The sequence below is a fragment of the Vipera berus genome, assembly GCF_964194415.1.
Source record: "Vipera berus genome assembly, chromosome: 1".
Classification (NCBI taxonomy): Eukaryota; Metazoa; Chordata; class Lepidosauria; order Squamata; family Viperidae; genus Vipera; species Vipera berus.
Window position 1 is genome coordinate 26612754 of NC_138202.1, and position 72089 is coordinate 26684842.

Sequence of the window (72089 nt, forward strand, 5' to 3'; positions counted from 1 at the left end):
AAAGAAGAGGGGGTCAACCTATTTTCCAAAGCACCTGGAAGCAGGACACAAAGCAATGGATGGAATAATGTAGGAGAGAAGAAACCTAGAGCTAAGGAAAAATTTCCTAAGAGAACAAATAATCAGTGGAACAACTTGCCTCCAGAAGCTGTGGGTGTTCCAACACGGGAGGTTTTTAAGAAGATATTGGACAACCATTTGTCTGAAATGGCATAAGGTTTCCTGCCTGAGTAGGTGGTTGGACTACTAGTCACTAGAAGACTTCCAAGGTCCCTTCCAATTCTGTTATTCTGCTATTTATTTATTTATTTATTTATTTATTTATTTATTTATTTATTTATTTATTTATTTATTTATTTATGGGACTTATATCCCGCCCTATCTCCCGGGGGACTCAGGGCGGCTAACAACAACAAAACTTTAAGGTCTCTGTACAGTAAATTAAAATTAAAAATTGAAATAAATTAAAATAAATTAAAGAATAGAGTTAAAATTGTAAACATAATTAAAATCCCTGTCAGTCCAGGTCAGCCAGGTGGAAAAGGAGTGTTTTGAGGCTGCGGCGAAAGGACTGGAGATCTTGGGCCATCTGAAGCTCAGGGGAGAGCTGGTTCCATAGGGCTGGTGCTCCCACAGAGAAGGCTCTTCCCCTGGGGGTCGCAAGCCGACATTGTCTGGCCGACGGTACCCTGAGGAGGCCTTCTCTGTGTGAGCGTACTGGGCGATGGGAATTCGTTCCCGGCAGCAGATGGTCCTGCAAGTATCCTGGGCCTAAGCCATGTAGGGCTTTAAAGGTAAGTACCAGCACCTTAAATCTCACCCGGAGGGCAAGCGGTAGCCAATGCAGCTCACGCAGGAGGGGTGTAATATGGGAGTATCGGGGTGCTCCCATCACTACCCGTGCAGCTGCACTCTGCACCAGTTGAAGCCTCCGGGTGGTCTTCAAGGGCAGCCCCATGTAGAGAGCATTGCAGTAGTCTATACTGGAGGTAACGAGTGCATGGGTGACTGTACGTAGGGCATCTCGGTCCAGAAAGGGGCGCAACTGGTGTACCAGGCGAATCTGGGCAATTGCCCCCCTAGCCACAACTCCAATATGATCTTCAAAACTGAGTCGTGAATCCAGGACGCCCAGGTTGCATGCTCTATCAACGGGAGGTAGCATCTCTCCTCCTATAATCAAAGATGGAACCTCTTGGACTAAACGAGATGTCGGTATGTAAAGCCACTCAGTCTTGGCCGGGTTGAGCCGGAGCCTGTTCTTTCCCATCCAAATCTGTACCGCTTCCAGGCAACGGGACATCACATTGAGGGCATCACTGGGTTGGTTTGGGGTGGAGATGAACAACTGGGTATCATCCGCATATTGGTGATACCTCACACCAAAACCACGAATGATCTCACCCAGCGGCTTCATATAGATGTTGAACAGGAGGGGCGAGAGTACCGACCCCTGAGGCACCCCACAACTAAGGGGCCTTGGGGTTGACCTCTGCCCCCCTGCCAACACCGTCTGCGAATGGCCCGAGAGGTAGGAGGAGAACCATCGTAGAACGGTGCCTCCCACTCCCAACCCCTCAAGACGACGCAGCAAGATACCATGGTCGATGGTATCAAAAGCCGCTGAGAGATCTAATAGGACCAGGACAGAGGAGTAACCCCTATCTCGGGCCCGCCAGAGATCATTCACCAGCGCGACCAATGCCGTCTCCGTGCTATATCCGGGCCTGAAACCCGATTGGTACGGATCCAGATACTCAGTTTCCTCCAGGACCAAAGGGAGTTGTCGTGCCACCACGCTCTCAACGACTTTCGCAAGAAAGCGAAGGTTGGAGACAGGACGAAAGTTGTTTAAAATAGCTGGATCCAATGCAGGTTTCTTAAGGAGGGGCCTTACTACTGCCTCTTTCAAGGCGGCAGGGAAGTACCCTTCACTCAGTGAGGCATTGATAACTGCTAGGAGCCAGCCTCGTGTAACCTCCCGAGACTCATAGACCAGCCACGAGGGACACGGGTCCAATAAACACGTGGCTATACTGTATACAGAGCTGAACAATGGTCACTTCTTTTATAGGGAGCAAATTGAGCAGCTATAGAAGATCCAAATGGAATAAATCACATTAGAGTCCTTTTTTATTCAGGTATTATTGAACCATCTTTATTGTATTAGCCCCAAGACATAACTGCAAATGTAGAATGATAGGGTTGGAAGGAACCTTGAGGTCTTTTAATCAATCTCTTTTTTTGCAATGCAGGAATTCTGATACTGCCCTGGAAAAATGGCTGTTTAAACTTTTCTTGAGTAATTCTACTGATGGAGCAGTCCCTAAGATCAGAACATCTTCTTTCTTATCTATTAAACCCTCCCTTTATTAATTTTCAAAATATGCATCTTTTCTCTTTATTTCCTCTATGCTTTTTACCATCTTTTCATCTTGCATTTTGTCACGTCTTTCATATACTATGATCATCATTAGATGAATCCACAAATATTAACTTTTGCTACTGTCATGGTTTTAAGCAATTGAAAGTTTTATCTACTGCTTATTAAGAGGTCTCTCTATGTGCACAGTGTGTTGGAGGAAGTGCCTTTACACTGAATTTCTAGATTTGCTTTAGAAAATATCTCCATGTTGAATTAAAAAGAACAGAACAAAATAAATATCCAAGTAATAAACAAGATTTCTAGGAAGAAATCTTTTCATAGTTTCAGTTTTACTTTTTAGTATGGATGCTGGAATTCTCCTTGGAATCTGAGGGGAAAAATCTTTATCTCCTTTTAACATCAGTTGCTATCCATATAGAAAAAAATTGCAGTTTTTTATCATGAGAGAATTAAAAAAGCAAGAATAAAAAAGGCACCATTCCTGTTTGAGCCATGGTTATTGGAATAATTTCTAATGAACAAAAGAATGTGGTCTTTATATTCTTGATGAAATTCCTGAAAAGATGTGATGGTCACACCCCAAGAAGCTATGTTTAACATGTGCAAAAAATTCATAATATTCCAGAAAAGTTTGCTCATCCTGTTTACATGGAAATGCCTTCTATAAAAGACTTTCATGTTCTATGATGCAAATACATCTTTTATGAGCTGGTGCAAGAATATGATGATCGTGAGAAAATATATAGTTGATGAGATTTCAAGTGAAGGCACAAAAAACTATTTTTGATTTTTTTATCAGTTCAGTTATGGAATAAATTCAGGTATTCTATAACAAGAGCACTTCAACAAGATAGACCAGAAATACAAGAATTTACTTATTTATTAAATGTATGTTCATGTTGTTATTCAGGTAAAAATCCCTCAGTGCAACTAGTAAATCCAAAAGAACAGTATTATATAAATAAAACAAACATCAAGAGCATCCTTCAAAAGTACAGAAGAGTTTAAATAAAACAAAGCTGGATCAGAACAATATAAAAATCTACAGTTAAAATGTGTGGAACAATAAAAAGATGTTTATCAGAGCATTGCCACTAATGACACCTGACAATGGTAAAAAAAAACATTTGGTGGGTTGCCTTCCCTCCTGTGGCAGAACTACAACATTATGACTGGAAGTACACACTTCCATTTTCACATAGTTGTACATGGTTTCCAAGTTCGGATATACCCCATCTCGAGCGTATTTTACTTCAACTGGCAGATCTTCCAAGGAAGATCTCAGAAATCAGAGAAGTTTATATAGAAATTATAAGTCCTTAAAGTTATCTGGTCCAAAAAGGATAGAGGTAGAGGATTCTAATGCTCAAAATCAGCACTTTGAGTAGAAAAAACAGGGTGAAAGTACAGCTCTCCTCAGAAGTGTAAGAAGTGATCCAATTTCTCATTATAGTTTGTGAACCACCCCCCTCACAACTTATTTTAAATACCTGAAACTACTATCAAGGGCCCTCTAAAATCTGACAGAAATATAATTCCTATCAGCTGCACCTCTGCTTTTTCTTGCAGAAATGTAGGTGACTGAAGTTGAGACCTTTGATATTCATAATATATACTCAATTTATAAAATATGGTCCATCCCTTTTGAATTTTTCTACAGTAATCTACTTCTGAGGTGACTAGAGTACATGTAGACGTCTTTAAATAACCAAAATTGGGACCAGCAACTTGGTCATTAAGTGAAGAGGTCAGTAAATGAAACCACATCTCTGCTTATGATCTTACTTCAGCTGTCTTTTGCTTTACAGACCGTGAAAATTGTAAATGTGAGGACTGATTGCAAAGATACTTTTTCATCACCATTATTAACTGTGAACAGTTGCTAAACAAGGCAGTCACTAGATAAGGATTGCCTGTAGTACTAATTCTAGTCAGATCATATCTATTCAGAAGAAGATGCATGTAGTGTAAATTTTATCTTATGAAAAGAAGTTGGGGGTACAGAGACCACTGGCTCTCAAGAGGTAAGCTGGTCCTAAGTAGACATGTCTGATCTTTGAAATGAGCATTTGTTTTTCTAAAATAAACACTGTGATGTTTGAGCGATGCACACAAACAATGGAAAAACTTCCATTAACTTCTATGAATTCTGTTATTATCAAAGGCCAATTTCATCAGGTCAGTTTTTGCTATTAAGGTCTTGACTGTGATGTTATCACTAAATAGTAGCACATAAACATATACAAATGGATAAATCAAACAGAACATATGAATATCCTGCTAGGTCAGATCAGAGACATCTCAAGTCCAACATTGTACTCCCAACAGTACTCAACTGAATGCTTTTGAGATGCTCCAAGCTTGGTATGAGGACAAAAGTAATCAGAACTATTAGCCTTTGGTCAAACTCTCTGTCAATATAAATCTGCCTTGTGTCCTTTTATCCCATCTGGTAGCCATGTTCACAGCAAGTGACAGTGCCTAATCAAACATACCTGATTCTTAAAAAAAAACCTTGCTTAGTATGTGAATGGGAGACCACCAAGTAAATGCCAAGGCTGTGCACTTGACGAAAGAGATGGTGTTAGACTTCTGGAGAAAAAAGGAGGAACCTGCCCCACTTCACATCGGAGAGAACTGTGTAGAGTTTCCTCCTTTAAATTTCTGGGAGTCTACCTCTGTGAAGATCTGACCTGGAAAGTTAACACAACTCAGGTGGCTAGAAAGGCCCAACAGAGGCTTCACTTTCTTAGGGTCTTGCGGAAGAACAGGGTAGAACAACAGCTAATGACCCTCTTTTACCGGTCTACTATAGAGAGCGTCCTCTCGTATGGTATTGTGGTTTGGTATGCTGGTCTGACAGCCGCGGATAGGAAAGTATTACAGAGGGTAGTGAGCACAGCACAAGACATTGTGGGCTGTTCCCTGACACCACTGGATGACATCGCCAGGGCTCGTTGCCTTGGAAGAGTGAGGAAGATTCTCAGGCTGACTCACACCCTGGACGGTATCTCTTTACTCGCCTACCATCCGGTAGGAGATATAGGAATATAGCCAGCCGTACCAACAGGCTGAAAAATAGCTTTTATCCGTGGGCTGTTAGGCTTTTAAATGGGACATAATCTTATGCAGAATTGACTTGGGAGGCCAGTGTGTGGTGTAGTTGGTTCACATGGTGTGGTAGGATGGAGGGTTTGTTGTCACTGTCTTGAGGGGAGAGAGCACGGGGGGGAGGCTCAGCTAATCTCAATGTAAACATGTTGTACTTTGACAATAAAGGTTTATTTATTTATTTATTATTGATTGGGAAGTTAAAGGACCATATCTGAAGAAGACAGCTTCCATATTGTTGACAAGAAAACAATACAATGTATCCTATAATCAGAGCCGACCTCAAGGGAGACCTGACTGTAGTTGGCAGCCATAAACCAGGGAAGCAAATTAGCAACAGCAATAGCGCTTAAGACTTACAGTATATACAGCTCCACGGTGCTTTTCACAGCACTCTCTGGCAGTTTATAATGTCAGCATATTGCTCCCTACAATCTGGGTCCTTGTTTTACCAACCTCGGAAGAATAAAAATGCCGAATCAACCTTGAGCCAGTCAGGATTGAACTGCAGACTATGGGCAGTTAGCCTGCAATATTTCATTCTGCATGATCAATGTACTGTGTGAAGAAGTTTCAGTTAGAATCTCCAACGTTCCTCTTCATTTAATGACCCCCCCACACTGTAACATCAAAAGAGAGAAAAATCCCAATTCATTTCCCCCAACCTGTGTTTATGCTTCTCTGTACCAACAAACCCTTCTCTTGATTAGTCTTTTCCCCCTATCTAAAACACTGATATTTTAGCTTGCTTTGTTTCCGTCTATGGAATCCTTCTCTTACTCTTCATTTCCTTTCCAACAGATTTTTCCTTGAGCTCAACACGTCCTACGCTGGTTGCCTCGATGCCTTCTGCACTTTTCTCAGTTGCCGAAGTTCTTTCTTCATATGCTTTATGGCTTGCAAAATACTGCTCTGCTGGGGATCATCTGCCGCTTTCTCCAAGTAAAGGCGGAAGTGTTTGATGATTTCTAAGAGTAGCACTTCTGGGTCTTCCCTTGCTGGGTGAAGATGCAGCATCCGCTCACAGGCAATAGCGTAATTTTTGTGCCAGTTCACGGGATGAGTTTCATACGTGTTTACAATTTCCTTGTACAGCTGTAAATCACAGAAGACGGTTCAAGGATTGAAGAGAATTCTCAGATATATCATTTCCCCGTATTACAAATATTTGCTCATTTTTTTAAAAGCAGTCAAGCATGGCATAAACAGCATCTACATAAAATAAAGTCTCTGCAACTGAAGAAAAATAGGACACCATTTATGAGCATATGTTTTAAACCATGAAATGCAACTCTCTGCATTTCTATTCAGAAATAAGCCCTGCTAAGCACTCCCCAGTCAGTGTGTATAGGATTTGAGCTAAGAGGTTTCATGTGTGCGGCTGATGATTGGGCAAACTGCTCTGATGTCATCCAACTGAAAAGAGGAATAAAGATGTAGGATTCTCAGGGGGAAACTAAAGAATAATAATCCCAAGGATAAATCTGAAAGGTAAACTGGAAGAGAGAAGTAAGAGAGAGAAGCTAGAGAGCAAAAGGGTTAGGATAAGCAAAAATGAACTGAAGATGTGTTTTATTTCTAGTGGAGCCATTCTGCCTATGAAAACAGCAAAAGAACTGAACTTGGGTTATTTCTCTAAATTGTATCAATTTTATTCCTAGGTCATCATTATTCAAACATGGGAGAGTGGAAAGAAAAATGTGCATGCACTTGAGTTGCTACTGATACAGAAGCAACACCAGTCCTTCTTCATATTCACACAGTTACAAGACCTACAGGTAGCAAAGCATGACCAAAGCTCTCAAGAGGGGAGGAAGACATAGAAAACTTGCTGTGATATTATTCTTTAGCTAATCACCCATGAAAGAGGCTCTGGCTCCGTCTTTGATCATTGGAAATACCTTCCTGCTTCTGCTTGGTTCTACAAGTTGTAAGATGAGGTCCTACTCTAGTAGAGGAACATCAAGGCACTACCTTAAGTGGACTTTCATAGTTGCCATCCCACTAGTCTGCTAACCTTCCCAACTAAGCTTAGCTGTGGCACCTGGCTTGCTACCACAAGACAGTGAAAAGGTCCCATAGTCCTGGGGCAAACTGAAGGAGAACCTCTCCAGCTATCTAGAGGTAGCACTCAAGAGCAGTGAGGTAGAAGCAGCTATCATTGCCCTAACGAATGAAGGCAAATATACGTATCCGAGGGTAATGTTGCAAGATCCAATCTGGGTCAGTCACCGGGACCAGCAATTTAGTCTTCCGAGCTTTTGGACTCAAGCTGGAGCCGATCTTCAGGGAACTTCTCTCTGTAGGAACACTTTGCTAGAGAGAAGTTCCCTGAGGATGGGCTTCAGCATGAGTCCAAAAGTTTGGAAGACTAAAACTCTGGTCCCTGTGACTGACCCAGATTGGGTCCTGCAGCTATCATACCCTATTCAGAGCCCTAAAGCAGATGACGGCAGGGAGAAAAAGATACCAATCCAGCCTTATGCCTAGTGGCCAGACAGATGGAAATAGATTGCCTGGTTGTGGCTGTACGATATTATATAAATTGATCTGATGATTGGAACCAGTGGAAAGGTCAACAGTAATCAACCATATAAGCACTGGGATAGATAGCACCCAGACCGCAGGCGCATCCCTTGGTGCCCAAATGACATTTTAAATAAAGTTTATTTATCAAAAATATATTAAATGGGAAGCTGGTCTGCTATAAAGCCTCAGCCCCTAGCAACATAATGACTTTCAGGGATGTTTGAAAGCATGGTAATTGGCCCACTCAGATGAAAGGGCGCATCACAATAACCTAGTACAGTGGTTCTCAACCTTGACAATTTTAAGACATGTAGATCTCAACTCCCAGAAACTCCCAGCCATCACCTGGCTTGGGAATACTGAAGCTGAAGTTCACACATCAAAACACTGGTCTAAACAGGTGCATTAAGGTTGACCTACCCCGACACCCATTTTGTGAATAGCCAGTTTCGTACTGCATCCACTTTTTGACTGCACTGACTACATAGTGCAAAATTACTAATGATTTCTGCCCCAGACTTAGGAGTTATCAGTGCGCAAACATATAGACAGCTTGAGCTTTTCTATCCCAAAGTGGAAAGTGCTCACCTTATAAGCAAGTGTGTAAAGCTTTGCTTTCTCTTTCACAGATGGGGAACCAGTTTCTGCAAGGTCAAAAAGAAAGAAGGCTGTTTTCATCCTAGGAGGAAAAAGAAAAACAGAAGGGAGCTGTATATTCTTTAAACAGCAACTGACATCCATGAAGGAGAAGGCAGGATACTACTTCCCCATGGAATGATTGTATCCTAGTTTACTATACTAAACTGGTGTTTACTAGGTATGGCATTAGAAGTTGTACTCCAGAACATCTGAAGGGCACAATTGTCTTAATTTATTAACTCAAGGTAATATTCCATTCTTCTGCTAGACACCAGCTTCTGCTTCCTAGATTCTCAACATGCTTCCTCTGAGCTTTATCTGCTCAGTGCTACAATGTGCAATATAATTAATTTGTATGTAGCTTGATATGATTATCCTCTCTTTCAGACCTTTTCTGAAACATGGGAAGGGAACAGCCTCTCACCTGGCTTGCCACATCTCTTCATTTGCTACCAATTCCCAGGAAGATGAGTCAAACCTTAAAAAGAAACAGGTAAGTTGATATGCAAGGACAGAGGTCCCCCAAAGACAGAGCATGAACAGGATAACTGAAACTTTCCAGATACAGTTGAGGAAATGGGAACAAATATGATGATGTTATCCCTTCAGTCATGTCCAGCTCTTGGCGATTCTATCCAAACCCTCTCTGGATCCATACCAAACATACTTTTGATGCTACCACTATATCTTCACTAATGACAAAAAGAATGAAGGGTAGAAGGTTTCACATTTGCGCTCTTCCAACTCCCTTCTTGCAACTTTTTAGAAGCTACTGTCAACTATGTGTCACTTACCTTCCATATTCCTCAGTCCAGTTATAGAGATTTTGGGTACGTTCAATCCACATTTCGGGATCAAAGGGAGCTTTTGAAGATACAAGTTTATCACAAGAGCCCCAGGGCCAAAGGGAATAGTCTTTTTTCCAGGTAGGGTCACCTTCATGGAGTCCAATACAAACAAAGGTGTCTTTGCTAATGCAAAAAAAACAACAACAAAGAAATTAATAATTAAACAGATAAGCGGACTTGTACAATGGTGCTTGCCTGTGATAGCACTAATAGCAACTAATATGAAGAAAGCTAGGAGCACTGATTGCTTTATGTTGAGTAGTTTCAGTTGTGTAACTGATTAGAAATACTTGCCTGATCTTGTGCATGGTCCAGCTGCTAGGTGCAGGATGAGGAGAGTTTACTTCAAGACTTCACAGAAATTCAGTACAGGAAGAGGCCATTTAGGCTACTGAACCCAACCCTTTGCTTCAGGCAACAACCCAGTAATTCTCTACTTGAACATCACCAGTGATAAGAATATTCCATCTCTCAGAGTAATTGATCAAACTGATCTTACTATTGGGAGGGCTTTTTTCCCTAATATTCAACTAGATTTTTTTCTTCTATAACTTAAATTAATTATTCTTTGTTTGAAATTATAGAATACAGGTCTTAGCCCTTTTCTGTGTGATATCCGTCCATACTCTCAAAACAACCACCGAGTAATTCAAGACTAATTATTTCCAGCCCCATCACAAAACTTTAATTTTAGTTTTCTGCTCATCCTTACTGCCCTTGTCTGAATCTGTTCCAAGAGAGCAACAGGTTAGGAATAAGAAATGTTACCTGACTGTGGGCCACCTGTTATTCCAACTACCCTGGTTAGCCTTTCCTAAGGCTCTATAAACCTGGCTTTGTTCCTACAGCTGGGGTGTTGAATGTGTTAAGGGCCCTGTTTCCTGGCTATATTGTTAACTGGCCAAGTATTTTGGCTGCCATCTATATTTAATATGGATCTTTCTATTGTTTTAAAATGCTTTTCATGTTTTATTTCCAATGTATTATTTTTAATTGTAAGTTATTCTGAGTCATTGACTGAGATGGGCGGCTATAGAAATTGAACAATAATTGAATAATTTACTGAGTAGAAGATGAGATTGGATGTGTTCACAATTGCTTTAAGTTACCATAAAAAAACAACAAGATAGCAATACTGCTAATTAATAATGGTCCTTAATTTTTTATATCCCATCTTTATTATTTTTATAAATAACTGAAGGTGGTGAATAAATCCAGCACATCTTGCTCCTCCTATTTTCCTCACAACAACAACTGTGTGGAGTGGGCTGGGCTAAGAGAGTGACTAGCCCAAAGTCACCCAGCTGGCTTTCATGGCTAAGGGAGGACTTGAACTCAAGGTTTCTTGCTTTCTAGCTTGGTGCCTTAACCATTAGATCAAATTAGCTTCTAGCAAAGCTCTAGGTATTCCATGCAGTTAGCACCACATTCCAACAAAATACTGATAAATTTCTCACTTGTACATAGAGACACACCTGCCCTACCAGTAGCCACAAAAGCGTACTTGTTGTTTATCTCTGGCTGTGTGAGCACTGACTGCATACACCACCCTAGTTGATGGTGCAAAAATGAATATTAAAATATTATGTATTATTGGGGGGGGGGGGTTTCCTTCAAATCAGTCTGGACACCTAGTATCTGTCTCAACAAGTCCATGCATTTTCTTGGTGACTTTTGGGAAATAGTATGCCACTGCCTTCTTCCTAGGGCTGAAGAAAGTGTGAGTGGCCCAAAGTTAGCTAGCTAGCTGGTTTCATGCCTACTGAAGAATTAGAACTCATGTTCTCCCAGTTTTTAGGCTGTTGCCTTAGACTGCCACATCAAGGACTATCTATATCAAAATTTGTCAAGGAAAATGGAATGAATTACTGCAAATTATGCATACATGGTAATAAACAAGCAAGTAGATGAATTTGTATACCTTGGTAGAATGGAAGAATGTTTAAGCATTTAAATGCAGACGTTGAAACAAAGGATGATAGTGCATATTCTATTCTATTGTGAAGAAATGAAAATGGCCATATATGGCTACATATAAAAATGGTCCTCACTGTTATACAGAAGTGAGAGTAAACATAAATTAAGGCTAGCTAAGTTTCCTTTTATTTTTGTCTCAAGTCTTTCATATCCTTGACTTTACATCATTTACTCCTTTTTATGCACATTGTATAACACTGTTTAACATGGCAGGGAATAAGAAGACAGGTATGCATTTAGGCATGCGTGCACATGTGTCTGTATGCTAGTAGGTGAAAAGAAATGCTTACTGTCTATTTACTTTGAGGAAATGATGAAGGTTGAATGTGGTTGTTCCATCAGGTAATGGCCCTTCTACAGGATTCCAGTGGTCTCCAGGAAAAGTGACCCGGGGTAAATGTTTAGCCAGCTTTGGCAAATACCAATGGTAAGTCATCATCTAGCACATGGGAGAAATTGTATTTATTTAAAATATTTACATACTACTCTTTCTACCATTCCTCAGCCAGCACACATATGCCTGCGCTCCCTTACTCTCTCTAGACACACGGATGCACACACGAACACACACATAAACACACACAGAGAACAAATTCTTTCCTGTAGGACATCTATGAACCAAGTAGAATAACATCTCATACGTACCATGACCCAAAGTTTCTCTTTTGATATTCCCAGCCTGCTTTGGAGAAGAGGTGAACCACATTTAAAGGCAAGGTGATCCTGGGTTTTAGAGCGTAAGAACCACTTCATGTGTAGCACAAAAGTATCTTTAATGATTTTTAGAGGACAGGGTTGTGAACTTTAATCACTTTGCACTGTTTAACGTCATCTCCCATTTATTCCACTTTTTTGGTAATTGTTTTTCTGACATTTGATGCATTGGTAAGTTTTATTTGTGACTGCACTGGAAATACTTCAGATCACTCACAAGAAAACACCTCTCTGCTGCTTATCACATCTGCATGCAGCTTTTGGTTTCCCCTTGAGTCTGAAAAATGGTGTGGTTGCTTTAATAGGTCACATTGGTCAAAAAGGGACTATGGGAACCTTAGTCTGAATAATCTGCAGAAGATTAGTTGCTTCACCCTGACTTTCAGAAGACAAGAAGGTATAGGGAACAGAAATTCATGCACATACATTCTCACATCTGTCTCTCCCTAAGTACTCACAGCAGAAGAACAATCTGGTATCTTCCTGACATTTTGGGCTATAATTGCCTACCACCCTACCTCAACCAGAATGGCCACAGTTGTGCCATGTTGCTTAGAGAATATGGGATTTGTAGTCCCAACAGATCTCTGGTCTATACAAAGAAGGAGAATGCTGGCTTAGACACGGATAAGTTCCTTGAGGGCAGGCACCTGTTGTCGGCAAATTGCCATCTGCATTTATGGTACTATGCAACAACAACTAGCAAAAGTGACCGTAGTGGTGTTGCAAACAGGCAGCTGTAATTATAGCCTTGTCCTCTCATGATCACGCTCCAGCTAGATCATGGTCTTTGCCCGCAAGGCAACATTTTTCATTCGTTCCAGCCTACCAATGGAACAGGCTTACGTCCCTTTAAGATGCATTTGTGTTACAGTCATGCTATCTCTCTTTTTTCTGACATTGCCTAACAAAAGCCTCAAGGTGATTTTAAAACTGAATGAAAACTGAATTTTAAATGTATGGTCTATTTATTCTTTTAATTTTTTATATCATATTTTTATTGTATGACTGCAAGTCATCTAGAACAGGGGTCACCAACCCCGTGTCTGTGGACAGTCACCGGGCAAGCCAGAACAAGCAAAGCCCCATCCTCAGAATGCAGGCAGCATGCAAAACCATGCACCCCCACTGGTCCACGGAAAAACCTCTCTCCACGGAACCAGTCCCTGCTACACAAAAGGTTGGGGAGCCCTGACCCAGAGCCACCTCTGCAATGTGGGTAGCATTTACTAGTAATAAATAGAAATATTTAATATTTTAACAAATAAAAAAAATCATAAAATAGTAACAACAATAGCATTTAGACTTATATGCATCACTCTATGAGTGGTTTATAATGTAAACAATGCATATTGCCCCCAACACTCTGGGTCCTCATTTTCCCAACCTCAGAAGAATGGAGGGCTGAGACAACCTTGAGCCCTGTTAGGATCAAACTCCAGATTGTTGGCAGAGTTAGCCTGCAGTACTGCAAAACTGTCACCAGACCTTATTAACCATTTTCTTGAAGGCAAAAACCTATCAGTATGATTGGAGGTGAGTTTGGGAACTGTTGAGAGGTGTGGGCACACTCCTTTCCCTTTGTCACTAGCCAGCCTCCACTATAACCATTTCTTCCCCAGCCTTTGCCCCATCTATCAACATTTTGATAATCTCTTTTAACAGTATTCTACATTTTTTTCCTGTAGGGTGCAACATACCGGCTTTCCTTCACTGCAGCATTCAGAGAAGACTGACAGCTGTTGAACCTGCCTTTCTGTTTTTGCCAGCTCCCCTCCTCCCTTGGAAGCAAGAAACTAGCCCAGAGGCTAGTTTCAATTATTCAGTTCTATAGGGCCCAGTTAGTTGCACAATAATGTTCTTGGAACAAGAAGCACAGTCATAAATCAGAAAAACACAATTCACCAATGACCCAGAACAGATGCAATATGTTAGAACAGAAATTGGCAAAAAAGACAGCATTATCCTATGGTGATTTCTATTCAATTGTGAATAAAGATGCTAAGACACACTGAGTTATCTTGTATCTAGTATCTCCATGGGGACTTCAAAAGCAAAATTCAAAATGGGGACTTCTGATTTGCAGTCATTCCATGATACCAGGTTATTTTCTACTGACCTCTTGGTCAACTAAGGTGATATCAGGTCTTATGCCCTCACAATGATGCAGGTAGCGAAGAGAATTCCCAGGCAGGTCCCCTCTTAGCAAGATTATGGCATCTGGAGGCATGGAGGACAAAAGATTCATGGCAAACCGGTCAACAACATTGTTGTTACTTTGGTCACAGACACTGGTTCAAAAGGGAAAATAAAAACAAAGAAAGAGATCTGTCAACCTATCAAGCAAATATTTTGTTTTCAGTCCATCCCCAGGTAGCTACATCAACTGCAGTCTTTGAAAGGAAGGATGCTATGCACAAAGGAAGAACTTGAAAATACTTTGATGGTAACAATGGGCCGCCAGATACCTCAGGTATGCTGTAATGGATAGAGTTAAACCTGAAGCATTGTGTAACCAGATTTCAATCCCCCTCTCAAGCAGAAAACAAAGCACCAACATTCTTGTATCATCACTTTATTTTCAAATGAAATTCAAAAACCAAAAATTCATTCTTTAAAGATTTAAAAAGCTATGGTGATAGCCCAAAATCTTGCTGGGAAATGGAGCCGACTACTTAGGAACAAAAATAACTAAGATACAGAAATTTATCCTACTTGCTTGCTGATAAATTGCACATTTTTTCTGCCTATAGTAGCCATTTTATGACTATGAATCCTCCCTAGGGTAGGTAGCCCTTTTTACTCAACAGCTTACTCTTCCAAACCTCTACCGCACCAAGCCCCTAGCATTAGAACACTACCAAGAAAGTAAGACTGACATGAAGTTTCATTAATCAGAGCTAATATTAGGATACAAGGGCTTAGGATGCAGACTCTCAGAAACTGAAGAAGCAGACCTCCTGCTTTCACTGATGAGTCAATTAAAGGAAAACTCTCTGTGTGAGATTTGAACCTCTCTTTCTGTAAGTGCCAAACAGAAAGACTAGCTGCTTTTTCCCAAGATACAACATCCATTTGTTCTTGGTTCCAAAACATTCTGTTTCTTTCCTAACCTCAGTGGGTTATACTGGTTGTCCTTACCATAGGAATATGATAGAGAAGTTCAAGAATCAAATCCCCAGCTGGAAACTTTTGGGTAAAACTTTGCCTACCACAACCTATAGAGATAACGGAGGATAGCAGAAGTTCTATGTTCTACGTAAATATTGGGGATTGGAGAAGAAAAAAATACGGACATTAGTGATCAGTCCACCAAACATTATTAACTGCTGTCTCCCTGTTAAATTACCTGTAATTGGAATAGATTTGAGCAGTAACAAAAACAGCTGCCAGAAGCCATTCCAAACGGTAAATCATTCTGCTGTTTCCAACAAATATCTCACCAAGACAAAAGAGTAAAGAGAAGCCAAAGCCAGCTAGAACGACAGTCACTGCATTGCTTTGCATCCAGAATCGCTCAACCTGTTGAAGAAAATATTGTGGTTTTGTCGTGTTCTGGAAGAGTGATAGTTTATTGCCCTTTTCCCAACATTTCCCACGCCTATGAATGCAGCTTTTGAGGATATGGTGCTTCCAGGGCAGTGTTTCCCAACCTTGGCCATTACCAGGGATATGGACTTCAACTGCCAGGATTCTTATAAATGGCCATCCTGGCAGTGGAAGTCTTGCAGTGGAAGTCTACAAACCCTGAAATTGACAAAGTGGGAAACACTATTCTAGGGGATTATGGATTTTGAAGAGGATGTAGCCCAGTCATGCAGTACAGGTGCTTTTATTTTATTAAATTTTTACACTGCCCATCTAACCTAAGTGATTCTGGGTGGTTTACAACACCACTTTCCATCCGGTTTCCAGCTTCCTCCCCACTAAGAGGACCAAAACGCAGGAGCATTCTCTGCCAGAGACCTCAGTGAAATGTTGTGAACCAGGAGAGGCCATTTGAGGCCAAACAGGCAAATATCTTAGCTTGGAATAAAAGTACTTTTTATTTATGTGTTTCCAGGTTTTAAACAACGTTTGAATGATGTTTACAATAACATTGAATATGAATCTGTAAAATGAAAGTACATTTCTAAAATGCACGGTACTTCCTTCCATAATCCCACTTTTGTTTTTAAATTAAAATGATCCCTTTTAATGAAGCAAACTCACCACCCCCTTAAACAGGGGCTTTGAAATATCCAGATTTGCCCTCCAAGCAAAGAAGAAAGAGTATGTCAATAACATTGATGCAAACAGCCAAATCAACTGTGACTTCTCTGTCTTTGGCCTAAAGTGGAGAAAAGAATATAATTTGAAAACTTTATAAAGACAGTTTACACATGCAACAACAAATTGCAAACTGAATAAAGCCCGTTACTTACATTATTCTACATATAATACAAATTAAAAGGAGAGGTGAACACCAGTGACAGTAACTGGAACAAATCATGAAAAATAAAATCACACACAGCTGTTCTCCAACTTAGTGTCCTCTAGGTATGTTTGTACTATATTTCTGTTACTCCCAACTATGGCAGTGACACGAGCTGGGAATGATTGATTTAAAGTAAATAAATGAACAAGTTTTTTCAAAAGCTAGTTTTGTTTAAAAAAATAATTGAATATAACAAATATACTGAATTTACCAAAAAGAACATTGAGTCTGAATTGAAGATGATCCCATACTCCAATCTAAGAAGAGATAAATCTACATCTATCTGCATGCATGGGCAAACTCTTCCCCCACTTTATTAATCTAGGGTTACCAACTGTATATGAAAACAATCCTGAAGACTTTGTCTTCTACAATAAATTTGTCTGACACACTTGTATGCACATAAAAGCGTATACGTGTGCATAAACTATATGTAAACACTTTCACCAAACTCTATCATCTCCCAGACATATATATGTCAGGGAGAAACTTGGTTCAATCCAACTTTCTGGGTCTCCAGATAAATATCCAATTTGGACATACTTAAGCTTGAAATAAACCCCAGTACCTCACTGCACAGCATACACATGCCGCAATTGCAAAGGCCTGGACAACGAGGGAAAGTTCCATCTTCATGTGGGTCACCTGAAAACTGCAAGGAAGCCAGACAACAAGAGTATTTGGCAACAAAAGATAGCAAAAGTTTATGGGAAGATGAAGGGGGCCACACACTATAAAATCACCTGTTGCGGAAAAGCTAAAAGCAGATGTCAGAGCATCTGGCAAATGGATGCTTTCACAATGCAGAGTAAAATAACTGGATCAGACAGGGATTGGGTGCCTGGATAGGAAGTGCCGAGTCCTCATTCTAAGATCCAGTCCAACAGCACACCCAAGCAGGGCCTGTTCTCTCTTTCTTTCCACATTTGCTTTTATCTGGCACTCAGGAATGGCTGTGTTCCACCAGCTATCACATCCAAATAACTCACAATGTCACAGGATAATAGTCATTTCCATCCATATCACTTTCACAAGTTCACCCTTAAGTTCATTCCAACTTGTTATTGCATCTGTCCTTTTTTTAATCCATAAATACATTTGCATTTATTTATTATACTCCACTTAGGGATTTTTTTTTAATGGAAAGTGAGTTACAATGGTTATTTGTAAATGCATACATTTAAAATGTGTTTTATTCTTTCTGCTAAGATCTTGAAACATTTGGGATGTCAAAAAGGAAGATAGGATGAAGATCACAAGACTTTACTCTCCCCAAAGTCTTTTAAATCTTCCTCTGCCTAAAGGGCAAATTAAAGCTGCAATCTTGAACCCACTTACTGCAAATAAGCTCCACTGAACGCAACAGGAAATGTTTGTGTCGGATACGCTTATAATTACACTATAATCCATGCATTTTGCATTCACTTACAGCAATACATCAGTCATACTGGATCCATTTTCCAATTTTGCCTGCACAGAAAAGAAGAAAATCAGGAATATTTATACAGTGTGTACAGTCCGTTTTGGTTAACCCAGCCAGCGCCCAAGATCTTTATTTTGGAATATCCATGCATTTCATCAGGAACAAGCAATTCCAAGCTAAGCCAGAAGGGCTTTGGTCACTATCTGGCCTGCAACCACACTGTGGAATGTTAACTTAAACAATGCATTATTCAAATACATCAAGGACTCCGCAGCAAAATATTGCAGTTAAGGACTCCTGCTAAGAGCTCCATCACTCCATCTTCCATTCAGCCTTTCCCCTTTATATACCCACTATATCTTCAGACAGTCAATACTGAACATGCTCAGTTCTGACTGGACAGTTTCACAACATATACCTATTTATAGTCCTGAAGACCTGACATCACATGTGCCAATCATTATGGAACAGCTACATGGTTGAAAATGAGTTCTAGATTTTCATTACTTGGGTTTCATTAATGTCAATAAAAGTATATATTCACATAAGGTTAATGAAAACTGATGAACTCCCTTGCAACCACAGCAACGCTGTACAAGATTGCAACCTCTACCAGCAAGACAAGCAAGGGGACGGGAAAACTGATGGAATCATTTCCTGCTTATAAGCACCATCCCAGTTCAAACAGAAATTATCTGAAATACTTTCTGGCTGTCATGCAAATAAACCCTGCCAACTGCACATGGCCAAAGGCTGTCATTTTTACTCACTGAAAAGTCCTAAGTCAGAAAAACTGAGGATCCACTGAATATTCATGCCCAGATACACCCGAAGCTGGCTTGACTGCTGCAATCAGACTGGCCTTAACACACAAACACCCCTTTTGGGAAATGCTAATACCAAACATAATCCTGTCCAACGCCTGAGTTCCTCTGATCACTTCAAGGACAAGCTACACATCAATTATGTACTGTAGTAAGTTTAAAATATCACTACCAAGCTCAAAACATAAAAGCAGTTAAGATGTACCTACCTAATATGAATTATACAATAAGCATACAGGGAACCAGTACAGTTTAATAAACCACTGGAGTTTATTGGAAGTTCAGGTCCAGCTTTCAAGTGACCTGGTGACCATTTGCCCTGCCTTGACTCAGCCCACCTAAGAGGGTTGGCAATGAGATACAAAGTGGATTCCTAGGGTAGGAGGAAAGACATGATACAGATCTATACAGCCTTCATGTACCTCTGCCAGAAGAGAGCTCCAGTCTGCCACTGGGTTGTATTAACCTTCATGTAAACTGAAAAATGCCATGACTTGAACAGCTGGAGGGGATTTAAATGATTTCTCCAGTCACCAAGTGATTATAGCTATCCTAAGGAACAGGTGCAAGGGCTATTAAACTGCAAGCGACAAATAACAAAATGGCAATAATTTGAAATCCCTTCTGCCTTTCAGAGCCTGACCTATGAGCTGAACAGATGCAGCATCACACAGGTTTAGTATTTAAGAGAAACTTTGTTCTTAAAAGGAGAACTCAATTTACCAGATTGAATGTGCCATACTCTTCCCGGAGAAGATGGGTGGTAAATCCTTTAAAGGTTGTCTGGTCTCCCCAGGTCCAGCGGGCTTTATTGAGGTAGGCAGAGATAGGCAAGTAGAGATAAGGCAGACAACCAGCCAAGAAGCAGAAACTTAACTTCAGCACATGGCTCAGGGTCAGCTCCTACACCAAAAAACATTTTACAACATTACATGAGTCCTCTGTTTGCATTACACTGCTGCAACTTCGAGAGGGCAAGCAAGAGAGAATTCAGTAATAGCTAAGATTCACTTAGTCCCAATCCTGCTAATCTGGAAAGTTTTAAAAAGATGACTTTTCCCCCAGGTTTTGGGGCAAGATAGTAGATCAGGGCCGGATGCGTCATGCTGAAACCGCGCCCACCCCAGCTACGGCAATGGGGAAAAAGTCGCGATACGTTGTGACATGTCATGTGACGTGGTGAGTTTGACACCCCTGTATAGTAGATGGTCCCATCTTCTGGGACTTAAGAGTGACTTATACCTTTTCATAGTATTATTTCTAAATTTGCCGTATTGTTTTGAAATATATCAGCTGGAGTTGCAAATATGTTGAGTTGGATGACTTCAGTGCATAAATCTTCTAAATTAGGAAGCAAACAAGTAATATACTGACATACAGAGCTGACATCTTAATTTGCATGTGGAGTCTCAAAACATGATGTTAAAAATGGCATTCTCCGTGGATTACTTTTGGAAGGTGACATCACCCTGATCCTTTCTGCGTGGCAGGATGCAATTTCAAACTGAAACAAATAGTATCTGAGGCTCCCAAGGATCCCATCACTGGCACCTTTGGCCATTGAAGTTAAGCCATGACAGGACCAGATATCAGAAGGGCTGCAAAGGGGAGATAAACCACTTTGCAATGATTAAAAATTGGATGGTTTTTCATCAATGCTCCCCCCCCCCAAAACAAATTACATTAAAATCTAATGTCTTAAAAGTCTAATGCTGATCTTCAGCACCTGTAATTGGGGAACGAAATCAACAAGTGGCAGGAATGGCATTGTGACGGATGTTCATGGAGATTCTCAGTCATCCAGATCATGGCTGTCAGCAATTTCAGCAGTTCCAAGAAGGTTCTACACCCATTTGCACTATTCAGGTGACCCTGAGACCACAGATAAACCTCCAAGTGGCCTTAATGACTTTCTGAAAAAGTGCTGACGGCCAGATGACTGCAAGGAATATAAATCCATCCAACTTTCGCCCTTCAGTTAGAACTAAAGAAGCTTCTTGGATGAGAAGCAAAACATCTCAAGGAGAAACAAAGTACAGTTGCCTTTTGAAAAAGCATCTTTGGGACATTGTAATGGAAGTTTCAACCCTTTTGTATGTGCAGTGATATCCAGTGCTTTTTTTGTAAAAGAAAAAGGTGCCGGAACTCACACTTGTCATATAACCCGCCTTGCCTACCCTACAAGGTTCCATTCAAAAAAGGTGCCGGAACTCCGTTCTGAGCGTTCTATGAGGAAAAAAAACCTGGTGATATCACATGCACATACGAAAGGGTCAGGACTACAATCACAATACTCTCCATCCTGCTGATTTTGACACCCTCACTTTCATAGAAGCCCATGGGCCTACTCTTAGGGGTACCAAAAAGGGACAACTAATATTCTGAGAACTATGGATTACACAGGGACATAATCTGAGTTAGCCAATTTAAATTATTAAATATTATGGGTTCAGGGTAGAATTTACAGTGATATTACCATAATGGTCTCACATCCTCTTTCTTGAGAGATTCATACTTAAAAGAATTCTTAAGGTGGTAGAAAGGAGAAAGCCACCTTTTTTCTGTTAAAATCAATGGCAAGTCATCATAAGCACATGACTAGTCTTGTGGAACAACAGAGGGACCAACCAAAGGATGGAAGTGGAGTAATCATTAAATGGAATTTACAAGAAGCATTACTTGCAGAGTAATGCTAAAGGGAATCAAGAGAGGATATGATCCTCAAACAAAAAGACCAGCTTTGGAATCTCTAAATATACAACAAGAGGATGAAGAAGTTAAGTATCTCAATAAACCTTTTAGGAAAGAGAAAGGGTGATCTTGGCTTTCAATTCTGCTTTTGCAGACTTGTTGAGAGCCTTCTTCAATTTCATTTTCTGATTTGTAAAACAGAATCTGTCCCAAAAGGCAATTGGGCTTTCTTGGTTTTTTCCTTGAAATGTTTCATTTCTCATCCAAGAAGCTTCTTCAGTTTTTGAGACAACCATGACCTGGATGACTGAGAATCTCCATAGACAAAACAGAAGCTGATGCACTCAAACTAAGGCTGAGCATAAAGATGCTTCCAAATTGCTACGGTGGCAGCTAAGAATTATAACACCAAGTGATGTAGTGAAATATATTTTACATTGTTCAAAATATAAGAATTCTAGCATTAATAATATAATACCCAAAAGTATTCAGAAGTGCCAATGTGCTCCAAACGTCTTCTTTAGTGACTGACAGATTTTCTTGTTTCATCTCATTTTTTTACATCAACATATAAACCTTAAAAGAACCAGAAACTGGGGGACTTCCAGCTTTGCGCGGTAGCAACTGGTTGTGGGCTTGCGGAATCTCTGCACCCCTGCAGCTAATTTCACCCTGCCTGGGGACCCTAAATGGGTCTAAGTCGCCCCAGAGAGGCGATGAAGAAAGAAGGGTGCTTCAGCGATTCCAGAATGGCAGCAGCCGTTCCGTTCGACTTGGGGAAAGCCTTCTAACCCGACAGGAGGAAGGCTGGCCGTATTACATCAACCAGCACAAGCTACTAGCAACCGAAGTCCAAAAGCACTAACCAGCACAACTGTGAACAGCGTGCTTGAAATTGGGTAAGGAATTTGATCTTGTCTTTTCTATTGTACATTTAATTTCTCGGACAAGATTCCCAGGAAGCAAAATACCTCCGAAAGGGAAGGAGGGGGATTTCCTCCCCACCTTTATACTAACGGAAGCGGTGAATTAATCTTTTTATGGAGGATCAAAAATATATGACGTGAAATAAATATAAAACCTGAAATTTAAAACTTAAATCTGGATAAATCTAAAATTGTTTGAATGGTTAAGACATTCATTTCAAAGATAATTGTTTATTTTGGAAATTGAAAAACAAATAGTTGCTGACACCTAGTGGTGGATGAAGACTATGACAGCTATGACTTTAATATAAGATTTGGCAAAACCTGGGAAAAGCTAATCTATGTTTGTGACCTTCAAAGTTTTAACAACAAAGAACAGCTGTGACAAAAAGAAGACAATAACCTGGGCTGTAGACAAAGAGAGAATTATAAATTTCAGGGGAAAAAATCTTTTTTGAATTATTTGGATTACAAACATCTATTTAATTGGGACTCTAAAGCTATTTGCAGAGAAAAGAAAGGAAGAGAAAAACTGAAATTCTTGGCCATCATGGATCAGAGACATGTAGAAAGAACATATCAAGAAAACATAAATACTTCACAGGAGGAGATATACAGTATATTGCAACTAATTCAAATAATAATATTCAAAGAAATCCAAAATAACTTTGAAAATATAAATCAATCTATTTCTAAATTAACTCTACAACAAAAAAAATTGTTGAAAACAACAGAAAAGGACCAGATAAAACAGATAAATGGATACAGAATTGAGAATAGAGACTTAAAGATGGAACTTAACAAAACAAGGAAACATGATTTAATCCTAGTGTGTGTGGGGGGGAATTCACAAGAATTGGAAAAAGCAACTTATCCCTTAAGACTTCAAAATAAATCTGAGGACAAGAAAACAGATTGTATAAAATGGACTGTAGAGATGTCCGGAACATCGGAGAGAAAGAAAATGATAAGAGAAGCAGAGAGAAAGAAAAAGATTTTCAACTAACATGGAAAGGCAGAAGCCCCGTACAAAGACACTTTACCTGATTTACTTTTTATATCTACAGCAACATTTACGAACATATGGAAAAACTTTTTGATTCAGCAAAATACATTGATTAAGAAAGATACTGGGCAAAGTAAAAAGACTAAAGTGGAAACCAAGAAAATAGATGATGGGACTTACCAGAGAGAATACTTAAAAAAGAAACATTTGTTTGAATATGGTTAAAGAAATAGAAAGGTTTTGGAATATATATGTCATTCTAAGAGGGATGAATTCCCTAAACAATATACCGGTAGTATGCTTTTTTCCCTTTCTTGATATGAGTAATATAAAAAAGTTGAAATGACTTAAAGAAAATGTTTTAGATACTTAAATGTGATTGAATTTAAGAAAATTATAATGGATAAAAATGTTTTGAATCAGAGTTAAAGGACTAGATGACTAGATGTATTAAATGGAATGTTTAAAGATTAAACATATTTTTAATTATGGTTAAAAAGAATAAAAAATTTAGGAAATAAATATATATCAGCTTAGGAGGGATATATATTTTAAGTAGTATGTTATTTTTTATGTTTCTTTACTCTTGCTCTCCTTTCTTTTTTTTTCATTGTTTTACCTATTTCTTAAGAAATGTAACAGTGTGAGATGGTTCATACGGAAAAATAGAGTTAAATTTTTGAGAAAATCTTAACCAGTAAGAATACCTAGAATTTGATGGGAGAAACAAATTAAAATAAGGACTGTAACAGGATCTATGATAAGGCAACCAGAATGATTGGATTATATTGATGTGATTATTATATTGATGTGATTATTATTTTTAGGACTATTGGGAAAAATTATATATTTAATTTAATTAATTGTTATCTATCAAAACAATAAGAATTGTATTAACTCAATGTTTGCAAAAGAGGATATTCTGGGAAAAGAGGAAATCAACTAAAACCATTATGTGGATTATGGATTATAGAAATCAATTGTTAATGATTGTTTTACAAATGTAACCCAGACAACACACTGTTCACCAATTATTGTGATTTATGTTTAAAAAACAAATCAATAAAATATATTAGGAAAAAAACCCAGAAACTGACATGCTACAAAGGCATCTTTATTTCAATAGTGTCTTTGAGCTTCAAAGGGCCATGTAAATATCCTTAAGAAATAAAAATAATGGGCAGCTGTAGACTAGAACTTTGTTTGGAAATCTGCTATCAAGTAAGAAAAAAGGGAAGCAAGGTGGGAAACAAGGTATGTTCAGGCAGGTAGAGGAAACAAAGAGGGTAGTAAGTAATTGACAGCTATTCTGTGAATGAACAATCTCCAACCCAGCACCTTTCTCACATATAGTTCTCACTTAATGACTGCCCTGTTTAGCAACCATTTGTAGTTACAATAGTGCTGAGATTGTATCCTTATGACTGGTCTGCATTTATGATTATTGCAGCATCCTACAGTGTCATAATTGAGCTTTGGGCACTTCGTGGGTGCTTATGATCATCACATGATCACCATAAGTGAGCTTCACAGCCAGCTTCCAACAAGCAGAACCAATGGAGCTTTATGCAAATTTATGCAGCTTTATGCAAATTTATGCAGTAAATTTGCATAAAGGATGTCTTGTCTAACAACCCTATCACTTAGTGATGGGGTTGCCAGTCTCAATTTTGGTTGTTAAGCGAGGAGTACTTGTATTCTTAAAATTCCAACTCTGCCCTTTAACTCAAAAAGACAGGACACCCTTGCAGTTATTTTTCTCATCTCTACATGTGAAACAGACAGATGCAGACTTTTTATTAATTCTGTATCCTCCTCTGTTTATTATTATTGCTGCTTGTTGTTATTTGGAAGTGCCCATTGTTCATCGAGTGGGCCAGATTGTGGGAAGGAACTGTCCGAGCATGTTTCTAGACTTGCAAATACTCACACATTCCCTGAACAAGCGAGAGGAAACCCACAAAACAATGCAAAGCACGTAGATCACAATGGTATGTTGGTTGCACATGCTTAGTCCACAAGAGAAGGCACCCACTTTACAGATCTGCAAAAAAAGGAGGGAAAACATAAATTCTACTCATGGATTTAAATTGGTTTTTCAAATTGTTTTTGTTCTTACAGTAACTCTGGGGCATGGAGCGGTTTGTTCTCACTGCAGCATTTGCAGGGGTGTTCAAGGTTGAGATGCATATCCCAAAGGGTGGAGCTTGCAGCATAATGGCCCAATACTGTGTTTGTCCCTTGGACAAAAAGGCAGCCAGAGCGGTGGAGGATGCCCACATCTGATCATATGGCTCCCTATTTAACAATCCTGGAAGCCAAAAGTTGACCATGGCTGGTCTTATAAAAGATACAACAGTAAGAACTCGATTGGGATTATGAGAAAATCCCAACTCTTACGCAAACACGATGCATCGGCAGTGGGTACGATCTTGTTGCTTTCTTAGCTTGGAAGAGAAGAGTGCAAAACTATGCCACAAATTTGAGACAATCATGACTGAAGAGCTGCAAGGTTGCAAAAATAGCTTGTTCTGGAGCCATGTACTGTCATGTGTTGCCTATTTTGTCCTGGGTGAACATTCTTTCCCCACCCCCAAGCTGGGCTCCCTTCTGCATATCAGGAAAGAAAGAAAGAAAGAAAGAAAGAAAGAAAGAAAGAAAGAAAGAAAGAAAGAAAGAAAGAAAGAAAGAAAGAAAGAAAGAAAGAAAGAAAGAAAGAAAGAAAGAAAGAAAGAAAGAAAGAAAGAAAGAAAGAAAGAAAGAAAGAAAGAAAGAAAGAAAGAAAGAAAGAAAGAAAGAAAGAAAGAAAGAAAGGATACATTAAGAAAGACTTCAGGAAGTACAGCTGTAGCAAAGAGAGAGTTCCTAATTACACCCAGGCTCAACTTGAAAAATTACTTTGGCTCACACCAGTGGCAGGACCATACACTCGCTTTTCATACAAAGAGGCCCACATACCTCCGTTTAACAAGATCAGTGAAGGGAAAGGACTTTAGACCAAGATCTTGAACTGTTGCTGCTGCCATTAAAAGCTACAACTTGTCCAATTCCCAGTCAGTATCTGGCAAGTTACAACCCCAATATATTCAGAGAATCCAAGCATGAGGAACAATTGGCTTAAGCCACCCTATGTAGTTTGGTCCTAGTTCCCAGAGGCTTAAGGGGAAGGGAAACCATTCCTGAAGCCTTTTGATCCTAAGTAGGCTACCTTTGATCTCTCTTTTGCAGTTGTTGCTTCCTCGAATTGCACAGAAAGCGCCATCAGCAGCCCCACAAACAGATTGTTTAAGCTGAAAACCTCTGCTGTGATAGACCATTGCCACGTTAGACGGGAAAACGAAAACATCCCCACAGCAAAGACTCCTGCCGCCTGCGAGCCAGAAAGCCTGCAAACATAGATAACAAGAAAATGCATCTTTTCCTCCATTATTACTAGTCCCCACTCATCAGAATTAAATACAAACAAACAGATGCCACCTTCATGGTGCTTCTCCTGCTATCACCCCAAAACCCATACTATAGCGTCATGAAAAAATATCTTTCTTTTGGCAGGATCCCACCAAAGCCTAGCCTGTTGGCATATTTTTAACACTTGAATTTTAAATTATTAACTAATTAGGTTGTTATTACAGAAGAACAGCATCCCAAGATGCTGATAAATCAGAACTACAGAAGCTTCACACAAGCTAGAACTACAAAATACTATGAGACAAGGTGCACCGTAAGGCAATTTGGTGCACATGCCTTTGTTAGCTTCTATCTAGATCAGTGTTTCTCAACCTCAGGACCTGTTATGTGGACTTCAAGCATGCTGGATAACTATTCTGGGAGTTGAAGCCCACACATCTTAAAGCTGCTAAAGTTCAGAAACACTAATCTGGAGAGTCTCCACAAGCGCAGACCGAGTCAGCTCTGCACTTTCTGGAAACTGAACAAGGCTTGTCCTTGAACAGGGGAATTGCCTGGGACCCCCAGAGCTGCTGATTGCCCTGGAAAATTGAAAAGAATCCCCTGGATATAAGCAAGGGCAAAACACATCCATGTTGTCAAGAAGTGATCGAAGTGATAATGTGGGAGTAAAAACCAATCCCTAGGAGGAGAGACTGAAATGGCAAGGGAGGGTTTAGCTGAGAGAAATGACGTTTAGAAAGAAATGTAATATGTTCCTCGAGGAGGACATCACAAGGAGAAGGTCAGGGCCTCTCCTTTCATATTTCAGAGTGCTGGATATGGAATAACAGATTTAAGTCATAGGGAGTGGGATCAATTACCTCGATACGTGTTTCTCAACCTCAGCAACTTTAAGGTGTGTGGACTTCAACTGGCTGAGGAATTGTGGGAGCTGAAGTATACACATTTTAAAGTTGCTGAGGTAGAGAAACATTGACCTAGAGTGATTGATGGTGGCTCTCACTCATTGGATATGTCCAAGTGTATTGCCATTGTCTTGAATTGCTCTAACTTGGATTTTTGCTTTGAGCAGAGGTTGGATTCAATGGTCACTACCAATCTGATGAGCCCATGAAATGCCTTTATGTAAGAACCAAACAACACAATGTGCCTAGATACTGTGAACTACAACTTGTACAAGTATTATAAACAGTATTTTTATTTAGTATGTACTTACCTCTAAGCCAGGGTTCCCCAACCCCAGGGCTGCGACCCTTTCGGAACTAGGTCACAGAAGTGATGGGTGAGCAGCGCGAGAGGTGGGCACGTGTGCCTACTGCTCGAGCAAATGGAGTTGCGTGCAGACAAGCACTTGGCCACTGGTTGCGCATAATCAGTGGCTACTTGATGGCATTTACATCATTGGAAACACAGGCAGCATATTGTGAATACCACTCACTAAAGACTGTTTGTATTTATGAGCTTCCTAAATGCATCTGGTTGGCTGCTCTTAATGACAGGATCTGGACTAGATGTTCTGTTGGCCAACCCTCATAACTAAGACTGCAAAGCTCAAATGGTCACACTGTTTCATTTTCCAAAAAAGCTGAAGAGGAGAGAAGAGGATCACCTCTCCTAGATCTGATCCAAAAAAAGCCTTTTCGGGTTGAAAGTTTGGTATAAGCCAAATTTACTGCTGTTAACAATCTCAGGAAGCAACAAACATGAAATGTATTATTGCCATATATTTCTTCTTGTAAGGGTTTCTGGATGGCCCATATAGGAAATCTTGAAAGGAAGCTTAATAGAGCAGAAGCCTCACCAGTCTCAAGCTATTAAAAGTATTTAAAATGTATTTATTCTGAATCCAAATAGCTCAGGGCAAACTTTCCTTAGGGAAACAATAATCTTCTATTTCACAAGTACAGAACAAATGGGGAGAACTAGAAGTCTTAATGCAGGAAGATGAATATGATTCAGTGGGCAATGGTGAAACATAAGAGAGAGGAAACTCATAAATGGTATGCAAGGATTGAAGAGTACAATTTATTTGAAAGGAACAGGCCACACACAAAGAGAGAATGTCACATTTGAAGGAGGTGTACCCATGCCCTGAGATCCAGAAATCTGAGCATGAATGACCAATCAGGAATATTTGGGAAGAACGTAATGGAAGGGAACAACAAATGTGTTACTATGAGGTTGTATTATAGACAACTGAAACAGGTAGAGTATCTGGATAATATTCTTCGGGATATTAATTTTTAGAGATAAGACTTATTAGTAATGGAAATTTTAACTACACAGACATGGGATGGATGACTGTCATGGCCAAGACCACAAAGCTCCCAAAATGGTCTTATTGGTTTTATTTTCCAAAAAGCTGAAAAAGAGATAAGAGGATCATCTCTCCTAGATCTGATCTCAACCAATGGAGAAGAGCTAGCTGAAAACCAGAGAAGTACTAATTGGGATCTTCTGAACAGATATTCTCAATTTTTAAATGAAGTATAACTGAGCCTCATTCCAGTGGGGAAAAAAGGTGGGAGAGGGGCAGCTTAGAAAATCATTGTGAATCCATAGGGAACTTTCACCTCCGCTAAGAGTTAAAAAGGACAGAAATAGAACATGATAAAATCTGTATAATCACTAAGCAGGTATACTAGCAAAGAGCACATGGTTACAGAAAGAAAGCTAATAAGATTAAAAGGGGTCTTATGTTTCCAAGAGAAGGTAAAAACAATACAAGGGGGTCTTTGGTTTCATCAGCAGAAAAACGTCAAAGGAAGGGTTTTAAGTCTCCCGCTGGGAGAAAATGGGAGAATAAGTAAAGGCAAAAAGACAAACCCTCTCAATTCCTATATTACTTCAATCTAACTCACAAAGTGGTAATGTGTTCAAATGAACTAAGCAGAAAAACTGACAACAGGAGAAAGACATGTAGAGAGATAGCTGAGGAATTCTTAACTAAGTTCAGTCTTCCAGAGCAGACCAGTTACATTTAAGGGCCTTGAAAGAACTTGCAGAAGTCATCTGCTCAGAAATCTTCCTGGGTTGGATTTACTTAGACCTGTTCCTTAGGTTAGTCCTGAGTTATCAGCACAGCCCTACCAACCTAAGTCAAAGGAGAGTAATAGTCAGAAACAGATCTAACCATATGTAAATGACAAGATTATTTTGCCAATAATTGTAGTCTGCTGAGGATTTAGCTTATTTTTGCTTCATGAAAAGAAAAACTATCTGCACTAATTCATGGGTGATTGTCAGATTTCAAATCTCCGAAATGTTATATACAGGTAGTGCTCAACTTACAATCTTTTAGTGACTGATTGAAGTTACAACAGCACTGAAAAGAGTGACTTATTACCAGTGCTTTTTTTGTAAAAAAAAAAAAGTTATCAGAACAGCTCTGGCTCCAGTTGAAAGCCCTTTATGGAACGGGGGGCGGGGGGGCGGGGGGGTTGTGTAAGGAGAAGAAACTGCTTTAGGGAGCTTCCGAGGTGCAGATCATGTGAGCAGTGTCAGCTGATGGACGCCATTACTGCAGCTTTTGAGAGGGCGCTTGATGACACAGAGGCTTCCTCCGGAGCCAGAGTGACCAAGGCAGGAGCGGCACTGCTGCTTTGGCAGCATGCCTGGTCCCTCTAAGAGATTCGCTCCAAGAGTCAGTCCTGGACCCTGGTGGCCAACACAGGGGTGAGGACAGGCGGTGAGGGGAGCCTCATGAAACAAGGCAGAGAAGAAGGTTTGCTTTCAGGGCTGTGGAAGTGTTTCCGGGTCGACTTTTGATACCCCCGATTTCCCCGGGCAGCTTCCTTTCACCAAGCCAGAGCTTTACTGTACTTGCGCTGGCAGCTTAGAAGGAACCGGTTCTTCCATTCCAAAAAAGGGTGCTGGAACGCCGTTCCGTGCGTTCTATGACAAAAAAAGCACTGCTTATTACTATTTTTTTACAGTTATGACTGTGGCAGCGTCTCTATGGTCAGGTGATCAAAATTTGGATGTTTGGCAACTGACTCGAATTTATGACGGTTGCAGTGTCCTGGGGTCATGTGATCACCTTTTGCGACCTTCAGACATAATGTAACAACTGCGGTGATTCACTTAACAACTGTGGCAAGAAAGGTCATAAAATGAGGCAAAACTCACAACTGTCTTGCTTAGCAACATAAGTCGAGCACTAGCTGTATATTTATATCTCTCTGACATTATACAGCCTTTTGTTGCAGTTCCTACTCCTGACCTTCCCAAAGCTCTGTGTAACATTCTAGCCCCTTTCTTTCAAGTCTGGGAAAATGTCCTGGTAAAGCTAAACGGAAACTCCAACCTGGTTTACAAAGTTTGGTTTTAGCCTTCTGCATTTTTTTGTCTTGCTACAGCTCTCTTGGTATCATCCAACCAGGTGCTGCAAATTCAAAGTCCAGCAATGCTTTGGGGAAAATTCAGTACACTTGGAATGTTCCATTATGGGACATTCCTGAGAAGTATTATGTAAAGTAAGGGCACCATCAGAAGAGACAAAGCAGTAAAATCCACTATTTCCTGGGCAGAAGGGATGACATCGGATGGGGGAGTTCCTAGACCTCTACAGGTGGCAGTCATCTCCCAAGACAGCCCAGGAGGTGTTATGACCCAGTCCATCATTCTGAGAGGCACGTTCTCATATGCATTTGAAATGCAGGCTTTTTTCTGGCACACTTTAAGCAGAGCTTGGGTGCCAGTCACAGAAGAGGAAGGTGAAGGTGGGGAGGGAGGAAGAGAGGAGAAGGGGATGAACTTGGCAGGAAACAGATTTAGCAATTTAAATGTTTTATAAGTGGGGGTGGGGTTTTTTCCCCGATAATTGAGGAAACTTTTCATAATCTGACATTTGTTAAAAAAAAAACCAGCAACTTATTAGAAATTATGCAGCAGAGTAGCTGTGGAAATATGAGCTCGCTTCACAATTATGAAGTGGAGCTCGGAAGCCCTGGCCTATTGTGAGAAGTGGCATAAACCCCACAGAGGGCCTATCAGCTCCCTGGCAGGCAGGGGACTGCTCCATTGAAAGCTAGAGATACAAGCTTCAGGGCAAAAACCTGGCAGCTCCCTCCTGACCCCACAATCCCCTACTGCTGACAGATCCAAGCTCCATAGCAAATTAGACCTTCTCACATTACAATTGCAGAAGACAGATTCCATTAGCGGTATCTGAAATTGAGTGGAGAGCAGCTCCGTTATCAGACCTGACTCATAAGCGGTGCTATTAATCAGAGCTATGATAGCATTTATATATTTCAAGCTATCTGCCGCGGCTGTGATATTCTGCTACAAAGGGTTGATGGGACTTAGGGAAGGGAACAATGGAGCTTTCTGGGAAAAGCAGAGTAAATCAAGAAAGTCTATGACTTCCACACATTCTGAAGGGATTGCGGTTTACATAAATTTTCTCCCAATTGGAGACTGAGCTCTTCCTCATCTTACACATGGGATTTAGTTGTCACTCAATGGGAACAGCTGTGAAAAGGTGAAGCAGCCCACCGTTCAGAATACTGCCTCCGCTTTTAAAGCAATTAACCCATGAACAGGAGGATACCTGGTGATATCAAGAGGATTAGACTAGGCAGTGCTTTATTAACATTTCCTTGAACTAATTCTAACTCTGACTAGCTGTCATGAAAAGGCCCTTCAGTCTTTCTTCTTTAATTTTATTTTAAGGAGAGAAAGGGAATAAGTTCCCCCCCCTTTCCTTCCCCTCCACTTGCCCACTTTCAAAATGAGGCTCATATCCTCAAACCTAAATTGTGTCTGTTTTTTAAGTAAATGCAAATTAAGATGGGTGGGGGTAAGATTTACTTAATGTACCTATTAAGTCTAATTCAATGCAAATTTGTTGCAAAATCTCTCTCTCTCTCTCTCTCTCTCTCTCTCTCTCTCTCTCTCTCTCTCTCTGCGTGTGTGTGTGTGTGTGTGTGTGTGTGTGTGTGTGTGTGTGTGTGTGTGTGAGAGAGAGAGAGAGAGAGAGAGAGAGAGAGAGAGAGATCAATTAGCCAGAAGGTCATGGTAGACAGTCACCTAAAAGAGAAATTAATACAAGAGCTTTTTATAGTCTTTTATTCCACATCCTTGCTTTGTTAAACTTAAGAATGTACTTTCCATTTAAATATTAGCTTCTTTGGGAATTTTTAACAGCACTTGAAATACTCCAGAAAGAGACCTTTATCTAGAATAATCTCTGAAAAAATATTTCCAAATAAACCTTTGGAAGATGCTACAATTTTTTTCAGATACATCATTTTTAACTTTCTGCTTCTGATGGTATGGGATAATGGCCACAAATGCAACCTTTGAAAGGAATAAATTCTTTGCTTATGAGTAAATGTTTCATCTTCTTCTTACAGATGGTCCTTGTTTAGCAACTACCTCATTTAATGACCATTTGCAGTTACAACAATGACAAAAAAAGTAACTTTGTGTCCAGGCCTCACATTTACAACCTTCACAGGTCTGTAAAGCAAAGGAAAGTTGAAGTAAGAACAGAAGCAAACTTGTGGCTTCTCTTAGCAATTGGTCACTTACCAACCAAGTTGCAGCCCCTAACATGTTTGCTAAAGGAAGACAATTGTATTGGTAAATAGAAGTACAAACTCACACACCTGGGACAGTTGAACACCTGACCAATCACTTTGCCTCACAGTAAGCAGATAAAGAACAGAAGGAAATTGGGAGACACATGGCCCAGAGGCCTCATCCAGCCCACTGACTAACAAACCCTCTGCCAAGCAGTAAGAAAAGAAGACCACAGTCCTGTAGACAGAAATGCTAATGGTAGAAGAAAGCCAAGTGTACTATAAAGCCTAACCTGAAATTTCCTAAGGTTAAAAAATAATCTGGGCCCAGTGCTCTTCAATATCTTCATTAACGATTTGGATGAGGGAATAGATGGGGAACTCATCAAATTTGCAGACGACACCAAGCTGGCAGGAATAGCCAATACTCCAGAAGATAGGCTTAAGATACAGAAGGATCTGGACAGACTCAAACACTGGGCGCTATCTAACAAAATGAAATTCAATGGTGAAAAAAGTAAGGTTCTACATTTAGGTAGGAAAAATCAAATGCGCAGGTATAGTATAGGTGGTACCTTGCTCGATAGTAGTAACTGTGAGAGGGATCTCGGAGTCCTAGTAGACAATCACTTCAATATGAGCCAGCAGTGTGCTGCAGCTGCCAAAAAAGCCAACACAGTGCTAGGCTGCATTAACAGAGGGATAGAATCAAGATCAAGTGAAGTATTAATACCACTTTACAATGCCTTGGTAAGGCCACACCTGGAATACTGCATCCAGGTTTGGTCACCACGATGTAAAAAAGATGTCGAGACTCTAGAAAGGGTACAGAGAAGAGCAACAAAGATGATTAGGGGGCTGGAGGCTAAAACATATAGGGAACGGTTGCTGGAATTGGGTATGTGTAGTTTAACGAAGAGAAGAGTGAGGGGGGACATGATAGCAGTGTTCTAATATCTAAGGGGCTGCCACAAAGAAGAGGGAGTCAAGCTATTCTCCAAAGCACCTGAAAGCAGGACAAGAAGCAACAGATGGAAACTAGTCAAGGAGAGAAGCAACCTAGAACTAAGGAGAAACTTCCTGACAGTTAGAACAATTAACCAGTGGAACAACCTTCCTCCAGAGGTGGTGAATGCTCCAACACTGGAGGTTTTTAAGAAGAGACTGGACAGCCATTTGCCTGAAATGGTATAAGGTTTCCTGCCTGAGCAGGGGGTTGGACTAGATGACCTCCAAGGTCCCTTCCAACTTATTATTATTATTGTTATTGTTAACCTAGATCTGACTCAGGAGAAAATTCCTAACACTGAGAACAATTAACCAGTGGAACAAATTGCCTTTGGAGGTTGTGGGTGTCCTATCACTGGAGAGTTTTAAGAAGAGACTGGACAGCCATTTATCAGAAATAGCATAGGTCTCCTACAAGAGAAGGGAGTTGGACCAGATGATCTCCAAGGTCCCTTCCAATTCTGTTACTGTTACAGAAAAGAATAAATTGTAACTTCATCCTAATAGATTTGAAATCTTCGTGCCAAATAATTAACCAAGGATGTAACAACAGGGTTCAAACAATATGCTCAGATATGATTTCTTAACAATATCTCATTGATTGTACATGCCAATGGCTGGGTTTATACAACTCAGTGAATTACAAATGTACAAAACCTATTTTGGCTTAGAGTGATGTGAATGCACCCAACGAGAAGCAAACTTTCATTTAATAAGTGAACACAATGCAAAGCCAATGCTTAAAAGTCACACTGAATTATAATGTGCTTTTGTTCTGCCTTAACTTTAAACTTTAACGATTAGTTTCTCCATTCTTCTTCATTCACATACATGAACACAATAGAATGCTTATGATTCCTTTTGCTTCAGACTTCGGCTATGTGTGTGAACAGGCAAAAGAATCAATTCTGCCCCTGTAAATCCTTGCTATTATACGAAGCAAATTTCATTTTCAGTCTTCAGCCTTCCACTCCTTTTGCAAGAAATAGAAAACAAAAAATTAAAACAAAAGCCAGACAAGCTTTCTTAAAATTGTTTTTCCATCTCTTTATATTAGCACACAACTGCATTTTTTCCCCAATATAATTTCATAACAGAGTTTGAGTTACAGCAAAAAGTTACATATACTTCCAATTTATGCTTATATCCTTCCTTTCATGCTGTTAAGCAAACATGAAAATGTTCTGATGGTCTAATATCTGTTATGCAATTCCAAATGTACATGGAATGAATGAAAATGCTATTTCTCAGCATCCCTGGAAAATGCTAAATATACCGCTATAACTGCAAATCCTTAACAAGAGATTTATTAAACAATGACAACTTAATTCTGAAAAATGCTGGCAAGACTTTTTTTTTTGCTATTTGAGTTATAATGTCTATTTCTCATCTGCTAAAAGTGATAACACAAATTAGCAGCCACATCCTCCCCATCTAAGAGGAAGCAATCAAAACGTCTCTTACATAAAAACATGACATTTTTTTGTCAGCAAAATAAGACTTGCAGATTTCATTAACACTCCATCGCTTTGTCAAAACTTCTAAAACCACAACACACAAAACAATGTTTAAATTTTATTTCCTGCTTTGTCACAAAGAAAAAAATAATCAGCGCATCTACTTAACTCAGTGCCCTATAAACCGTGATTTTACAAGCAACCAATTTTTAGGGAAGCAAAGGAAGGACAGAAGAGAAGAAGTATTTGGTTTTAAAACATAGCAATAGAGAACATTCTACCATAGCCAAAATTAAAATATTAAACTTTAAAGGGGAGGATTGCAAGTATCTTTTGAAAACCATCAATTTCAGATAAATATAGAAGGAAATTGGGAGGCTTCAAAAACCACAAATATCAGATAGGCGGGGAGGAGAAAAAAAAAGCTTTGCTACCTGGCAGAATTGAAATTCTGATTAGAAGAACAAAGTGTCAGAATTCACTTAACACTAATCCACGTGTAGAACAATGTCGTCCTAAGCAGGAATGAATTAAACGACAAGAGTGTTGCCCAATTAAACGTTAAAATGAAACTATCGTGCTCTGCAAACAGCATGAAACTTAAGAGATGTCTCCAGATGCCAATAAAAGGAACAAATTCTATTACAAGAACTGATTTACATAGCGTATAAATGAAGAAAACGTGTACGTCGGGAGGGGTGGTTTGTTTAAGAAACAAAACTCACAACAATCACAACTGTAATTGTTCACTGTACTCCACTGTTGGCGCAGAAAACCCATGAGGCCGGTGTTATGTACAAAGAAGAAAAGGTTTTTACAAGGTTAAGTTCAGGTCACCCGACAAATGAAATTGTAACAACCCAAAGTGACACTGTATAATGTCTTCTTGCACTGAATCAATAGGCCACCCTCTCCACAAATTGCCATAGAGATGGCAACGGGTTGTATTGTTTGATGAGACAACAGATTTCCCACTTGAACTGCATTGTTACTGAAAGATGCATCCTTTATTATTTGGCATCTTAAAAAAATGAGAGACCATCCATATTCACAGCATCTATTTTCCTCACCCAACCTACCTCCCCAAGGGGGGAAAAAACCCTTTCAAGTCTTTTTTGGGGATTTACCTCATGTAAAGGTTAGGAATGTCTGAAGTCTATAAGTTTGCCCCAGGATATTTAGACCCCAGTGAATTTTTCCAGTTAAAATGATCTGTCTAAACCATTAAAGTAGAGAGGAAAGGAAGCAACTCTACACACATTGAAAACAAACTGGTTGAGCCATTCCAAAGGAACCTGAAGATCCTTTGAATTTTTATTTATTTAAGAAGAGATTATCACAATGTGCATGCAAACAGCAGCTGCCATCTCAAGGCAGATTTGACAACCAAATCTGAAAAATATATTAGCAATATTTAAGCATCTATAGTGTGAATGCAAATTCCTTTGCAGCAGCACACAGAGTTGGCATGATCTATAAACCACTGAAATTCAGAGTACAGCCAGCAAACATTGCTGGAAGGGTATATTTCCAGCCCTCAAAATCAGAAATGCATGCACAAATATTTAGTTCTGAAGTTTTTAAAGTCTCTCTCCCACCCCCTCCCTCCCTCTCCAACCCCCTCTTTCACACACATATACACCCACACAGATGCAGCATAACACAAAGCCAGGCCAGCCAAATGGTGCCACCCCAAAATGAGGGACTCTAAACCTAAGCATAATAACCTATCTTTGTTATTGGCAGAAGGAAGGAAGGAAGGAAGGAAGGAAGGAAGGAAGGAAGGAAGGAAGGAAGGAAGGAAGGAAGGAAGGGAAAGTAGCATGTTCTTCTACAACTTTAAAGTATGCATCTAATTTTGTACAGCTTTGCATTCAGAACGCAAGTACAACTAAAAATGCCATTATTATTATTTTTTTAAAAAAACCAATTAATTTGCCTGTTTCTTCACCTCCCATGAATCAACTGAAATGCAACAAAAATTACCCCCTCCGGATGCCATTCCTTTGCAAGGCTTCAGCCTGTGAACTTAGAAAAAGGTGAAGGACGAAGGTGGATCGCTTCAAGGAGCAGTATTAGTTGGAAAGCATTAAAGATTAATTTAAATGAGTTCAATGCGATTTCTCCATCATCACGCCCACTAATGGAATGTGAGCCATTATTTATTCTTCCCTAACATATATGCTCAGTGCTGTTACTAACTGACAAAAAGCATCATTGCCTTGAGAGTTTCTGCTTTAAATATTTTTCTTCAAAAGCTTTGGGCCTTTTATTATTTTTAACCCTCTTTCTTTGCACTACAGTACACTGAAAATTAGTTAAGGATGAATTATCTGATAGGGGAAGTCCTATTCATAAAATCTTAAGGAAGTGTACTTAAGCAAATAAGGGACTGAAGAGAGTTCTCCCTGCAGGCAGTATGGAAAGCATTTAACCCAGCCAAGGAAAGAAAATCAGAAAATAATTCACGGAGCCTTCTTCCCCGCTCACCCTGCATTAATTTTAACAAAGATCGCAAGAGTGCTTGGCAAAGTACAGGACAGGTTTGGATTTCAAATTAACATTACAGGGGATGCTAATCCTTATTCAACCGAAAAGGGACGTGTGTAATAAGGAACATTCAAAGACTCCTAACTCTTCCCATCCCTCTATTTAGAGGTGGCATTCACCTTCCTGAGAAATTCCTGCCTATCTCTTTTGCACCACGGGACTTATTATTATTATTATACATATTTTTCCTCCTAATAATTGAGAAATTTGACTCCTCTCAAAATATTCCAAAGCATTATTGGAGCATTATTTTCATCTTTTCATAAAAATATAGAAACCTATTATAACAGCCAGGGTGACCCAGTGTGTTGGCATATCGACAGTGGTAACTCAACGCTTGGACGTTAATTGGCCAAGAATTTTTTTTTTCAGACTGGCCTTGGGCAACACTGTATCTGTCAGCCTCAGTTCCCAACCCATAAAATGGGATTATTGCAACGATTAACTGTATTTTCTAAATAAGATTAGAAAGTCTACCCAAGAGGTTTCTACAATCCCTTAATTAAGACCAATATATTTATATAAAAGTAAATATTTTCCAACATTACAGAGTAGGGGGAGGACGGGGAAGCAATGGAGCTTCCTGTATTTGGAATGCTTTCAGAATAACTTTTATGTGGTAATAATCTTTAATGTCTGCAAAACAATCCAGTTCTCCATTATGGGACAAGTAAAGTGATTGGAGTAGAATTTTGGGAGTATCCTAAACATTGAAGGGCACTGACCTCAAGTCATTAGTAGACCCCTAACTAAATGTTTTAAAATGTTCACTATATCAAATAAAACGTACTTATCGCAAAGGATTAGGAGCTGCTTCTTCTACGTGACAATCTCTCTCACTTGGGGTTTGCATGTGAATACCCAACCTTTGCACATGGGTTCAATTTTATCTGTCTTTCCTAACCAATCCATAATCAACTGAGAAGAAAAATCACTTTTGAATAGACAGGATTACTATGATTGGGTTTATCCATATGGTCCCAGAATGCACACAGATAATTACACTGAAAAGACATATAGTCCTCCATTTGAATATCGTCTCCGAAAGAATTCAGTAGGGTAACTTAGGCAAGGCAGTCTCTCCCAGCCTCAGTTTCCCCATTTGAAATAAGGGGCTTAATAGCACAACTGTAGTTTGCAGGGTGCTATACAATTCATAGTCAGGCAATGCAGTTGAAGCCTGTGAACAAGTCTGTCTGGAAGACATGTCACTATAGCCAAAAAGTCACCAGGCATTTGAGCTCAACTTGAACAACTTTAGTTTTGTCTGTCTATATGCCACAGGTCATCCCCATCTACTGAATTAAAGCATAGAGCAGGGGTCTTCAAACTTGGCCCTTTTATGACTTGTGGACTTCAACTCCCAGAATTCCTCAGCCAGGCATGCTGGCTGAGGAATTCTGGGAGTTGAAGTCCACAAGTCATAAAAGGGCCAAGTTTGAAGACCCCTGGCATAGAGAATCATCTCTCACATGTGCAAATAGAAATGAAAGGAGCAGAAGCCAGGCCTTCAAACTCTGGAGAAAGCTATCCTTATCAAGAATTATAATAGTATGCAGAGAAATCTTCTCATGTGAGGATAGGAAGACAGAAGGATGGGCAAAAGTAACAAAGTACCAGTTATTCTTTATATTCTCATTTTGTATGCTTAGAACACAGCATCCAATGCAGAAAAAGGCAGATTTTGTTAACAATGTCCAACAATCCTGCTCACACATCTACATAGTCGCAATATGTGGGTTTTTTTCCACATCACAATTCTTTAATTCTGTGCAGTTCAGTCGGCACTATTTCTTGCTTATGGTACCCAACATAGGTAAAATAGACAGAATAAAGATCATCAAGAGGCATCTGCCTCCATTTTGTAATACTAACAATTAAACAGTTTGTCAGTACAGTTGACACTTGTATTGTTTAATATTTTAAAGCCATCTGCATCTTTCTTTAATGACAAACTTTGTTACTTCTGGTTAGATAAACCTGGTCACTGATGTATGATAATAAGAGAGAACAATGTTATCACTCTCCTGAAATAAATTAGTTTGGCAGTTTTGTGCTCTGGGTGTTTTGTATTTTTTTTCTTTTTCTTTTTTTCCAATAAGTTCGATGTCAAATGGCCAACTGAAATTCTGTAAACAGTAGGCAGCTGAATCAATTAACAGACTGGAGCCAATGCTGTAGGAACAACTAGTTTAATGGCCCACTAGATGCGAAAGCCATCCAATTACGGTATTATGAACTTTTACATCTAATTGCAATATTATATCACAGAAAAATATCCTTTCTAGTGTACCTTGAAGATATTTCACTTGATAGATTTTATTTATCATAAGGATGATGATCTGCAGAATATGAATATATATATATATGTATGTATGTATGTATGTATGTATGTATGTATGTATGTATATAAAAAGTTGGAAAGCACCCATGGGATCTACTGTACCTGACAACTGTATAAAACAGAAGCGATGCTGCAGCTGCCCCCAACAATGCGCAGAAGAGATTAACGCGATATGCAGCAGAACCACAGGGAAAAAGCTCAATGGCCAGTTTAGCCAGAAGAGTGAAGAGGGGGTAGCCCGGAGGATGAGCAACCTGTGAACAAACAAAAGGCTTCTGTTTTGAGATGTCACAATGGCCATTTAATGGAGAAATGGTTTTCTTATTAGCTTAATCATAAACAGTTAAAAGTACTATGCCTTAAAAAGCTGCTCTTCTCCCTCCCTCCCTCCCTCCCTCTCTCTCCCCCCCTCTCTCTCTCTCTCTCACACACACACACACACACACACACACAGTCTTCTGTAAGTGCTAATTTTAAATACAGCAAAATGTTTGCCTTAACGTATGTGGATGCACAAAATATAGACAGAGCAGATCATTTTAAAAACTGAAGACACGTATTACTATTATCCCCTAAATGGCTTGAAGTCTGGATTCAGCGTGTATTCTGGCCATTCAAAATGCTGGGTTTCTTTTTATTACACAATTATAAAAGAGAGAAAAGAGGGGAAAAACAGATGCTGAACTATTTTATTGGTTAGCAAGTTGAAAGACCACACTGCTATCGGATTACCACCGTGATGACAGTCCTTAAGGTTTTGCCTAAAGGGGATCATGCGCCTTAATAAAGTTTATTGAATAATAAAACTTATTAAAATTGTTAACCCGATTTATTTTTATTCTCTCCAGCTTATACAAAATTTGGATTGATAATAAGCCAGCTACTGTATATACAGTAAAGCCTTTACTTTATAATTTAGTTTAATTGGATTTAAAACTTGGGAGTAAATTGTCGTGTGCCATACTTATAAGTTAGAAAAACTGTGGTTTGAAAATATATTAATCTACTTTAACTCCATGCTTAATTAAACTTCCTTAATTCCTAAAACTGTTAATGAGAGCATTGATTAAACAATACAACTAATACTCACTCCAAGCTCATAGGCAGCTGTGATCAGTTCCCCTGTGAAAAAATAATATAAAACCAATAATTACTATTATGGAATGACACTCCTCCCAAATTTTCAAAATGCAAACCCTTACGTTGGGGGTTTTGCATTAATTTGACTGCATAAAAGTGTAAATCTGTGGAGATTTAGCAGCATGAAATTTTCCAAGAGTATTTTCTTTCCCCTCTGATGTCAATGCACAAAGTATTCTTTTGTCGTATTTTCTTGACTCTGCTACCAGCAGAAAAGCGAAGGTGAGTTGTAGCTGTTAGTGATGAATAACAACAAAACATCAACATCATTCTTTAAAGTTTGGAGTAATTAAGAGCAGAGGCCACATGAAAAAGACAAAATATCCGAGAAAATTTGATTTCACAGCTCAGCTTTCCATTTTGTATATGGATTCTTGATACTGTTTTTTTTTTTAAAAAAAAAATCAGTGTGGACTTGTATTTTAGAGTAGGACAATTATCCTACTAAGGATATATATTTATTCCCAAGTGCCTTGCAAATTTTATACTGAGTTACAATTTCCCCAGCCTTCAGGCTTTTACCCATCAGCAACCCCTACTGAATTTTCCACTGATCATTTTATTTTGGAAAAGAAAACATAATACAAATGTGTTACAGTTTAGCTTCATTAATATCCTCTTCAGCATATTGCACCTTCAAAACATGTAAGTCCAAGGTAAATTTGGTTATGTTTTTGCAAAGAACTTCCAGGGAGAGACAGTTTCCCCTCCTTTGAGGGCCATTTACTCTCCTCTCTGTGGGTTTTGTTGTTTTTTAAAGAAAAGTCTAACCAAAATAGCAGATTTTTTTCAAAATTTGATGTTTCCACATGAAACAACAAAATTGTTATCCTTAAGGACTGAATCCAAAGTTTCAGGGATAATTTTTGCAATCTTTATGATTGTACAGGAGGGTCTCAATACAGTTCATGAATTATACAAAATGGTCACGTTATTTGAATTTGTGCTATTCAAAGTGATATTTCTATGGAAAATATAACTGGTTTCAGCTCAATGGAAATGGGCACTGACATTTTTTTAACAAACTGTTATATGTACACTAATGAAATGTTACAATAAACAGTTCTTTTTCCACAGTTCTGTCATGTCTAAGTATACTACCCATGTAGTAAGGCTATATCACTTTATCCTTCTCATTTGTTTCACTACCTTCTCTATTCATATCTTTATGATTATCCTTCGTTATGATTATTCCTTTTTTGTTTTGCATGTACACCAAGAGCTTATGCACTAGAGACAAATTTCTTGTGTGTTTAATCACACTTGCCCAATAAAGTATTCTATTCTATTCTATTCTATTCTAATGATACAAAGAACATAAATAAAATTTAAATGTATGGTTAATAAAGTCATAGAGTAGAAAGCAAAAAAAAAATTATTCTATATATTTAGGCATTCCAACATCTTGTCCTATTTTAGCATTGCTATGACCATGATCATATAGTTCAACATCAACTTTTTGGTTAAATGTAATAAGTTTTTAAACTTGTAATGTTTTATTTTGATAGAATCTTCTTTTTCTCCATTTTGCAGACAGAAACTGCAACTCTGTATGCACTGGCTTCAACTGTGTACGTGCTAGCGTTAAATTAAGTGAATTTTGACTTAGATTAAATGCAACCAGGTATCAATTTACAATCACACTAAACTGAATATTGCATTACAAGAAGACCTTACTTAACTACTGTATTTCCTTGTTTAGTAACTATCTGAAATTATGACAGCACTAAAAAGTAACCATGTGTCCAGTCCTCACACTTATGACTGTTGCAACATCCCCATGGTCATGTGATCAAGACTTATTTATTAAACATTTATGCTGCCCATCTCTCTGCCAAGCAACTCAGGGTAGTTTACAATAACCATAAATAGCAGAATAAAACAATTATAGGAGTAAAATATTAGACGTTAAAAGCTAAAACATTAAAAATTAGTATTAAAATGGATAAAAAGCTAATATATAGACCGAGTGAAGGTGAAATCTTGTACTAGTCTATGAGCCACCTCCAAAATGAGATGCCTCCATTGAGGCCACAACCCAATTGACAAAGCTGAGATTTCAAGGCCATGAGGGTGGGGGCAGATCTCACCTTGGGGTGAAGACTATTCCAAAGGGTGGGAGCCACAGCTTTGTAACCAGAAGGCATTTGTGATCTTTGCAGCATCCCAAGATCATGTGGTTGCCATTAATAGACTTCCAACCAGCTTCAAACAACCAGAACGAAGAAGCCAGCAATGCAACTGTGAGTTATAGTCACCTAATATTTTGATTAACAATGACTTGTTAAACAACCGAATGCAAAGTGATGTTGTAAGTATGTCAGACACATGCTATTTCCTTTGGTGACTATATCACTTAGCAATGGAATTGACAGTCCCAATTGAGGTTGCTGAGCAAGGACTACCTACATTTGAACAGATGCTAATTGCGACTTACTTATACAAAGACATACCAGTCATACTGCTGGGAGATATTTTTTATAGTAATTTTATCAAGAATTGTCATTACAACAATAAAAACCAATACTAGAAAAAAAGAAAAAGGAAAAAGTGGGAAAAAAGAAAAAAGGAAAAAGAAATAGAAATAGAAAAGAAAATAATAAAAAGATATATAAAGAAATGACTTCCTATCTTCAAGTACAATTTTAGTAATTTATCACTGTCTTTTAAAATGCAACATATGATCTATTTTTTCTATACCCCATCCTTTATCCATAAACACATCCATAAAACCTCATCATTTCAGTCCTGATGTCAGCAAAAGTCAGGATTACCAGAGATAACAAAATATGTATTTTAGGCAAGAAATCTATGACATTACTTGATGACCCTAAAAATGCTGTTACAAGTAAAAGGAAGAAATATAAAACTGGTTTGTTTATTTGATCAAATAAACCAGTTTTATATTCCTTCCTTTTACTTCTAACAGTCTTCATTTTTAGGGTCATCAAATAATGTCATAGATTTCTTTTCATTTCTTCTTTGTTCCTTCTCACAAAATTCTTTGAAACTTTAACAAGTCTCTTTTGTGAATCCAATAGAAAAAAAATGATCCAAGTCACACTCTTAGTGTGTTATTTATATAATAACTGACATCAGCCAGTTTCTTTTGCATGTCCAAATTACATCTTTTTCCATGTCATTCTTGTAGCCTGCTATTTTTAAATCACCTTTCAACTCAGTCTCAATCATGTCAGATAGAACTTGTTCCTCTTCCATAACATTTTTAGGCACAGTCTAGCTATAAAGGCATAAAATAACTTCTGGAACCATTGTTCAAAAAGACATACTCTCCAATATGTCCAATGTTAAAATGTTGTGCTTCATTTTGTAATTATAAATTAAGTTTGAATGTTCTTCTCCCTTAATTGTAATTTTTAGTTCCTTCTAGTTACCTCTAGTGTCCCATTTTTAAAGTCTTATCTATTTATGTTTTTAAAAAGAAAAATCCAAAGAAAAACATTTTCCCATGGGAATGATTTTTATAATGAATTCCAAAATCTCATTTCAAATTTATCTGGACCCTTAGTCCGTTTCTAAGTTCCTAAAATCAAAGTTTTATTCACCCCTTTTTGTTTATCCCCCCCATCAAAAACCCTCTTAAATTCTTAAACTGATGCTGTAAAACTTGTCAATCCATTTCCAAGCCAATTTAAAAAGAAAGCTCTTTCAAAGGCACTGACTACTGACAAGATGGTTATTCCCTCATCTTCCAGAGCTTTAAACCTGTTGGAGACTGCTGCCTTGAGATCTCCTTACAAGAAGCAACTGTATGGAGGATTTGTGGGCTATTTCAAGTCCTCTCTTTGTCTGGAGAGGAATTATTAAAGAGCCATTTTTCATTCCATTGCAGTCATCAGATCTACTTTTTGTGGAGCCATCTTCAGTTCACCATTTTTTTTCTCAGAAGTCCTATACTGTTGGGAGATTCAAAGGGGCAAATGAGGACCCAGATTGTTGGGTCAATTAAGCTGACTTTGTAATAATGCGGCTTGGGGGTGTGTGAAAGCCCTAATAAGCAGGCATATACATAGAATGAAGGCTGCTGCTAAGCTTGTAAGCCGCCCTGAGTCTTCGGAGAAGGGCGGGATATAAATGGAATTAAAAAAAAAACTTCAATGAGGCTTTGAATAAAGCAAAATTGCAAAACAGGGAAGGTGCAACACCCACCCTTCCAATCCAAGTGGTTTCCAGGTACCTCTTGGTACCTCTAGAAGCCAGCTTACAGACCAAGCTACAGGTGAAGACACCCCCACCCTTCAACTCTTTGCAGAGCAGATCATGTTGCATCAACTCTACCAAATGAATCCTGTTGGGATGGAGCATGGCCCCTTGCAAAACTTACTTTCCTAGCCCCATTTTACAGCTCAGAAGCTGAAGGGAGGAGGCTGTGTTATGCTTAATGCTCCTTAACACGTTCATGCAGATGCCCAACTTTCAAAGTTGTCTTATTATTGTTCGCTCTATTTCTTTACTTCCATTTCTTATTTAAAAGAACGTGAAGCAATGTGTAAGAAACATAATGAAAATACAGGGGAAATAAGTAAATTGCAATGTGAAGTAAAGCATTAGCTGTAACAGATTCAGCCATAGTTTCATTCCATACAGCATTAACCTTGTGAACTCTCAAGCTTCCTCCTTCCGTTATATATTCAAGATGGACAGTATTTAATATTTATTTGTTATGTATATAGGGTGTGGGTCTGTACATATGTTGTATATAGTATGTTTAGGTGTGTGTCATGTACGTGTTTTACTTTGAGAGCGGGCAACTAAATTTCATTTTTGATGTGTGCTGTTGTGCCCACAGTAAAAAAAATGACAATAAAGGTTATCTTATCTTATCTTATCTTATCTTAAATACTGCAAAAAAATCACAAGTAAATGCAGAGTTCACACACAGATCACAGGTGACTGCTATGCACCACCAGGGTCACTTTCCGCAAAATGGGTTTCTATATCAATTTAGTGACAGATTTTATTTTTCTCGGCTCCAAGATCACTGCAGATGGGGACTGTAGCCAAGAAATTAAAAGATGCTTGCTCCTCGGGAGGAAAGCAATGGCAAATCTAGACAGCACACTAAAAAGCAGAGATATCACCCTGTCAACAAAAGTGCATATAGTCAAGGCTATGGTCTTTCCAATTGCAATGTATGACAGTGAAAGTTGGACCATAAGAAAGGCTGAGCGCCAAAGAATTGAGGCCTTTGAACTATGGTGTTGGAGAAGACTCCTGCGAATCCCTTGGACTGCAAGGCAATCAAACCGGTCAGTCCTAGAGGAGATCAACCCTGACTGCTCTTTAGAAGGCCAGATCCTGAAGCTAAAACTCAAATACTTTGGCCACCTAATGAGAAGGAAGGACTCACTGGAGAAGAGCCTAATGCTGGGAAAGATTGAGGGCAATAGAAGAAGGGGACGACAGAGAATGAGGTGGCTGGATGGAGTCACTGAAGCAGTAGGCGTGAGCTTAAATGGACTCCAGAAGATGGTAGAGGATAGGAAGGCCTGGAGGAACGTCGTCCACAGCGTCGCGATGGGTCAGACACAACTTCGCAGCTAACAACAATCAATTTGATTCATAAATAATGAAATAAAATAGATCACTTTGCTCTCTGAACTGGGATAAGTCACAAACAGATACAAAAAGACAATGAAGCCAGATTAAATTCAGTACCAAATTGGTTCAAGAGCATAAAAACGTTTAAAGGGAATATGAAATTATATTATATCAATATCATGCTGTTGTCATTCTTTTAAAATGACCATCACTGAGAATCAGGCACATTGCAAAATACCCAGAAGGCAAACTAACGAAGTTTTTTCCTCTCCCATTCTCCCCCACCCACCCACCCCAGTCAATGATTTCTGGGGGGCTGAGTATTTTTCCAAAGAAAAGAGAAAAACTACTGGGTGCAACTCTCTACAGCAGGGGTCCCCAATCTATGGTCCACAGCCCTGTCCTGGGCCATGGGCTGTTTGCCAGCGGGCCGCGGAAATGGCTGGCTGGTGCGCACTCGCGTGGGCGCACATTTCCCCCCTCATGCTAGCACCCATGGCCCCATTTGTGCATGCGCCACTAGCCCAGGTGGTTTACGCAGTCCATTCACGCATGCGTGAGTGGGCCACTAGCTGACATGGGGATGGTTCACGGCCGCCCATGCATGTGCACGGCACCAGCGCATGCTGCATGCATGAATGGGGCTGCTAGTGTCACACCAGTGTGCATGGCCCCATGCGCACGCATGCACACCAATTTTGAAGCTGTTCTCCTTCCCTCCGGTCCTCGAGTCTGGAAAGATTGGAGACCTCTGCTTCACAGTATATACATATTCCATTTTAATTGTGTAAAATCATGTGTAGCCTACAGAGAGCCCAGAGGTTTTCCTGTATAGAAAAATATTTTAGGGATTAGTGATCGGGTTTCACCCTAGGCAACCATTTAGGGCAGCTAGCATTAGAAACAATAGAACATAGAATAGGGTTGGAAGGAATTTTGGAGGTCTTCTAGTCCAGCCCCCTAGAATAATTTTGTAAGAATTTAGAAGGCTGAATAGTTGGGCCATCTTGCATAAAATTGCTTGCTCTGCTATGCAGCCTTCTCACTTCCTATATAAGCAAGGTTAAACTGCCATCTTTATACTAGCAAAACCCCCATTCTTTGCTATGTATTATCCTCTGTGTGTCTAAAGGAGGCTTTGAGATGTGTGTCAAATGTTTTCCACTTGTGCCGATTTACTCAAGGATAAAGGTGATAATCTCGTTCAGGGTTTCCCATGTTTATAGAATACGGAGACTCACAGCATAAAAGGCTAATTTAACTTGATCAGTGCCTTTGATAAGTTATTGCCTATATGTTGTGATTCCTCTTCTCTAAGCAAGAAGCCTCGTGTTCCAAAGATAACACCATCTACTTCCTTACCTTGATAATTGCAAAATAAGTATTCAATTACTTTACAATACCTTTAGAATATAATCTAAGGTGACGCAGCCTATATAGGATCAATGCTCTCTAACATCAGGACTCCTGCCTTGGCTGATCACGGTATTCTTCTGCTAGCTTAATAAACCGATTTTATTGGATCTCTCCGGTCATTGGCTGGAGTCAGTCAGTTTTTCCACCACAGTCTGACCCCTTTACATTATTTCTTGAAATCAGGTTGACAGGCTTAAATGCCAAAGTCCTTGCTCAGCCTGCCTGATAATTCATCTAGTGTCTAATGTCCCATAACACATCAAAAATTCCCATGCTATTAATATTTTAGACAACAACTGCACTTTCTCCAAGCCTTTCTTCCCCTTCTCTCTAGACCAAATCTGTACTATTGTTGAAGGAACCTGCCAACGCGGTTCTTCAGGAATTTTCTCTATTAGGATTATTCTGGTCTTTACGGTTATGCAGGACTGGTACAATCAATCATTAGCTCATCAGACACAGCTAAAACATCATAATCTAACTTCATTGGCTCAGGGGAAGAATCAAAAGACAGTGCTATTTCTACACTGTTAAGTAACAGGGAAGAGGGGCAGAAAAGAGGGTTTCAATTTGCATAAAATTTGCACATTGATTCATAAGTAGAGATGCACATCTTAAATTTCTTGAGGGATCTGGCCCCATAAAACTGGGATCAACTCCCTTTTTCTTTGGGGAAATTGACAGCATTTAATAGAGAGTTAAAGACCTTTTTTATTTGATTAGCAGGTTCATGTAGGTCTTGGTTGTTCTAGCCTACTCTTATTTCACTGCCAGGTCCAGATTACCACCCGTTTTAAATAATTATGGATGTAGAAACACTCAGTCTTATCCCAGGCAACTGTTTCAAGTATACTGCTGGAACAATAATATTTGCTTACAGAGTTCTAAGCAAATTTTATTGGAGCAATTTGTCATTACATGGGGAGGGGTTGCTTATTTTGTACTGTGCCTTGGTAAGGGTGCATTATTATCATTATATTATCAGTTCTATAACAAGAAAGATAGCCTATTTATAAGTAACCTGTATGTTTTGCTGCACCTCCTGCTTGCAAATTAAGAGACAACTCGCAAGATTCCAGCGCTTTTTTATGGGTCTTGATTGGAAAGCTTTTCAAAGAGAGAATACCTTCAAACACATAGGGGTATATAGGGCATATAAACAAAAAGATCTGGAGGACACATATCCATTCCCCCCGAACCATTGGTCATGCTGGTTAGAGATTATGGGATTTGTGTCCAAAATATCTGGAGCGTAGCAGCTTGCCTGTCCCTAGCTTAAAACTGTCAAAGCTCTACAGAGCATTTCCTGAGTCATATTCCTTTTCATGTTCAATACAGATTTACTCATAAGATTATATTTAACAGTCCGCATGTCCCTAGCCACGAACAAAACAGATGCTGCTAATGGAAAAGGGCTTTCTCTCCCTCTACAACAGCTTGTACACCCTCCAAAAGCATACCAGAAAATTGGGAAAAGGTTCTGCAACGTATCTGGAGGATGCTGTATGAAAGAATTAATTCCAATTGCTGCACCACTTAATACCTATTCCTATGTTCCTGGAAAACGTCATTAATCTTTGATATGCTTTTTAAAAAATAAATAAATAAATAAATCTCCTTTTAAATGAATGCTGCTACTTAGAATTAAGGGTGGGAGACAACTTTGCTGCAGTTTCCAATTTTGCATTGCTTTTCTTTTAAAGTATTTTAGCCACTGCTATGCAAATCTATTTTTTAAAAATTCTGAACAAAGGGCAAATTGATTTTTTAATTTTGCTGATGTTATTCTGCTGCTTTTTAATCATTTTGTCTGAGTTAGCTTCCTTGTTTGGGAGTCTAGCCTGCTATAACAAAGCCCTCTGGATGTTCTCATCCTTCATGGTGGCTTAAACTGGATTCCAGCTCATTTAAAAGACAACAAGCAAAGGACAATGGTGAATGGTGTAGACAGAAAAAATCTATGAGAAGAGACTCCTTTCCTCTCCCTCCCTCCCTTGAATTATATCCTACTTTTTCTCAGTATAGCTCTCAACATGCCATATGTAACATTCCTTCCTCCGCTTCCTTTCCCCCCCCCCCTCCAGATTCTAGGGTTAGCGTCAGGTAGGATGAGACACAGCAATTAGCCTAAAGTCAACCAGAGAACTTCCACAACTAAGAACAGACTTGAACCCATGTCTCTCCAATCCTAGAGAAACACCAGCGGCTTAATCTCTCAACTATTGTGGGGAAATCACTATCATATTATAAGCAAATTGCACTCTCTCACCCAGAGCATTTTCAGAAGTATGCCAGTCAAGCATCATTCTAATAATCACACACAACTATTTAATAATACCACCACTGCTTCATCTTATTTGCATTAGATTGGCTCACACTGGAAGGTTTTTCCATTATAATCTTGCCATGCGAGTATTATTATTATTCATTAAGATAGTCCACAGATGTCACAGAATGGTTGGACTGCAAATATCAATCAACATTTTTGCATACTCCCCAATAAAAAAAACTTGTTTGGGGTGCATTCCAGATGCTGCTATGTGCACAACAATAACATTTGTGTGTAGGGGATAAATAGCAGAATCATATTTTTACTCTATGAGTTTAAACATCTGTATCTCCATCAGAGGAAAAGCAGCATCCTGTGCATAGCTGTTTGAGAAGAATGAATTTCTTTCTGCATCACATCCATGAAGTCTGCATCCAATAAATAAACAGATTGTTTTCTGGTATTTTATTATAATGTCCCAGAAACATTAAGTGGCACAAATGTAAATCTAATGTGTGATGCCATCTAGGACTATAGGAACAGATTACCACAAATCTGGCATGCTGAAATTTAAACTTTTCAATATACTTCCCCCCCCCACTTCCATTTTATTCATATAACTCCCAAGTTATCTACCCAAAGCAATTAAGTTTGGATAGTTATCAAATGCATGCAGGACCATATTTCATTTCACCCCGTAAAAAAACTTGACGTGCTGATTATCCAAAAAAGGGACAACTGAATTTTCAGATTCTCCCCAATCCACAACATGGGTCCACTGTATCCCAAAAGATTAAAATTCTGCCACAAAAGTAATCCATGTTTATTTTTTTAACAAGTCAAGTGCTATTTTTTTTTTAAAAAATAATAATCCCAAACTATCTCATTGCTAGAAAAGATGCATCACAAAAGCCGATTTGGGTTTCCGACCAGTGGGTTGAATTATTATCATAAATTAGAATATGCAAAAACATGCAGTACAATTTAGGGGCGGGGGATATCCGCGAAAAAAACAGGCAGGACATGAGGCCGGATCTTGATACTTTACCAGAATCTCCCCCGAGCGCGGAGTGGGGCGCAGCTGTCACGTAAAAGGCCGCCACAGCCGCTCCCATCGCGCCAGCCCCACTCAACGCCCCCATGGAGCAGCAAGAACACGCTCACGCACGCCGCTCCCCCCGCCGGGTGCCACTTCCGGGTTCGGCGGGGAGTGGGCGGGGCCATGCTGGATTGTTCCATTTCCCAGATAGGGGACTGAGAGAGGCACCTTCTCTTTCCCACGGTGGTTGCGTCGAAACGTTCTGGCTTATGCACGAGGCGCTCCCCCGCTTGGGGAAGGTCAGTGCTGTAGGATATTGGAGAGCTGGGTTGGTAGCCCCCCCCGCCCCCCAAGCCAGATCTTATATAAAAGGTAATACTTTTGATAAGACTAAAAGTATCTTGTTTTCCGTGCAGTTTAGTCGAAACCCTGCTGGAAGTCGACATGTTGGAACGCAACACTGTAAACTTCAAAGCTGGAGCACTTCACACGTTACGTAGGCGCAAAGCTGGACTTATTTAGAAGATCTTGTTTCAAACCCGAATTGGATTGTTAGGAAGTTCCGTGACCCATTCAGTCCCGGTTCTTAAGGCGCACAGCTTTTGCAACGGAAAAGGTTTGCTGTGTCAGCTGCAAAGTACATTGCTTAGTGCTTTTCTGTTTCTTGCAAAAGTCTTAATTGCATTATATGAGCTGAAAGGGGATGCTGCAAAAGAGTCCCTCATCTGCTATATAGACAGAAATAATAAATCCAGTAAAAAAATTAAATCCATATAGACAGAAATAATAAATCCAGTAAAAAAAATTAAATCCAAAAGTATTCTTCCACAGAAGTGCACATTGGGTCAAATTTAGGAATGATGGCTTTTAATTTAAAGAGAAAATGAGATGTCAGATGCTAGTAATTTTGGTGGCTAAATCGACTCCAGAATTGAATGCATCTTGTCTCTGAAGCCCAGTAGGTATTCTGGAAGAACTGAATTCCCAGTTTGAGTTCCTGGGTGATATATAAATAAATAAATATTAGATTTAACACCAACTTGTTGCTTCCAACCAATCCATAGCTCTCAGCCAACCTTACCTACAAAAGAGGCAAAATATTGTAGCTAGATCAACAATTATGCTAAGTCAATTTTCACCTCCTAGAATCTGGAAGAAAAGGCTGTTTAGAGGATGATCTCTGCTTTGCCGTGAAGAATTGGCTTGGACCATTCCAGAACAAGCATGAAGTGGGAAAACCGGAAAAAGAACAGCTGCAGGACTTGGGTTTGGCTAGTCAAAAGAAGAAATAGGGGAGACATGATAGCAGTATTCCAGTATTTGAGAGGCTGCCACCAAGAAGAGAAGGTCAAGCTGTTCTCCAAAGCACCAGAGAGCAGGACAAGAAACAATAGTTGGAAACTGATCAAAGAGAAAAGCGACCTGGAATTAAGGAGAAACTTCCTGACAGTGAGGACAATTGGCCAGTGGAACAGCTTGTCTCCAGAAATTGTGGGCGCTCCATCACTGGAGAGTCCTTGTGCTTGAGCAGGGGGCTGGACTAGAAGGCCTCCAAGGTCCCTTTTTATTCCATTCCATTCTATTCTATTGGTTAGCCACCCACAAGAGAAAATCAGGAGATTCCTTTATTACACCAGAAGAGACAGGAGCCTTGAAGAAGTTCTTCATAAATGTAGCTCCCTCTTTCCGTCCCATCAGGGATGTCTGCAGAGCAGCGTACATAAAAATAGGCTGAGCTTTGATTCATTGAGTTCCCCTCTGAGTGAGATGAGTAATTCAAAAATGTGAAAAATAAATAAATGGAAAATGGATTGTACCAATGGCCATCTTAACAGTTTTCACCACATTCTGCAGACACCTCAAAACCTACTGTTTTAATGGATTGGATGGATATCATTTAGCAAACCCTAGTCAACTCCACTCACATTTTAAGATCAAGAGTAGTCAGAAGACAAAAATAGGAGCTATTCCCAAATTCACTGTCAACAGATCGCAATCATGCAAATTCTATACTGCATAAACTTGAAAATACTTCTTGTATCTTTGGATGGTGGATTGCTTCTGGACACATTAATGCTTCTAAGATCTATTGTACATTGCTTGCTTCCAATTTAGGCTGTATAGGTAGTCCTTGACTTACGACATTTAGTTCAAAGTTACAATGGCACTGAAAAATCCTGACTTAAGACCATTTTTCATCACTGCAGCATCCCCATGGTCACGTAATCAAAATTCGGATGCTAGGGAATTGGTTCCTATTTATGATGGTTGCAGTGTCCCAGGGTCATGTAATCACCTTTTGCGACCTTCTAACAAGCAAAGTCAATGAGGAAGCCAGATTCACTTAACAACTATATTACTAACTTAACAATGGCAATGATTCACTTAGCAACTGTCAAGAAAATTTGTAAAACGGGGTAAAATTCACTTAACAAATGTCTCACTTAGCAACATAAATTTGGGGCTCAATTGTGGTCATAGGTCCAGGACTGCCTGCATATTCACCCAAAAGACTAAACTGCAAACAAGTAAATTTAAGTAGTAAGGTAGTTAACCGGTTAATGGTCAATGATTTTAGACATGGAAAATCTACAAGCAATATTCAGATAGTCTTAACTAAGTTAATCTTTCTCAGCTTGACCTGCTTTACAGGGTTACCTAACAGCTTTGAGTTATTATGGGGGAGGCTGGCTCATAAATAGGGTAAGGACAAAAGATGAGGTGCATGTGTGTGCATATATATGGAATCCAACCACATGCATGAAGTCTATAGTTGAGCACAAATCCATGCTTTTTAAAAATAAAAAATAAAGAATTATGGAATAGAAAACCAAGCAAATACATATTAATGGTACCTGAGGACGCTAGGGGGAGCAACTAAGGAAGTTTTCCAAATATATTTGCTGCCCTCTAGTGATCATCTGAAGTTGCCACTTCAGTTCTAACCGTCATAGCATAAACTTACAGAGAATTTTCAGTTGCATTGTAAGAAGTCTTTACAGGTGACAATAGTAGACAGCAAAATCATGGGACTGTAACAAAAATATCTGGAACATAGCTGAAAGTATTAGGGTAGATAAAGCAGCTACATGGGTTACATTTAATCAGAGATATTTGGGGAATTAACTATGTGTTCATTTAATTTTGCCTTCTGGCTATTTGAAATGTTCTTATTGTTTAATAGGTTTTAATGTATGTTGACTATCTTAAAACATTTTACATAGTTCATTTTTGCACAACATTGCTAAAGGGTCACATTTAAGTTGAAAAATATAAATTTCTAATGCTCTGTGATGTCACTGGAACCATCCAACAAACAATTTATTTTCTCTGTAGAATTGTCACATGCTCAGAAATAACATATTAAAAAAATCACCCTTTCAAACAGCTTTTCAAGTCATGGAGGTAAATGTTATGAATGCCCCCTGCTAATATTTGAGATTGAGCTTTCATTAGAGGCACATGACAAAAATTGATTAAAAACTTGGCAGCTCTTATATTCCTGCATAAGGTATAAATTAAATATTTTTTCTGGACTCGTCAAGGCATGCCTCTATCATTTCAATAAACTTAGAGCTTGGGAAGGATTCCATGGATGAGAGTCCTCAAGGGGAAAACAACTCAAGAAGCTTGGGATATTTTGAAAAGTGAGATAATAAAGGCCCAGTCTAGCACAATACCAACAAAGAGGAAAAATAACAGCTCTCAAAAGAAACCAGCATGGCTGCATAAAGAACTCTCTGATAAATTGAAAGATAAAAAGGACAAGTATAGAAAGTGGAAAGAGGGGCACATAACTAAAGCAGAATATCAGCAAATAGCCCGAGCCTACAAAAATGAAGTGAGGAAAACTAAGGCTCAAAATGAACTAAGGCGACCAAAGTCAAAAATAACAAAAAAACTTCTTTCAACATGTAAAAAACAAGGAAAAAGTGAAGGAAATGATTGGTCCATTAGTGGGTGAAAGTGGCAAGAAGGTGACAAGCAACGGAGAAAGCAGAACTGTTTAACTCGTTTTTTGCATCTGTCTTTACACAAAGGGAAAAAAACAGACCAACCTATCAAAAATAGTGCCATAAAAAACAGAATAGAAACACAAGTTAAGATAGGCAAGAAAATGGTAAGTGAGCACCTGTCCAGCCTAGACGAGTTCAAATCACCAGGATCAGATGGATTATACCCCAAGGTTCTCAAGGACCCTGCAGATGTGATCTCAGAACCACTGAACTATATTTTTCAAAGATCCTGGAGCATTGGTGAACTACCAGAGGACTGGAAAAGAGCTGATGTGTAGTTCCCATCTTCAAACAAGGAAAAAAAATGGATCCAGGAAATTACAGATCTATCAGCCTGACCTCAATACGTGGGAAGATTCTGGAAAAGATAAACAATGAATCAGCGAGCACCTAGAGCACGGGTCGGCAACCCGCGGCTCCGGAGCAGCATGCGGCTCTTTGAGCCGTCTTCTGCGGCTCCCAGCCGCCCGGTGCGCGCGCACCTCTCCAAATGGAGAGTGGCACCGCCCGTTTGGAGAGGTGCGCGCGCACCTCCCCGAATGGGCGGAGGTGCGCGCGCACCTCCCCAAACCTTTGGAGAGGTGCGCGCGTACCTCCGCGCGAACGGGCCGCGGTGTCGCTCTTTGAGGAAGCTGCCGCGGCCCGTCTGCAAAGCTGCCGAAAGCGGCAGCTTTGCAGATGGGCCACGGCAGCTTCCTCAAAGAGCGACGCCGCGGCCCGTTCCGAGAGGTGCGCGCGCACCTCTCCGAACGACCGGAGGTGCGCGCGCACCTCCCCAAACCTTTGGAGAGCTTTGCAGACGGGCCGTCGCCGTCGGGCAACCGGGAACCGGTTCCATCTCACTTTTTAAAAAAATGGCAACTGCGTGCGCATGCGCAAAACGTTTTTTGCGCATGCGCGTGCATGGACACACGCACGCGGCTCCCAGTTTTTTTAATTTGTGATGGAACCGGTTCCCGGTGGCTCTTTTCCTTTTTTAGGTTGCCGACCCCTGACCTAGAGGCTAACAAAGTCATTACTAAAAGCCAACGTGGGTTTGTCAAAAACAGATCATGCCACACAAATCTTATTACATTCTTTGACCAAGTGACAAAATTAGTGGATCAGAGATATGCTGTGGATATAATTTACTTGGACTTCAGTAAGGCATTTGATAAAGTAGATCAAAAGCTATTACTTGATAAGATAGAAAAATATGGGTTAGACAGCATCACCACCAGATGGATTCATAGCTGGCTGACTGGCCATACTAAGTGAGTGGTCCTCAATGGAACTGCATCTACATGGAGGGAAGTGTGTAGTGGGGTGTTCTGGGCCCAGTGCTCTTCAACATCATCAACAATTTGGACGAGGGGATAGATGGGGAACTCATCAAATTTGCAGACGACACCAAGCTGGCAGGAATAGCCAACACTCCAGAAGACAAGCTTAAAATACAAGAAGATCAGGACAGACCTGAACACTGGGCACTATCTAACAAAATGAAATTCAATGGTGAAAAAAGTAAGGTTCTACATTTACACAAGAAAAACCAAATGTACAGGAATAGTATAGGGGGTACCTTGCTCAATAGTAGTAACTGAGAGGGATCTCGGAGTCCTAGTGGACAATTACTTAAATATGAGCCAGCAGTGTGCTGCAGCTGCCAAAAAAGCCAACACAGTGCTAGGCTCCATTAACAAAGGGATAGAATCAAGATCAAATGAAGTATTAATACCACTTTACAATGCCTTGGTAAGGCCACACTTGGAATACGGCATCCAGTTTTGGTCACCACGATGTAAAAAAGATGTTGAGACTCTAGAAAGAGTACAGAGAAGAGCAACAAAGATTAGAGGTCTGGAGGCTAAAACAAGGAACGGCTGCTGGAATTGGGTATGTCTAGTTTAATGAAGAGAAGGACTACGGGTGACATGATAGTAGTGTTCCAATATATCAGGGGTTCCCACAAAGAAGAGGGAGTCAAGCTATTCCCCAAAGCGCCTGAAGGCAGGACAAGAAGCAGCAGATGGAAACTAATCAAGGAGAGAAGCAACCTAGAACTAAGGAGAAACTTCCTGACAGAACAATTAACCAGTGGAACAACCTTATCTCCAGAAGTTGTGAATGCTCCAACACTGGAAGTTTTTAAGAAGAGACTGGGCAGCCATTTGTCTGAAATGGTATAGGGTTTCCTGCCTGAGCAGGGGGTTGGACTAGATGACCTCCAAGGTCCCTTCCAACTTTACTATTATGATTATGATTTTCTTCCATTTTGAATTTACAGCTACAGATTTATTTTATACTATAGTTTGATTGAAGGTCTTATTTCTTTGAAATGGACATAAGCCCATCACTTCTTGAAATGAGATCTACTGATACTCCTTTTAGTGGTGCTTCAGTTTACTGCTGTTATATGATATGATTAATGTGATTATGTGCCTTCAAGTCATTTTCAGCTCCTAGTGACCACATAGATAGAACCCCATGATGATCTAATTGTTTCTTCAAGACTTTCAATGGTTCATCCTCACCACTATGTGTCCATCTAGCCTGCTGCTGGCTGTCCTCATGTTTTCTTTTCTTCCGTCTTTCCCAAGATGAGATCTTTTTCCAGAGAGTTAGGTCTTTGCATAATATGTCCAAAGTAGGATAATTTGAGCTTGGTCATTTGTGCCTCAAGTGGGTTGATTTATTCAGTGATCCTATTGTTTATTTTCTTGGTTGTCCGTGGTCTTCTCAGGAATTTTCTCCAACATCGAAAGTCCAAAAGCATTAATACTCTTCCTAGCCTGCTTCTTCAGAATCCAACTTTGGCTTCCATAGGGTGTCCCAGCTTGCACAATTCTAATCTTTCTAAATCTAGAGAGCTCTCAAAATTTGAATCTTTTCCAAGGCCTTCATGGCCACTCCACTGAGTGCTACTCAGTGGCATATTTCTTGATTGCTTGTTCGTTTACTGCTGATGGAAGAAGCTACCCACCAGTTTGATGTCTCCACTGTCAATTCTAAGTCTGGCTGTTGTATCTGTGGTCATTAGTTTGTGTACTTTAAATTTAATTTTACTCCCATTTTTCTACTGTACTGACAGATTAGTATGAGTGGTATAATTTATTGTCAATAGGATAGTGTTTCATACTTTTATCTGGTTACAGCAACCTTTGCAAAAATAAAGGTTGAGTCTAAACTTAAGATTTTCCACCTTCATCGTCCTCTGTGCAGATGGGTGCTCCTAGGAGATGCCTTTAATCTTTAGCTTCTTTTTTTTTCCTCCTGCAACAATTTACAATTTGCAGCATTTGAGTACCCTCTAGTGGTAAATCAGCAGAGTAGAACTGGAAAGCACAGTAAAAAAAACACACAACATGCCTGGTACGGTGATCAATTAACTACAAAAAGGGGGAGAAAGATGCATTACAACCCCCAAAGGAAATGTGGCATATTTGCATAAATATTGCCAATACTCATTTATATGTAGAGATGAACACTGAAAATCATTAGTATTGTATAAGTGGGGAAATGGTCCGTCTTATTAAAACAGGAAAGATTATTTCCAAGGGATCCTGCTCCCAAGCTGTCCAGAGACAATTGATTAGCTCCCTCTTCCACAAAACAATGGAGTTGCAACTTGGGGGCTTGCCTGGGACTTATGGGTCCATCTCAAGCAAGCAGGTGTAAACAGAATCCAGGGATAGCTTTGACTGATGCACCAGTTATGATGCACCAATCATTCCGTGCAATTAGACCAGTGTTTCTCAAACTCTACTTTAAGATGTATGGACTTCAGTTACCAAAAGTTGCCAAGTTTGAAAGAATGAAACTAATGCAAGACCTGTGTGCTGTTCTTAAATATGACTCAGAAACTACTCATGGAACCCACTGTAGCATCTGACTTGCTAGCACATATAATTGAGTTGGTGTTATAGTATTACACCAGTGTAATGCTTTGGTGTAATGCTGGTTATTACACCAAATAAATAGGTTATCCATAGGTTTCCAGGTCCAACTGCTTTAGTTCTGCAGGCTCAGTCACTGGATTGTTTTAATGGGCTGTGGGAATAATTTTGAGAAACAGGAAGAAGCACCTCAACCTAGAAACCCATTTGATAAGAGAAATCTGAATCTAAAGCAGGAATGGGGGTGGAGAAATCACCTCGAAATTGACCTCCCCAAGTTCTCTAGAACCTAAAGGCAGGGGAGGGGAGAAATGCTTTCAGACTTGCAAAATTCTATGACTGCACCTTATAATGCAGATCGTATTCTTAGTTTTGGTTTCCTGGTCTGGACTACCTTGTAGGGCTGATTTTTCTACAGAACCACCTGTTCCAGTGAGGTGTTGCCCTTCTGATGTGTTTTTCCTGGGTTTCCCCAATCCATGCAATGGGAAGGGGATGGAGGCGTACATAGCAATGGGTCCTCCTAAGAGATTGCTCTACATTGTGGAATGAGAGGCCTTCTGAAGTTTCTGCCCCCCCCCCAAGTTTTCTGGAAACATTTGCTCGCTAGCGGTGGTGTTAGGTTGACTTATTCTATCCCAAATTTTGTTTTAATGAATTACTATAGGATTTTGATTGGGATTTTAATTCTTTGTCTGTAGATAGTCTTCCTGTATGCTGATGTGTTGCAGTTATTGTATGCCTAGAGTCCTTGAAGTGAGCATTACATAGATTGCTGTATACATAAATAAAGCAAAGTCTTGACGGGCAACTTCCAGATCAATTTTCTTTTCTGAAGCTTCTTTATGTTTAAATGGGATTAGGGCTAGATTGATCTTAAAACAGAGGATCATCCTCTGTCAAGTCGGGATTGTGGCCACCATAATCACTCCTCTTCAACAGCTTTGATTGTTTTAATTCATCCTATTAATATGACTAATATTAATGCAAATAAATAGCAATTAGGGAGTCATTTGGAATATTTGAAGCATTCCATATAGAGAAGAATAGTAGTAATTGTCATTACATCCTTGCAACAGCCATGGGAAATACCGTATTTTCTGGCGTATAAGACGACTTTTTAACCCATGAAAATCACCTCAAAAGTTGGGGGGAAGTCGTCTTATACGCCGGAAAATACGGTATATCGGTCCAAATCTTATCTGTTGCTGATAAGGTATGGGGACCCAGTGAAGCCATGTAGGGATTAAATGGGGGAATGTGGAGGCAATCTTGGTGCAGGACTATATGAGCCCCTAAAGCAGTCTTTCTCAGCCTTGTGAAGTCCATATATTTTAAAGTCCACAAGGTTGAGAAACACTGCACTAAATGAACACTGACAACCCAGTCCTGGTACTGTAAAATGGAATACCAGAGAAGGAAAGTCAAAACACACATACACCCTTTTGATCCTCCTTGTTGTAGGAGAGTCAGAGCGGCACTCTGGTGGCATTCAATATTTTGTTATTCTACCATACAGCAGTGTTTTTCAAACTTGACAACTTTGGAAAGTCGGGACTTCAGGTCCCAGAATTCCTCAGCCGTTCAGCAAAATAAAGGCATTATCTGTTTTTATACTGTATTTTGATTACCGTTTTGCTTGTGTTTTAGCTTTCGTAATCCACCCAGAGTATAGGTAATCCTCATCTTACCATAGTTCATTTAGTGACCGTTCAAAGTTACAACAGCAGTGGAAAAAGTGACTTACTTTTCACACTTACAACCGTTGCAGCCTTCCCATGGTCAGATGATCAAAATTCAGACGCTTGGCCACTGACTCATATTTATGACCTTTGCGTGTCCCGGGGTCATGTGATCCCTTTTTGTGAATCTTCAGACAAGCAAAGTCAAGGGGCAAGCCAGATTCACTTAATAGAGTTACTAGCTTAACAACTGCAGTGATTCACTTAACAACTGTCTCACTTAGCAACAGAAATTTGGGGCTGTTGTGGTCGTAAGTCGAGGACTACCTGTAACATACTTAAGATAAGTGGCTACATATATTGAAATAATAGTAATAGTACTAATAACAACTCGGAGAAGATTTTAGGAGTTATGAACACATGAAAGAAGAAAGATTTGGCTGCCATAAAGCATTTCTTGTATCCCTTAAACTACTGTAGCATCATGTTTTCAAGGATAGCCCAATAGTAGAGCTGAGGATAAATTCCAAAACCAGGTCAGCTGGATGTCAAATGCACCATTGGATGGAGCACCATTTTATTCTCACTTCGCCTTGTGCCAGAAGAAAATTTCAAAAGGTGAACTTCCCAGGTGATAAGACAGACTTCCTAAGCCCTGATGTTATGCCAAGAGGGCCTCTCTCTGCTGCTTTCTGGCCTGCATTAGCAAGTACACCAGGTGGAGTGGAGGTGGGGGTGAAGTAAACAAGATATTTGTAAAGCAATTTCAAACCCAGCTGGAGAACCGCATCTCCCCAAACAACTGCAGCTGTGTGTACTCGGCAAGGTGTCTTTCCAGCCGGAGTCTGTTGCAGCTTTTCTCCTGAGACCCAGTTTAGAGGAGAGGCCGGAGATAACACTGAGGGAGAGAGAATAATGCCTAGAGCAAATTCTTTTCACCCATGGCGTTGTCATTACAAACTCCAATGAGCACAGTTATTGCAAATAAATAAAAACAATGGACCAGAACCAGTTTTACATAAGAAAATACAGAAATACCATCCAATTAGGCCTAAGCTTCTGTCAAACCCTTTCTTTTGTCCCTCAGGTGATAAGGATAATAGGAAAACACTCGAGGCCACACTTCAGGGTGGAATGGCAGTGGCAGGCAGCAGCAGTTCGAAAACTAGACAAAAGATATTCCAAATTAAATAGGTTTGATAGCTCTTCTGTATTTACTGGAAATTCTGGAAAGGGCAGATCTGGGATAGCTTCCAAGGGTTTCTTACATTTTACTGACTATACTTCTCAGGATTCTTGGGGAACACCAAAGTGGTGAAAGTTGTCTAAAACAGGTGTGAAGGTGAGCCCTTTCCGTGCATTTGAGTACGCAAGCGATAGCTTGACAATGGATAAAATTGGGTATTTTCCCAATCAGAAGAGAGCTGGAAGAGATCTTGGAGGTCTTCCAGTCCAACCCCCTGCTCAAGCAGAAGGCCCTATGCCTATACCATTTCAAACAGGTAGCTGTCCAGTCTTTTCTTAAAAACCTCCAGTGAAGGAGCACCCATGGTTTCTGAAGGCAAGCTGTTCCACCGGTTAATGGTTCTGTCAGGAAGTTTCTCCTTAATTCAAGGTTGCTTCTCTCCTTAATTTCCCTCCATTGTTTCTTGTCTTGCCTTCTGCTGCTTTTGAAAATAAGTTGACCCCCTCTTCTTTGTGGCAGCCCCTCAAATACTGGAATATTGCTGTCATGTCACCCCTAGTCCGTCTTTTCTCTAGGTTGGCCATACCCAATTCCTGCAACCGTTCTTCATATGTTTTTGTCTCCAGGCTTTTAATCATCTTAGTTGCTCTTCTTTGCACTTTTTCCAAAGTCTCAACATCTTTTTTGTAATGTGGTGACCAAAACTGGATGCTGTATGTGGCCTTACTAAGGCTTTATTTTTTCCCATTGTTGTTTATTTAGCACATAGTAATCAAAAGGGGGGAAAAAGTCAAATGCAACCCCAAATATAAGTGTTTCCATTTTCAGATGAGAGGTTTAAATGAGGTGACCAAACCCACAGCTTTCCTCCACCATATCTGAGTGACAGCACTTTGCAAATACTTAATATTCCTTTTTTATTTCTGTACTTTCAGGGTGACTAGAAAGAAGACTAGTTAGCATTTAACACATTTTGTTCTAAAGCAGCGTTTCTCAGCCTTAACATTTTTAAGAGGTATAGACTTCAACTCCCAGAATTCCCCAGGCAGCATGCAGATATCCACACTTCTTAAAGTTGCCAAGATGAAGACAGGCTGTTCTAAAGAAAGGAGGGCTGCTTTTTACATGCAAAATAAAGTTATTCCATTTTCACTTCTCTTGCCTTAAGATATTTTAGCAAAATTTCTCCATCAGTGCAAATGTGGTAGGCCTGTTTGTGTTGCTTAATCTTTCTTTGATCAACATTTAAAACATTCCAGTGACTACTTAGCATGCCTTTCTATGCAACTAACAGTTTTTGCTCCATGAAAATGTATGTTGTGACAAGCCCCATGTTTTTCAGACTTAGCAACTTTAAGATGTGGATTTTTAATTGTGGATTTCAGCTCCCACAATTCCCCAGACAGCATGCTGGCTGGAGAATTCTGGAAGTTGAAGACCACACGTCTTAAAATTGCCAAGGTTGAAAACCTCTACTCAAGACAGCTGATGGAAAGACTTGGTGAGCATATATAAAGCGTGTTGTTCTTCAATTGTGCCTCTCTAATATTGGAACTGAGAGGCTCAGAAAGCTAATTTAGCTAATTTTCTAATACTACCCTGATAATATCTTGGGGGGGAAATGCAATATAAAGTCTGTGATAAGTGATTTTTCAAGCTTGGTTGTTTTTTGTCTATTCTTGGTTAAATTCTTCTGTGCCAATTGCTTGTTTGTTTGTTTTTAATTACATTGTTGTGATTGCACTTTGACTTCTTATGTTCACTGCTGTGAATGGTGCATTTCAGAAGGGTATTCCTTGAGGCCATCATTAGGAATTGTTCTGCAGTATCCCCAACCTTTAGAAAATAAAATCTTGGTGAGCTCAGTCTCTATATATTCTCTCTAGAAAGATAGTTCTGCACCGATAATATCCCTTTGGGGGCTGGAGTAGAATGTAAAGTTCCTTTGATTTCCTGAGGCCTTTTAAGAATAATTAACCATGAGTTAATTAGTTTTCATGCTACTTTTACCATGTTTCCTTTAAGCTTTGTATTACAGAGTTCTTTATTCAAGTTCATCATCTTTTACTGTGTTTGCGTTGAAACAGCCCTGGCAAAGTTTTACTTCAAAATTAGACTATGCAGTCATACCTCAGCACTCAACTGCTTCAAAACTCATCAAATTCGGTATTCCACGCATTTTGAAGCAGAAATCTTGTCCTGGCACTCATCTTTCTCCCAGTAGTTGATGCGCAAGAAAGAACTTGCTGACATTCTCGTAACTTGCTATTTCTTCAGCCGAAATAGCAGGTCCTGTCGTAAGTCACATGGTTTTCTTGATACCCATCGGTTTTGGTATTCATCATGTATTCCAGAATGAATTACTGATGATGGAGGTACCACTGTATATAAAATACATAAACTCACAAAAGCTGAAAGGAATGAAAACATCAGTCCAAATAAACAAACAGTCTTCTAAGATGCAGTGCAATTACAGGCATTGGCACCAACCAAAGAATGATTCCAATAGGAGGGAATATATGTAGTTCAAAGTTGAAACGCGGAGGCTTTGGTGCTCTCTGAACTTGATTGTTTGTAGTGATGATGTTACCTAGTTGGGTAACGAAACATCAACAAGAAAACAAACAAGTCACAGAACATCAAGGACTCCACAGAAGAATGATTGTCTATGGTAGTAAAAAAATATTCCAGTAGCTTTTTCATTTCTGGGTTTCCTCAAGTGGTACTTCACAATGTGTATTTTAAAAGATTTGCACACTGCCTAGAGCAGTGGTTTTCAACCTTTTCTTCACCACGGACCCTTTTGTAGCCACGGAGCATGGCCATGGACCCCCAAGACTTAACTCAAGATTTAAATCATAGCATTTCTTCAAGCCTTCGCAGACCCCCAGTGATGACATCACGGACCCCCTCCCCCAGGGGACCACAGACCACAGGTTGAGAAGCACTGGCCTAGAGAGCTGCAAGGAAATATAAGACTCAATAATTTGGGGCATTTTGCCCTCTAATACTAGATTACCACCACCACCACCCAAATCTGGCACCTACAATCCACTATCCTGAAAATGGAATACAGGTCTGTGAGGTACCTTTTCCATGGGGTTCTGGCTTGAAAGTGCTGCCAATATGAGCTTATCAACTTTAACAGCAGTTTCCTCCCTGTATCCCTATCCCATCCCTGGACCTCTTTAATCCAGACTTCCAACATCAGTTTCATAATGTTTAGATCTTGCCCTTGTCACCACAATCCGGGAGTGGAGGGGAAGCAAAGTAATCCAGTTCCTCTGTTGATCTTTCTGTGAATCTGGATGGAGGCTGCTAATGCATTGTTTCATAAACATATGTTGTGTCCCCTGAGGAAAACGGGAGCAGCCTCCCCTGACACTCTGTACCAGTTACATAGGCTAATGCTTTAAATATCACTTTTAATACTAATGTCAGATTATTAAAAGTATAATCCATTCCCCTGATTGGAACTGGCAAAAGCAAAAAGGATAAGAAGGCTTCTAGCTATGCATTAACACACTTCATGGAGTGCAAAGCCACTTTCTTCAGACTAAAGCAGAAGGTTCTAAACTAATAGATTCGGCACTTTGCAAAGACTTTTTTTTTTGTAATTTATACCCAGAGTGAGAAAGAGAGAGAGATTTTAGTGGAAATCTTAATCTGTCGCATACATTGTGCTGTTGAGCCGGGTGGTAAGTGAGTAACAAGTGCAATATATCTCCAATTTGCTCTGACTAAGCCTCCTGCCCAACTTCTCATCCGCATGCTTTTAAAACATTGTCATATATTTAAATAGGAGCACTAAGGGAGACTAAAAAGCACTCAGCCCAAAGCAGCTTTGGAGAAATGTGTTGGAGGAGACTAAAATAAAATGCTTTATAAAGGGTGGGGGGGGGGGGAAACCTTACTCAAATCTCTCGGAGAGAAAGAATAATGGTGCTCCTGGAGAATCCAGATGCTTCTCTTCGTGCTTTCATCCCACCAGAACTGGCCATTGGTTGTAAGGGTGAAATCAAGTTTGCATTAGGCCAAAAGGTGGCTTTTTTTAACACAATGAGCACTTGAGTTACAATAAAGGTGACACTTCAGGCATTAACCTTGCCTGTCCAGTCAGGCTAAACTGAGTTATGAATTTCCAAAGCTTGTAGAAGGAACGATTTCAGGTCCTACAAAGTAGATCGGACCAAAAGATTGACTCCAGAGGAAAGTTAGAATTCTTATTTTATGGAGCTAGACTCTAACAACACAATCTTGCAAGTCAGTCGGTGCTTTTCCATCCTTCCCTCTTACACCCCACGAACTCTAGGAAGTGTCAGCCGGAGTCTCTGCTATTTTCCTTTGCCAGGACACAACAAATATTTTTTTTCCTTTTTGTTTATGAATTAGATTTTCAATAGTCAGACTGAGCTAGCATTAAACTTTGCTAGGGGTAATGGACTAACCTAGGGCCAAACACTGTAGGAGAGGCATTTCCCCAGATAGAAATTGCACTAAAAACAAGGCGATGGGCAGTTTGACTTCAGTGGGCCTTACTCCATCATCCATTTGGATCATTTCATCATTCAGTTTATTTATGTATTTTTATTACATTCATTTGCCGCCCATCTCACAGTTCAAGGTGACTCTGAGTAGTCCGAGTTCCATTCTGAAAATCAGAATTGACGCTTCAATTCCTATCGTCAAAACAGATTGATTTGGTTTGGTTTTTCAGAGATGCAAATTGGATTTTTCAAATTGATTCTGGAAAATGGATTGCTGAATCATCCAATTAACCTGCCTGCTTCCAATTCAATTGGACAATTTAGTCCAACCTTCTATTTCAACTCAGAAAGTCAGTCTGGTGTTTGAGAGTCTATCCTGTAGGCTAGACTGTTGTGGTCGAAAAACAAGGCATTTCCTAGCAGGCCTGGAGGCTCACCCACTTCCTGGAGCCAGAAAGGCAATGATGCCTCACACAATGCACAGTTCCAGCCCTTTCCTTGCTTTGGTGCCAGTGTGATGCAAATTGTTGGACTTTGGCACTGTCCCATTCTGGACTAGCAGGCAACCAGCTGATCACCAGATGATGGCAAGACAACAAAGAGACTTGTAGCTGTTTGTTGCTGTCTAGTGGTTATTGCTGTCCAGCGGTTAGCTGATGTGGTAGCTTGACTGTGATCAGTTCCTGAAATCTTGAAGCAGAGATAAACCAGAATGTGGTAGACAACCTATAATCCTAGAACTCTCGATTTGTATTTATGTGCCACCCCCTCCGGGCTAATTTTGAAAACTCTGTGCAAACAAGCAATTCAGAGTGTGTTTTCCTTGGCGGCGCGCACGAACACACACACACACACACACACACACACAGAGAGAGAGAGAGAGAGAGAGTGCAAGCAGAAAGGAAAAAAAGGAATAGTTAGGTATTATAGTTAGGTAATTTCAGACTCCAGGCTTAGTTTTCCTTACAGAATTGGAGGGGACATGACACAGAGTCCTATTCCACTTACTTCAAAATATGATTAGCCAGCATGCTGTCTTTGGGGTGGTTTTAAATGGTCTTCGTAACAATTTAATATCAGGCAGGAGTTCTGTAAAGTGCAAGTCTTTTTTTAAGGTACTGCATTTGGTTTTTTTCCTCAAATAATTTATCTTAATAGGAGATGGTATCATAAGGTTTTCCCAAGTGCTGCACTAACATGTTCTCCATCCTTCCTTGAGTTGGCAGAACATTAGGGCGGCATCCAATCTGCTGCCCCAATTGCTGTCCAGTCAGCATCCCATGGCTGATACTAGGAGTATCTACAGGGAGGAAATCAAAAATTTCAGAGTGTTGCCCTAATCAGGCAATTAAAACCCTGCCTCTTTTTATGTATATATATATACAGTAGGGCAGGATTTCAGTCGCATGATTTTAATATCCATCTTGACTTTTTTGGACTACTCTGCAGATACCCTTGCATGACAATCACCTGTTCAGCAGGCTTTGGGTGGACTTCAAGTCCCAGAATTCCACTGCAACACGTGGACTTCAACTCCCAGAATTCTTCCAGCCGGCATTTAAGTTCACAGTTTTAAATGGCTGAGGTTGAAAAACACTGATCTAGACAGAGGAAAAAGGAAAGGAAGATGTTTTGGAGATCTGGGTAGAAGGGGATGTCTACATTAGCCAGAAGTGGCTAAGAGCCATTTTTTTAAAAATTGGATTTTTTGTATCCAACCTTTATTATTTTTTATAAATAATTCAAGTCAGAGAACATACCTAATACTCCCTGCTCCTCCCCACATCAACCACCCGGTGAGGTGAGGTGAGCTGAATGGAAGTGACTGGACCAAGTCACTCAGCTGACTTTCAGGCCTAAGTAGAGCTAGAACGCACATTCTCCTGATTTCTAGCCTGGTGCCTTAAACATTAAACACAACTGACCAGTTCCCATCCCTGTCGATCTTCTGACTCTCCCATTAAGAGAATAATCTGCAAAGTGCATAAGATTTTGCACAATCTTGAACTGTTGCAGGTTATGCAGGAAAACGTTGCTACCAAAAGAGTTGAGGAACCCTGGCACTGTGAAAAAGCTCCAGAATCTCTGGGGACAAAATGTCCATTTGAAATCTCGTTCTACACATTACTCATATTTTCTTCCCACTATATGCCAGTGACTTTTCCCCCCCTCCTCTACTGGTTTTTATCTATTGACGGCACCAGTCAGCTCAATAAACAGAAACCTGTGGGAAAATGAAAAATATTGCAGCAGCTCTTTCTATATTACAGGTTAACAGATTCATTCTGCTGCTTTGAACACGAATTAGCTAGCCTTTTCAGATTCTGAACCATATTTTGGAGAGAGGAGCCGCTCTGTGCATGGAACCCATAGCAACTTATCTTTCCCCTCCTTTAGAAAAGGTTTGGGGGGCTTTACCAGCTTTGACTGCACTAGCTAGAGATTTGTTGCAGAATTCACAATGATTTTTTTTAATTTTATTTTTGTCTTTTAATAGAGGTATCTGCTGGCCTGCCGGCAAGTTCTCAGAGGTTCATATGACAAGGCTTAAAACAAACTATACCGCATACAACAAAACAGAGTAACAGTAAAATACATAGAAGCAACATAGAAACAGGAATATACCATACAACTTAATTAATGGAAGCAGGGGAAATCACAGAGGGAGCTCTTTGCTTAACTTGCTCCCAGGTGCTACTAGGTATATCAGAAGCACATTAAATCCAGCTTTTAGGAATTTTTTTGGAAATTTGGAACTGCCCACCCACCACTGTCTGTAGAGGCATCCTGTCTCTATACATTAGATGTTATCAGGAGGCCTGCTTCATCTACTATCCTAATTAGTATGGAATACAAGTCCAGAAATGGAAAGGATTTTTAAAAAGTGGATTTGAGAGTAGAACTGGCATAAATAAATAATTAAAATCACATTGCAAATGTAAAACTAGTGTGTGGGGAGGGCGGAGGGAAATGGGAATTGAAATTTGAAAGGGTACCTTGTTTAGCAAACCGGAGGATGTTGACTAAAAGGGGGCAGGAGGTAATTATATGGAAATATTTCTATTTGCACATTTCACTAGAAGGCAAAATGGGATGCGCAACTAATATCTCCACAACTGACAAGAATATTAAGTTTTCCCTTCCTTTTCCTCAGCTCAACTGCCTCGCACAGCATGCGTTCTGTCCAAGTTCCCACTAAGGTGAGCGCATATCCCAAATTATTAATGAACTGAATTTTAGGTATAGTAAAGAATTTAGTGGCTGGTGTTAATTAAACTACAAAACAACTCCTCTTGCTGTGATTTGCATTCCAAGTTGGAGCAATTAATTCGCTCACTTAAACTGATCAAGATTTAATTACCATCACTCTGTGCAATTACTCCATAATTAAAGTAATTTGGTTCTTTCCACTTGCTGACACTGTCATTGAACAGCCATTCAGGGTACCAGAAGATGTGATAATTAACGTATAGAATAGCTGGAGGCAGTTTCCCCCTTCTTGTTTTTCCTTCTCATATTCTCTCTGACTAAGGGCTGCGTCCCAGCTACTACTTAAAAGGCAATGGTGAGACTTTGTAGGCCAGCAGACTCATCCAACCTGGTGATCTCTGGATGTGTTTTGAAGATTAGAAACAGATAAGTGGGGTCTATAATGAAGTAATCCAGGACAATGCAAAGCCCACTCAGCTGGATTTCTTCTTCTGCAGGACACTCCAGTCTAATTCTACCTCCATCAATCAGGGATGGATTCTATGCCTATGGATGTTACCCAGTCCTGCCTTAATGAGGCTCTTGGGGGTATTTGTGTATGATGATGACAACAATGATGATGGTGATGATTTATCTGGAAATTAACATTGCCATTCTGAATACATTAATATTTGAAGAACTGGGTTTGCCAGGAAGATAATATGACTCTGCTATTTTGTCAATCGGCTTTCTATTGTATTATACGATTCAGATAGACTCTTGAATATATGCTAATCTTGCCAGTGTTGCTGAGGCATGCCAACACCCTTTTCCCCTTCCTCCATCTCCAGTCTCCGCCTTCTCTTCTAGCACAGTCTTTACACAAGAATTCTGGATACCTGGGATTTTTTTTAATTTATTTTAATCCCATTTATATCCCGCCCTTCTCCGAAGACTCAGGGCGGCTTACAATTTAAGCACAAACCAATGTGCTTAGCAGTAGCCTTCATTCTATGTATATGCCTGCTTATGAGGGCTTTCGCCCCCCCCCCCCGGAAGCAGCATTATTACAAAGTCAGCTTATTGCCCCCAACAATCTGGGTCCTCATTTTACCTACCTCGGAAGGATGGAAGGCTGAGTCAACCTTGAGCCTGGTGGGATGCGAACCTGCACTAATTGCAGGCAGCTGGTGTTACTTAGGGAGGCATTAGCCCACTGCGCCACCAAGGCTCCTTTTTTTCTATAGTAGGAATGCTGAAAAGCTATCAATATAACTAGTGATATGAATTTGTTTAATAAATAATAACTAAGTTTGTATCACTGTATTATGAGCCCTCTTTGAAGTACTCAGATTTATATCCAATGGAACAGGAAAAAGA

The 72089-nt window shown here is 39.8% G+C and overlaps 1 protein-coding gene across 4 annotated transcripts; it reads right to left on the bottom strand.

The window, feature by feature from the left end:
* Positions 1-5293: 5293 nt before the first annotated feature.
* Positions 5294-52416, bottom strand: TMEM260 (transmembrane protein 260). 4 transcript variants are annotated; one of them, XM_081315353.1, is made up of 16 exons: positions 52284-52416; positions 41939-41970; positions 40951-41102; positions 26760-26937; positions 25482-25595; positions 19652-19831; positions 18111-18151; positions 17250-17333; positions 16417-16534; positions 15554-15726; positions 14324-14495; positions 11781-11929; positions 9460-9636; positions 9090-9143; positions 8615-8705; positions 5294-6592 (listed from the first exon to the last, which is right to left on the bottom strand). In XM_081315353.1, the coding sequence occupies exons 1-16, from the start codon at positions 52375-52377 to the stop codon at positions 6323-6325; spliced, it is 2079 nt and encodes a 692-aa protein (XP_081171479.1). In that variant the 5' UTR covers positions 52378-52416; the 3' UTR covers positions 5294-6322. The 4 variants fall into 4 exon arrangements, with proteins under 4 accessions (XP_081171479.1, XP_081171478.1, XP_081171481.1 ...); XM_081315354.1 differs by having other exon boundaries at positions 6368-6592; positions 8615-8670; XM_081315352.1 differs by lacking the exons at positions 26760-26937; positions 40951-41102.
* Positions 52417-72089: the final 19673 nt, after the last annotated feature.

Bases quoted from the DNA above. Each gene is read 5' to 3' on its own strand.
- TMEM260 (XM_081315353.1), bottom strand. From the start codon at position 52,377: ATGGGGGCGTTGAGTGGGGCTGGCGCGATGGGAGCGGCTGTGGCGGCC. The intron at 15,727-16,416 runs GTGAGTTTGCTT...TTTCTTCAACAG, and splicing joins AGCCCCTGTTTAAGGGGGTG to GTTGAGCGATTCTGGATGCA. The intron at 11,930-14,323 runs GTCAGTAGAAAA...CCCATGTGCTAG, and splicing joins TCACCTTAGTTGACCAAGAG to ATGATGACTTACCATTGGTA.